This window comes from Loxodonta africana, chromosome 4 (assembly GCF_030014295.1).
Source record: "Loxodonta africana isolate mLoxAfr1 chromosome 4, mLoxAfr1.hap2, whole genome shotgun sequence".
In the NCBI taxonomy this organism is placed as follows: domain Eukaryota; kingdom Metazoa; phylum Chordata; class Mammalia; order Proboscidea; family Elephantidae; genus Loxodonta; species Loxodonta africana.
Genome location: NC_087345.1, coordinates 2,365,650 through 2,437,738, shown reverse-complemented (window position 1 = coordinate 2,437,738; position 72,089 = coordinate 2,365,650).

Here is a 72,089-nt window from a genome sequence, read left to right as displayed (position 1 = left end):
CTTCCTGGGCTTCTTCTCTGACGATATGTGCTGCCCCGGGCTTCATTAATTCAAACACTGCAGTCCCAGAAGCATCAGACCAGATGCACTTAGAAGGGGGCCCTACCCTGAAATACCACCCCCCCCACACACAGCAAGTGGAAATGGAAGGGGGTACTTTTATTCAAGTCCTCAGACTCCAGACTGACCAACATGCCCCAAAGCATTTGGTTGTTCACAGAATCAAGAATTACAAGAAAAACTCATGAGAAACACTCTTATTTCTGAGGGTTTTTTCAGTTATTATCTGCAAGACCAAGGGAATTGGGCAAAAAGCTTTGAAACAAGTTTAACTTTGGTTGTGGGAAAAGGTAACAGTGTATGAGAAGTCGCTGTGGGGATATTATTGGGCTCTGTGGCTCACACTCATGAATTTCTTTTCCCGCTCCTCATGGGTTCATCCATGCTTCTGTCCATCCATTCACCCCAGCATTTGGCATGCCAAGTCTCTGCTGGGGCTGGTGGTCAGACACCTAAGGGGCTGGTTATTGAATGTACTCTGGTTCTCCCAGCTTCCTCTGGACATGATCACTGTAGCAGCTCCCACCTCAGGGGCTTACCACCTAGTGAGGCCATTCTGCTGCCCCCGCAGCAGGTCCTCTTCCTGCACACCCCAGCAATTTCCAGGATGCCTGTCACTCTCCAGGGTGATGGACATTCTCCAGGGTGCAGGAAGCTCTCCAGGGTGCCAGGTGAATTTGCTCAGATCAGTTAGGAGGCCACTGTAGAGTCCATGGGAGAGGTGATGTTGGCTTGGTGTAGGGCAATGGCCATGAGAGTGGGAGGAAGTGATGGACATAAAGAGCTTTTTTAGGAGGCCACATCAATCAGGACTGGTGATGGGTTGGAGATGGAGTCAGCACAAGGAGAAGAGTCGAGGGTATGCTCCAGCTCTGGGCTGGATGGACGGAGGGTGTCCATACATTTACTGAAATGGGGAACGGAAGCAACAGTTGACGTGGACTGGAAGGTGATCAATGCTCATGGGGTTGTCAGCTTCTTGAGTCCGGGTACTGCACCCATCTTGTTTATAGCTGTATCCCAATGCTGGCTCCAATGGCAAGAGAAAAGATCATAAAACAAATAAACACAATCATGTCTGTTCTGAGTTTGGGGGTCCTGTGTGTCTCCCACCTCTGCATGGCCAGGGAAACTTCCATCTGGATTCACACACAGCCTCTCTCCAGACAACTTGGCATTGCAAGCTGTGTCTGCATCGAAAGCTGTCCCACCCAGCCCCTCTGGGTTTGGACATGGCCCCATGGACCCCTCTCAGAGCCAGAGGCCTATCACCCACAAATCTAGAGAGACATGCAGTTTTCCTCTGGCATATCCCAGGATCACAATCCATCCTCTCTACCCATGAGAGTGTTAAACAAAGCCGTGTGGCTGGTCTAGGCTTTAGGGCCAGAGAGACACCCATGCTAGGTCTTGGTTCCACCACTGATTCCTCATGCTACTTGGCTACCTTACCGAGGTCCTTCAGGTCTCAGTTTCTATCTGAAATTCAGGAAGGATAGTAACTACCTCACAAAGTTGTCATCAGGATGAGAAAAGATGCTGTATTTTGTGCAAGGTGTGGACCTGGCATGCCTCTGCTATCCCTGTCACTGGGAACTGAGCATCAGTGGGACCTCCCTGACCCCTGGGGAAGTAAAGACCCCCCTCCTACCTCCTCATCCTTGAACTTGGAATGCTGGGTCCAGGGTCAACCAGCCAGAGATGCCCTAGGGCATCTGGTCAGCTCTCCCATGCCTGCACCTATGGCATGGCTCCATGGCTGCAGGACCCTCTGAGAGAGGAACATCAAGAGGGTAGCTGTGAGTCTGCTCCTGGCACAGAGCCCAGATGCATGCTTCTCTCCTCTCGTGGCACTTGGAAGAATGCAGGAGGGCCAGATTGAGTGGACCTCCTGCTGGGAGTGCACAGGCATTGCTGAAGCTGACCTGGGCAGTAGTCTGGCAGCGTGGCTGGTGATGGGCACGTGGAGGAAAAGGAGCTGATGTTTGGTTCCTCCATCACCCCACTAGGTCCCTGTGTCTGTTAAGTGTCACAGGTACCAGGCAGAGAGGGCTCCCTCTCCATTGGTAAGGGACCTGGGGCTCAGAGACGTCGGGGACCTCCTGGACGTCCAGTCAACAAGGGCCAGGCCTGGGGCTGAACCAGGGCCTTCTAACCTTGAGCCCCTGCTGCTTTTGGGGCATCCACTGGACCAGCCTTCTTTTCTAGGCAGGTGGCCACAGTAGAGTTCATGATGGCAGCTATTCAGAAAGGATCCATGGGAAATAACAATTGTTGTTCTTCCAAGCTCTTCTTGACTTCCACTTGCACCCCAGCCTGGGTTCCTGTGAGCTGGTTGGCAAGTCCCACCTCCCAAATCAGGAACTGCCTTGCCCGCCCTCAAAAGACATCATGGAAGGGTGCCTGGCCCTGGCTGGACAGAGAGGTCACGGGCCTACCCTATGTCACTTTCTTAGGTGAGGCTCAGGGCTGGTTGGAATTCCAGTGTGGTCCAGATGGCACTGGGGCTGTGTATCAGTGTTCAGAGATGCATGACTGTGCTTCACCCACAAAATGAAATGGCTTCTAAATAATAATGCAGGCTTCATGTTCCATGTGTAATTCCTGGGGCTTGGGGGGGCCCCCTGATGGCTGCCGAGTCCAGCGTGGGCAGAGCAGGCTCATTCCAGCTGTACACGGAGCGCTTCTCTGTGTCAGCACAGACTGTAGCCTAGTTTAATTAGCTTGTTCCGTCAGTATGCTTTGACCCTTTTATTTAAAAAAGAAACCCCACTGCTCTTCCCACTGGCTCTATTTTAACTGAAATGTAATCTCTCTACCACCCTCTCTGCACCCAGGTGTGAGTCAGAGGTTCTGGAGCAACTTCCCCGCAGGCAGAGGCTGCCCAGTGGCCAGGGGTGACCAAGGCTGGTGTCCATGGAAAGGCGCCTACACCCATGCCCCCTGGGAGCAGCCAAGCTAGGGGCAGGGGGGCTGCCCTCAGGTTTTCTGCTTGAGTGACCTGGGGTATCAGGGCCCTCTCCATCCAGGTAATTGCACAGATTGGGGCTGCTGGAGGGTGTCAGAGGATATGGCTCTGTCTGCTATGCCCCTGACATTCTCAGGCACCACTGTGTCTACGGAGGACACAGACTGCTGCCCAGGAGTCACAGTTTATTAAGGAGCCTCTCATTTCCCCCCACAACAGGCCCCCAAATGAATAAACAGGGCATATAGGATGCCCAGCTCTGCCATAGGTTCCTGTGGCCCCTCAGATAAAGTCCCTGTCTGTCCCTCACTCTCTCCCCCTTCCCTGGAGCCAGCCACCAGCCCCTCCTCCATCCTCAGACACCCAGGCCTGTCTCACCCACCACGGGGCTTTGGCACGTCCTCTTCCCTCTACCTTAGATGCTCTTCCCCAGCTCTGTCCCTGGATAAGGCCAGCCTCACTTGCTGTGCCATCTCTCTGCTCTGGGATCATCTCCTCAGAGAGGGCTTCTTTGTCCCCAGCCCCAAAGGACACCTGCAGCTCCTATTCTCTCCAGACTCACCACGTCGTGTCCCTCTTCACTGTCCGGAATTTTCTGGGGCTTTATGTTTTTGTTTTGTTTTGCTGACCTCCTGTTTTTAACTTTCAACCCAGCAAAGGCAGGGGCCCGTCTGACTTGTTGCCTGTGGCTCCCCCTGACCTGGAGCAGGACCTCACGCTTGGATCCCTGTGTGCCTGCTGAACAGATGCCAGGTGGGAGATTCCAATGTGTGTCTTGTAAAGGGGGCAGTATGGATCCTCAGAGCCACACACAGCCATAAACTTTAAACCTGTCTTTTTTTTTTTTTTTTTTTTGCCTGGCATGCTGCACCTCGTTATTATCTCCAGGAGGAGCCAGAAAAACAGGGGCGGTCTGCCCACATTTCCAAACAACAAACTGTGAGGACCCACGAGTAAAGAGGTAGAGCATAACCCCTGCCTGTAGGTGCAGGCTACACCTGTGACTCCCAAAGAGTTCAGTGTGGAAAGGTGGGGAGGAAGTGCAAGTCACCTTTGTGGAGATACCGACAATCACACCTCAGCCAGATTTTCAAGGCCAGCATCCACAGTGATGAGTCATGTTAACTGCATGTTCATTGATGTGATGTGGTAAGAAGGGCATTTACCTCTGGAGTCTTCCTCCCCAAACCCATGACCCTAATCTAATCACAAGAAACACATCAGACAAATCCCAGCAGAGGGACATCCTACAAAATCCCTGACCAGCACTCCTCCAAGCTGTCAAGGTCACTGCAAACAAAAAAAGCCGTAGAGACCCTCAGAGCTCCCAGGAGCCTACAGAGACCTGATGACTAACTGCGACGTCGGGTCCTGGATGAGATCCTGGGACAGAAAAAGGATACTGGAGGACAATTAAGTACATCTGAGTCAAATATAAAGGACCTGTTGCCATTGAGTAGATTCTGACTCATAGCAACCCCATAAGACAGAGTAGAAATGCCCCGCAAGGTTTCCAAGGAGCAGCTGGTGGATTCAAACTGCCAACCTTTTGGTTAGCAGCCGTAGCTCTTAACCACTGCATAATATTGTTAATATTGATGTAGTAACATTTTTTTTTAACGTTAGCTCATTACTGTGACAAAGGTGCCGAAGTAACTTAAGATGTTAGCAACAGAGACACTGGGCGTGGGGTGTGTGGGAACTCTGTCTGCCGTCTTTACAATTTTATTCTTCGTGTCTAAAGCACAGATATGCTTACTGGATGTCAGTTATATAAAGGGATGACTTTGTAAACTATGAAATATCATTTTATGAAACACTATACTACGGCAGAAAGGACTACAGGAAGGGCAATGGAATCCAAAAATCCCGTAAAGAGATCATCACAATTCTGTAAATACTATATTTACACTATTTATATTCTGTTATAAGTTAGGTTATGTTACATCACGTCACATCACGTCTTGTCCTGTCGCATTCTATCGTATCATATTATATGGTATTTCATTACGTCATATCATGGTATACCATATTATACATAAAACCAAAAATCCAGTTGCTTTGGAGTTAACCCTGACTCGTGGCGACCCCTGTGTGCCAGAGTAGAACTGTGCTCCACAAAGTTGTCAATGACTGATTTTTCAGAAGTAGATCGCCAGGCCCTTCTTCCAAGGCACATCTGGGTAGACTTGAGCCTCTAAACTTTTAGTTAGCAGCCAAGTGAGTTAACCATTAACACTACCCAGGGATTCCATATTCTATAAACAAATATATTATATGTGTAGAAAGACGGATGGGAAGAAATGGGTCCACATGTTAACCTGCTATTTCCTGGGGATGGGAGCCTCAGTGACCAGTAATGACCTTGCTACAAAGTGAGCGCACACTTGGAAAAATGGAGCCTGCAGCTGGGGAGCCTGTGAACGCGCTCACTAAGACTTCCTTGTCGGTGCCGTGCTATTCAGGAGTATGTGGCAGATGCAATACCTCAGAGCCGAGCTACAAGAGAGCCTGTATTTATTTCCATTACTATTAAATGCTGTAAATCCTCTGGCCTCATTTTGCTAAACACACCACCTTGCAGAGTCTGAACTTTGGGAGCTGAGTCTGAGTGTCTGGGCCCCAAGAATGAGGCCTGAGTCTGAGTTCATTCCAGAAGCCCCCACTCTTAGCGGTTGTGCCGAGAGAAAGCTGTTAAGCCAGGTCCCCAACAATAGGCCTTTGCAGCATGTATCCTCTTAGAGGCTTTCTCTACGCAGAAGATTAAAAATTTCCGGAGTAAATCCAGGTCTTGTCTGACATGACATTTTGGAAGCACAAGCTCAGAAACTTTTGTGCTCTGTGGTAATAGGATAACATGCTACAGTAGTTACAGTAATTGCCCGGTGCTTCCTCTCTCTATTCCCTCCCTCACTGCTCCTCTCTGCCAGGAGATGCCAAGCTCAGAAATGCTGCCCATTCTGGAAATGAGCACAGAGGTCAGGGTGGCAGGTGGGGAACATGGCAGTGGGCTCACAGCCCCCATCATTCAAGGCGAAGTTCATGAAGATGTGAAAAGCCAGCTCATCTTCTGGGCCTCTTCATTGTCTCCTCCCCAAGGCTGAGGTACGGACCTGAACGCTTGTGATGTAAGCCAGCCTTCTGTCTCTGGGTTTCCCTTCAGCTGCTAATTGAAAGGTTGGAGGTTCAAACCCACCCAGAGGCACCTTGGAAGAAAGGCCTGGAGATCTGCTTCTGAAAAATCACCCATTGAAAACCCTGCTTTGATGCATACGGGGTCACCATGAGTTGGAATTGACTCAATGGCAAAAGAGTTTGGTTTCTTAAGCCAATCTCCCAACCCCAGCTGAGGAGAGGGCAGTGGGAGCTGTAACCTGGAAGAGTAGATCATTGTTCACCAGCCCTACAATGCTGGACAAGCTTCTTCTTGTTTCTGAGCCTCAGAGTTCTCCTTTGCTCATTGTTGGCCACGGGTGAGCTTATCCAGCAGGCAAAGCACTTAATCAGTTATAAGTGACCATGCAAAGCCCCTGGCACTGGACCCGTTTTCCATGTGGTTCACTCTCCTTGTCCAGCAAACTCATAAAAGGTCACCATAGGAGGTTGCACGTTTCAAGGTGCCAACAATACAATGATGTGAATTTTGAAAGAAGGCATTGAATGTAGGTGTTAAATGCAGGTATTGAACAACGGTATTGTAAAAGGGCAGAATCTAAGCTTCCCTGGAGCAAAGAATGCCTGGGGGTTGAAGACCATGGAGTGCATTTCAAGTAGGAAAACTGAAGTGTCCAGTGTGGGAACGTGCATGTCGCTGGGGCCTGGTACACACCCCTCACCTCCCGGACCCAGAGGCCTCGTCTGTAACTAGAGGACCAGGGATTCTCTGGGGTCCCTCTTGCCTACACAAGGGGCTTCTAAGAGCCTGTGCAAAGGATAAATGACAGGCAGGTTGGGGGCAGAGTGAGGGGGACTGTGATTGTGACCCCATGCTCTTTGCCCAGCAGGGGGGCCATGGGGAGGCCATGGGCGTAGAAGTTAGGGACACCAGCTCTGCCTCCTGAGTGATGAATCCAAGAAGTCGTTCCTGCACTCACCGTGGGGAGGTAAGGAAAGGTGGGTGTACTCTGCTTCCTGACACCAGCCTGGGGTGTCTTTGGTGTGGAGAGCCAGCCCTCCCCACCCCCTTAACAGATGGCCCTTAACAGAGAATAACGGTGTTCCGGAACCCACTCTTTGGCTCCAGGCTCAGCAATTTCACCTTCAACAACTCATGTTTGTTCAGTCACCAAGTCCTCTCCGTTCTGTTCTCAATTACAGGTTCTTCCTCATCAGCCTACCTCATAGCCACCACCCTCCTTCAAGACATCGTCCCATCACTGAGACCACTGCCCCCACCAGCCTCCTAGCCAGCCTTCTCCCACACAGCCCCCTCCCATGCCTTGCCCTTGGAGCACATCATACCCTGCACTGGTGGAAGTTCAAATCACCATCAAGGGATATGGAGTCAGCTCGCGTGGCCCCACTGGCCCACCCAGCCTGACCCGGACTCTGCTGAGACCATGGCCTTTCACTGCCCGCTTGACCTCAGGAAACCCATTTCCTCTTTGTCTGGAACACTCTCCCCACTGTCCCGGAATATGGGGCCACCGCCCTCACTGGCCAGTGTTCCCGAGTCTTTCCAGGACAAAGTCAGACCAGGCTGAGGTCTGCTCTGGGGTCACCTGCAGGTGTGGCCCGTGCCTGTTGCTGTGCTCTTAACGGTCAGTTAACATCCCTCCATTAGGTGAGGTGCTGCGTAAGGATGGGGGCATGGCTGCCTTCTGCCCTCTCCTCTCAGTAAGGTCAGGAGCTATAAAGGACTGGGAACCCTGGTGGCACAGTGGTTAAGCACTCAGCTGCTAATTGAAAGGCCGGTGGTCTGAACTCAGCTGCTCCATGGGAGAAAGATGTGCCAGTCTGCTTCCCTAAAGATTACAGCCTTGGAAACCCTATGAGGCAGTTCTACCCTGTCCTACAGGGCCTCTATGAGTCAGAATCAACTCGATGACAGTGGATAAGGACAGAGACAAGCCTGATTCTCCCTCTCTGCCCTCTGTCAGGTGAGGTACTGTATAAGGACACAGTCCTGACTGTCTTCTCTATACCTCTCCAGGTTGGCCTAGCATGGAAATGGACTCCAGCAGGTGCAGGATGAACTGTTTAAGACAGAGGTGCCAGCAGGAGAGCAAATCACCAGAGAGAGATGAGGCATGGCCCCTCAAGGAGCAGCCAAGAGGCTACAGGGCTTGTTGATCAATTCCGGAGAAGGCCCAGGAGAGACGCTAGTGAGGAATGAAACAACTCTTCTATGCCTCAGAGAGGAAGCTCCTGGCTCAAGGGAAGCACCAAGGTGCTCCTTAGCAAACTCAGACCAGAGCTGTCTTTATTAACCAATCCTTTGTTGTCCATCTTCCTGTCCATTATGTGCTGGCACCATCACTGAACCATTCCTGAAACTCTCTTGAAAACCTTTTTGTGAAGGTCCCCCACCCTCAGGAAATAAGTCCAGATTCTTGTCCTCTTCTTCCATGTTTCAGCTTCAATCTTACTGTTTAATGATGTCACCCTGTGTCCTACACGGGATGATGAGGTCCTGAGCAAGATGGTCTTACTTTTGCACCAGTGATAACACAGGGTCCTGTATAGACACAGAATCAGATATGGATATAGGTATAGATATGGATATGTATATATATGAAAAAATATGAATACATATATATGTGTATACAATGTATGTATATGAATATGTATATATGTGCATAGATGTATGTGTGTGTGTATATATATACATATATATGTGTATATATATGTTCCTGGTGGCACCCTGGTGGCGTAGTAGTTAAGAACTATGTCTTCTAACCAAATGGTCAGCAGTTCAAATCCACCAGGCACTCCTTAGAAACTCTATGGGGCAGTTCTACTCTGTCCTATAGGTTCACTATGAGTAGGAATCTACTTGATTTAACAACCATGGGGCATGTATATATATATGTGTGTGTGTATGTGTATATGTATATATATGTATATATGTATGTACATATATAGTAATACTTTGCACATTCCAGGTTCCAATTATTAATGGATGTTTGCAGCTGTTTCTTCTCATTTTGAGTCATGCCATACCAGCAAATGAAGGCTCCGAAAGCTTTACTCCATGCACTCCAACATTAAGGTCAACTCTACTTTGAGGAGGCAGCTGTTCCCCATTCATCTTTTGAGTGCCTTCCAACCTGGGGGGCTCATCTTCCAGCACTATATCAGACAGAGTTCTGCTGCTATTCATAAGGTTTTCACTGGCTAATACTTTTCAGAAGTAGACTACCAGGTCCTTATTCTTAGTCTGTTTTAGTCTGGAAGCTCAGCTGAAACCTGTCCTTCTTGGGTAACCCTGCTGGTATCTGAATACCGGTGGCATAGCTTCCAGAATCACAACATGCAAGCCCCCACAGTACAACAAACTGGTGTATGAAGTATGAATCCAGGAAAAATGGAAATCATCAAAAATGAAATGGAACACATAAACATCAATATCCTAGGCATTAGTGAGCTGAAATGGACTGGTATTGGCCATTTTGAATTGGACAATTGCATAGTTTACTACGCTACTAATGACAACTTGAAGACGAATGGTGTTGCATTCATCGTCAAAAGGAACATTTCAAGATGTATCCTGAAGTACAACGCTGTCAGTGATACGATAATGTCCATACACCTACAAGGAAGACCAGCTAATACGACTATTATTCAAATTTTCACACCAATCACTAAGGCCAAAGACAAAGAAATTGAAGATTTTTATCAGCTGCTACAGTCTGACACTGATTGAACACGCAATCAAGATGTATTGATAATTACTGATGATTGGAATGGAAAAGTTGGAAACAAAGAAGAAGGATCAGTAGCTGGAAAATAGGGCCTTGGTGATAGAAACATTGCCAGAGATTGAATGATAGAATTTTGTAAGACCAATGACTTCTTCATTGCAATACCTTCTTTCACCAACATAAACGGCGGCTATATGCATGGACCTCGCCAGATGGAACACACAGGAATCAAATTGACTATAACTGTGGAAAAAGACGGTGGAAAAGCTCAATATCATCATTCAGAACAAGGCTGGGGCCCGACAGTGAAACAGACCATCAATTGCTCATATGCAAGTTCAAGCTGAAACTGAAGAAAATCAAAGCAAGTCCATGAGAGCCAAAATATGACCTGAGTACATCCCACCTGAATTTAGAGACCATTTGAAGAATAGATTTGACACTTTGAACACTAGTGACTGAAGACCAGGTGAGTTGTGGAATGACATCAAGGACTTCATATATGAAGAAAGCACCAGGTCATTGAAAAGACAGGAAAGAAAGAAAATACCAAGATGGATCTCAGAGGATACCTTCAAATTTGCTCTTGAAATTCGAGCAGCTAAAGGAAAAGGAAGAATTGATGAAGTAAAAGAGCTGAACAGATGATTTCAAAGGGCGGCTCGAGAAGACAAAGTAAAGTAATATAATGACATGTGCAAAGAGCTGGAGATGGAAAACCAAAGGGGTAGAACACGCTCAGCATTTCTCAAGCTGAAAGAACTGAAGAAAAAATTCAATCCTCGAGTTGCAATAGTGAAGGATTCCATGGGGAAAATATTAAACGGCGCAGGAAGCATCAAAAGAAAATGGAAGGAATACACACAGTCATTATGCCAAAAAGAATTAGTCAATGTTCAACCATTTCAAGAGGTAGCATATGATCAGGAACAGAAGGTACTGAAGGAAGAAGTCCAAGCTGCTCTGAAGGCTTTGGCAAAAAACAAGGCTCCAGGAATTGATGGAATATCAATTGAGATGTTTCAACAAACAGATGCAGTGCTGGAGGTGCTCACTCGTCTATGCCAAGAAATATGGAAGACAGCTTCCTGGCCAACTGACGGGAAGAGACCGATATATATGCCTAGTGCCAAGAAAGATGATCCAACTGAATGTGGCAATTATAGAAAAATATCGTTAATATTACAAACAAGCAAAATTTTGCTGAAGATCATTCAAAAATGGCTGCAGCAGTATATTGACATGGAACTGCCAGAAACTCAGGCTGGTTTCAGAAGAGAACATGGAACCGGAGATATCACTGCTGATGTCAGATGGATCCTAGCTGAAAGCAGAGAATACCAGAAGGATGTTTACCTGTGTTTTATTGACTATGCAAAGACATTCGACTGTGTGGATCATAATGAATTATGGATGCATTGCAAGAATGGGAATTCCAGAACACTGAATTGTGCTCATGAGGAACCTTTACATAGATCAAGAGTTAGTTGTTCGGACAGAACAAGGGGATACTGATTGGTTTAAAGCCAGGAAAGGTGTAAGTCAGGGTTGTATTCTTTCATCATACCTATTCAACCTGTATGCTGAGCAAATAACCCAAGAAGCTGGACTATATGAAGAAGAACGGGGCATCAGGATTGGAGGAAGACTCATTAACAACCTGCGTTATGCAGATGACACAACCTTGCTTGCTGGAAGTGAAAAGGACTTGAAGCACTTAAGAATGAAGATCAAAGACCACAGCCTTCAGTATGGATTGCACTTAACACAAAGAAAACAAAAATCCTCACAACTGGGCCAATGAGCAACATCATGATAAATGGAGAAAAGATTGAAGTTGTCAAGGATTTCATTTTACATAGATCCACAATCAACACCCGTGGAAGCAGCAGTCAAGAAATCAAATGACACATTGCACTGGGCAAATCTGTTGCAAAGGACCTCTTTAAAGTGTTAAAAAGCAAAGATGTCACCTTGAAGACTAAGGTGCACCTTACCCAAGCCATGGTATTTCCAACCACATTATATGCATGTGAAAGCTGGACAATGAATAAGGAAGACTGAATAAGAATTGACGTCTTTGAATTGTGGTGTTGGCAAAGAATATTGAGTATACCATGGGCTGCCATAAAATGAAAAAATCTGTCTTAGAAGTACAACCAGAACCCTCCTTAGAAGCAAGGATGGTGAGACTGCGTCTTACATACTTTGAACATGTTGTTAGGAGGAATCAGTCTCTGGAGAAGGACATTATGCTTGGCAAAGTACAGGGTCAGCGGAAAAAAGGAAGACCCTCAACGAGGTGGGTTGACCCAATGGCTGCAAGAATGAGCTCAAGCATAACACGGATTGTGAGGATGGCACAGGACAGGGCAGTATTTCGTTCTGTTGTGCATAGGGTCACTAAGAGTCAGAGCCGACTGGATGGCACCTAAAAACAACAACAACGTGTGTGTGTGTGTGTGTGTATACACACACACGCAGTTGTCACTGAGTGATTTCTACTCATAGAGGACCTGTAGGACAGAGTGGAACTGCCCCATAGGGTTTCCAAGGCTGTAAATCTTTGTGGAAGCAGACTGCCACATCTTTCTCCTGCAGAGTGGCTGGAAGTGACCTTTCAATTAGCAGCTGAGCATTTAAGCACTGTACCACTGGGACTCTTTGGATATGAATTTAGATATGGATATAGATGATATATATACAAATAGAGCTGATATAGATGTAGTCCTGGTCATCTAGCGCTGCTATAACAGAAATACCACAAGTGGATGGCTTTAACAAAGAGAAGCTTATTCTCTCACAGTCCAGTAGGTTAGAAATCTGAATTCAGGGCACCAGCTCCAGGAGACCACTTTCTCTCTCTGTTGGCTCTGGAGGAAGGTTCTTGTCATCAGTCTTCCCTTGGTCTGGGATCATCTCAGCACAGGAACCTCAGGTCCAAAGGAAGCACTCTGCTCCCGAAGCTGCTTTCTTGGTGGTATGAGGTTCCCATGTCTCTCTGTTCGCTTCTCTCTTTTATATCTCACAAGAGATTGGCTTAAGGCACTATCTAATCTTGTAGAAGTCATCCGTATAATTGCCACTAATCCATCGTATTATATCGTAAGACAGGATTTACAACATATAGGAGAATCACATCAGAAGATAAAATGATAGATAATCATACAAGGGAATCATGACCTAGCTAAGTTGACAGATATTTTGGGGGACACAATTCACTCCATGACAGATGTAGATACAGATACAGATGTAGATATATAGAGATGTGGATATATATATATATACATACAGATACAGCTGTGTGTGTCTATATATGCACATATGTATAAATAATGTGTCAATAAATATTTGAGCACTATGAATAAATGCTTGTGTTTCTCTTTGATAAGTCTTTCAAAATTTGCTTTGGGTTAATGAAAAAAAAATATTGTCTTGGTGCAGATGACAAGCCAGAACCTAGCCATGAATCTCTGACAACCTTGCTAGGTAACAAGAACCTTTCATCATGTCAAATATTCCAGGCGTTCTCCAGATTAATGAAAATGGATATTGCAGATTGGAGTCTTCGAAGAAGAAATGATCAGTGCATTTCAGGATGAAAGCCCCAATGACATCAGCTCCAATAATCACCAGGTTTCGAAAATGGTCCTAGGATGAGCCACATCCATTTTGGCAACTCTGATTCAGAGGTTTGCTATGAACTTTCTTTCCTGCAGTTGTTTGTCATCGACCAGCTAGCAGGTCTCAAAAATACCATGCTAACCTTATCTAGGAGACTTCATCGGTGAGCTTGAGAGCTCGTTCAGTGTCTGACAGTTCAACACAACGCATCCCATCACTGATAGCGTACAGTTTAAAATCATTTGAATGTCGTCTTCCTGGAACATTTCAGGAACACGCAGAATTCGTTGGTGTTGAGGAGACATATCTCTTCTGTCGGCTGTGGATTGCCAGTGAGCCTCAGAAAGGAGGGAGTGTGTGTTCTCGACTTAGGCAATCTGACTCTGACCCTCCTGCCTGAGTTAGAGCCCCCACCACCACCCACTTGCATCCCCGTTGCCTGCCCCACCTGGTGAACACTGCTGCCATATTCCTAACTAGCACCTTTCCGGGGCGGGGGGCAGTGGACACAAGCCCTCAGCCTCAGGCAACGCTGCAACCCTGGGCGGTTTGCAGTACACGAGGTTGTCTATTTGGAAACAGTCCCTTAGAGGTCACTCATTCATTCTACAAATGCTATGGATCACTGGCTTTGTGGCCAGCACTGTTGTAGGCCCTGGACACACATCAGGGAGCACAAGCAGCAAAAATCCTGCCTCCATGGACTTATATTCTAGTGGTGATGACTGATATCACTGACTCTGTCTGTGAGCTTCTGAGCTTGTTGGGCATCAGCATGGGATGCCCCAAGAGTAGACCCAAGTCAGCCTGGAACCCTGATGAGACCCATATAGAGCAAAGCCTCAGGCTGGCCTCTATGGTCATGCATCATGACAGAGAGATAGAGCTGGGATTTCAGTGGCCCTGAGAATGAGGGTGCTTGTTACTGCAGCATAACTTAGACTGTGCTAGCTGATACATCAGCAAAGCATACCCACTGACCCCAAGAGAACAGAGTTTGGCATCCTAGGAGGCAAGCAGGCTGCTTAGCTTCAGAAAGTGAGGCAGAAAGGATCAGAGGTGCTGTGTGGAGAAGTCAGCATGGACTGGGATGAGCTGGCAGTGCCACCTGTGCAGAGAAGAAAGTAGGGTCCTAGGTGGGAAAGCCAGGTGAGCAGAAGAGAAAGCAGGATCCCAGGTGGGGATACCAGGTAAGGAAGAGCCATGGCCCAGGCGAGGACCCCAGCTGTGAGATTCAGGATCAGCAAGGTCCCAGATGTCAGGGCTCTCCATGGTGTGTCTGAAGGGAGTAGGGATGAAAGGGGGAGGAACAGGTGGAAGACTGACCATCAGATATCAAGACAGAACATGGTGCCAGGCCTAGCTCCTCCCACGGGAGTGGCGTGAAGCCCTGGAGCACTCCCCTCCCCTCCCAGAGCTGCTTCTGCAGAAGAGAATTCTGACCCTTCCCTGGTCCCATGAAGACCCAGTTCTCATCCAGCTGCACCACTCAGCAGAACCCCGCTGGAAACTGTCCAGCTATGTGTCTGCAATGCCTACCCAACCCTGCTCTGGTTTTTCCACATCCCTTCCCACACTCTGGTTTCACTGTCCCATCCTCCATCCCCACTAAGAGCTTGTCTCCAGGACCTGGGAAATGCCCACATCCCCAGAGACTCCTGTGGTGCAGGCACCTCTCTGCAGGGACCCACCTCTGTGAAAGGGTCTGGCTCTCAGATGCAGAGTGCCTCCACCTTTTGCTCTGGGGTCCTCGGTGAGACAACAGATCTAAGGGGTTTCTGAGCAGCCCCTCCCTTGGCCTTGCACCTTGCCTTGCTTTCCTTCTGCCACCATCACTCACACCCACTGGCCAGCAAACAGCTCCCTGTCCTCCCTGAGCATGCAAGCGTCGGTCTGTCTGGCTCGCTCTAGCTTCCCAGTCATCCTGGCACCAGATGGAGGGAATGTTGAGGCAGCCCCTGCACCAAACACCCCCAGAACGGAAGCCAGGATGCCATCCACCCCAGCCCCAGCTCACAAGATGCCTTCGACCACCCTGGTGGGTTGGGGTGCTGATGCCCAAACACACAGGTGGCAGGCAAGGTACACCTCCCCTTCTCATGCACGGTGGCAGGGGGGTGGGGCTCCGCCTGGGTCCCACCTTCTCCTGATGGAACCCTAATTCTGGACCAGTGGTCTGTCTTACTTCATTTCCTCCCAGAGACCCTCCATTTCCTCACCTGTCTTGACTGGATGGCTGGAGGCCAGGCTGACCCCACTCAGGCAGGTAAATGAGGAGCAGAGCCCTTCAGTCACAAGCCCTCCTTCACTGTGCCTCTCACATGCTCCTCTCCCGGGACACATGTGTGGAGGCAACAGTCTCCTACGTGGGAGAGTCTGTAGTGTCAATGGAACCTCACGCCATCTGCCTCCAAACCATAAGGACTACAACCGGTCCCTACTGCAGACGAGGCCCCACACAGGGCTTGGGTGATAGAAGGAGCACATGATTCAGTGCTCAAATCCAGATGTTGCACACGTGCGGTCACCTGGGCAGGGCTGCTGATCCCTGTCAGCATGGTGCCATCACCAGTAAGCATGAACCAGGCCTCCCGTGTGGAACCATGGGGTGGCCTGGTGGAGCGGTTAGGCTCCTGACACAGTGCCCAGCACAGAACACAGCATGCTCAGAGATGCACGAACACGGAGTCTCAGCTTACATGGGAGTGGATGGTGTGGCTGAGGCTGGGCTCCCTGACCAAGCTGGTTCCCTGACGCTAGAACCTGCCCCTCTCTCTCCACTGTCTGAACCTTCTAGCACTTGCTGCCTGGACCCCTCACTTGTCAGCGCATCCTATTAACCAGCACCATGGACATGCTTGAAAAGATGGTCAGGTCCTGCCTGTGCTGTTTCTGCTGGTGGAGCAGATGGACGAAGAACCTGGCAAGGCAAATGGACAGAACGGTGTTGGGAGAGGTGGGGAAGGCTCCCTGGGAGGCAGGGGACAGTTGGGGAAACCAGGATGGAAAGCTTCCACCTTCTCCTGGGGCCACCAGCTTCTAAATGATGTTGGTTCTGTTAAATGGCCCCATAAAAGCAAAAAGTGGGCCTTGACAATATTCCCTCAGGGGACTGTTTCCACCCACTGCCCACATTTATAGATCCCCACACAAATGCAAGCTCAGCTGTCTGTGGAGTGGTTGATTCAACTAAGGCCGTTTAGACCAGAACACCTTTGTCTGGGCCCTGGCACTGTCGACTTGCAGGGACTTGAGGAAGTAGTCTGCAGAGCAGAAGGTCACAGGTAGAAGGGCCAGTCCATGCTGAGCCAATGGTGTGGGCCCCCTGGGCTGGGGGGCACAGTGACCCTGGCCTGGAGTATCTTCAGTGGCTTCCTGGAGGAGGTGGCTTAGTTGGACCTTTTAGAACAGAAAAAGGAAGGCAAAGAGTCCTCATGCCCAGCCATTTCCTCTGCCCTAATAACATCAATCTCTTTGGAGAACACCCAGTAAAACTTTGAGCTTCAAAATGACTTCAGAGAGAAAGACAGAAGATATTCACATGGCTTCCTCACTCTTTAATTGTCTCCCAAGCCTCCTGGAGCTGCTTTGATGGCCTTCACCAGGGGCATGGTCTGAAAATGGCACAGCCGCAGTTCCCACCAGATGTTCACGTTAGGAGGGATATTTTAGCAGGCGTGTCACAGAGAGGACTGGCCTCCCCTTTGATTTTCTAGTAAGTTCACTTACCCATTCTCCGGACTCAGGCTGTTTTCAGGAACTGGGAAGAGAGGGCTGAAAGGTTTTCTTCAAATTTTAATGCCATGTCCTTCTCTGGGCACCCCGCATTCACAAATTGGGAGAAAGAATCAGATGAGGCCAAAAATGGGAACATCACCTTCATCTGCTATTGACGTGTAAGGAGTTATCCAAGCTCAGGGAATGTTTCGGATAATGGAATTTTACTCTGTTAAACACCATGCCCCCCACTTCTTTCTTCATGAAGCTCCACGGAAGAGACGTGAGGGGTGCTCCTCTGCTCTATTGATATTAGGCTGGACCTCATTACTAGCTTCAGTGACTCAGAGCATCACCAGGCCCTGCATTGCTGGACCCCCCTTTGTTCCCAGGATGAAGTCCTGACAAACCAGGGACCTGCCTCCTCCTCCTCACTCCAGCCTCGAGAGACGTCACCCTCCTCTCAGGGCCAGTGAGCCAGGTTCACCCAAATATGCAAATATGTTCCCGACAGCAGCAGGCTCCAAGAGATGCAAGTGGGGGCTCCAGTGAGGACTGGACTCACCAAGGAGAGGGTGCCCTGAGCCCCTGTTCAGGCAGTCAGAAGCTCTGAAAAGCCCCGTACCCAAAAGGTGGACTTATGTCTCAAGGCCCATTTTCATGGGATCCACGCACTCTGCGGCATCAGAGGAAGGATTTGGGGTAGCTGCCTTGCCCCTGAACAAGCCAGCCCATCCCTCCTCTGTGTTGGAGCAGACAGTTCCCTGGCCCCTGCAGCACCCCCCTCCCAATCCCCTCACCCCTCTCTCATGGTGGCAATCTCTGACTCTTCCTGAGGCCAGTCCTAACATCCACTCCTCCAGGATCCTTCCCGACTCACTGACATTGAGCCATCTCTGATTCCCCTTACCCACACGGCCTGGTTGTTTGACCATTGAGGCTTATCCACTTGTGTCTGTGTGTGTGTCTGAGAGCCAAGGGGCATCCTGAGTCTGAGTTGTTATCAGCTGCTGTCAAGTTGGCCCCAACTCATGGGGACCCCACACACAACAGAAGGAAATACTGCCGGTCCTGCGCCATCCTCATGACCAGCTGCAGATCAGACCGTTTGTGACCCACGGGGTTTTCATTGGCTGATTTTTTGGAATTAGATAGCTAGGGCTTTCTTCCTAATCCATCTTAGTCTGGATTGTATCCATTCGCAAATCCTTCACTCTGGAGAGGGGTAGAAACAGTGCCTAGAGATAGGGCATGAAGGTCCCTTCTTCAAGGATGAGAGAGAGCCTCTGGGAAGGGAGGATGATGCGAAGTGCCTTCCTTGTGAGGGGCACAGCAATGCCAGTGCTGCAGGTTGAGGCCAGCTGTCACCATGAGGGCCCTAGAGTGCCCCTGAGGGTGGGTACATGGTAAGAAACACCATGAGGAGGGAGTCCTTAGAGGTGCAGGGAGGCGCCTGTGTGATCTCAAATCAGGGACCTTTCTGTTTGAAAATCAAAGGGCCAGAAGGAGCAGTTACCCCCCCCCAGGTGCTCCTCCCCCTACGATGATGCTTTTAAAAGGGCTTGAAGACAAAATGGGCAATCCTTCTACCTGGGCAGTGTGGGCAGCCTGCCAAGTGTCACCCCAGACAGCCTCCTACCCTGTTGGCTGTTTTCAGGGACAGAAGGTGGAGCCACCAAGAGGCTTGATCTGTGCCACTTAGCTCAGGGACAACCAGCACTCTGAACTTCAGAAACACAGGATTTTTGTAATTGTCAGTAAACTATCCCCACAACAATGCTGGGTATCAACTACCTCAAAACTCGGTCACTAAAACCATAACCATTTACGATTGCTTATGTGTCCACAGCTCAGCTGGGCGGTCCTCTGTCTCAAATAGGCTTGTTTCACATCTTCAGACACTTACACATGGCAACTCCGGTTCTCTCGATCAGGCTCTCTGATATGTGTGAAGTGAGCTGGCCGCTGACGTTGGGGATAGCCTCGGTGCCTGTCTTTGTCTCCATTCTATTCCTTCAGGGGAGACCAGGCACATTCTCCCGGAGAGATGAGGTGCATGAGTGAGCAGGCCCAGTCATGCAAGTCGGCAGGCAAGTGTGCGTGCACTTTTCAAGCCTCTCTTGCCTCGCATTTGCTAACCCAACAGGTGACATGGCCAAGGCCAGGGACAGAGCAGGGTCATCCTCCACAGTTAAGTGGCAAAGGAAGTGGATACGGAGGTAGCCATGTACTGAAGGCAAGTGAACAGCATGGGCAGTGGTCCCTGGGTGACGACTACTAACCTAAAGATTGGCAGTTCAAGCCGACCCAGCAGTATGGCAGAGGAAAGCCCCAGTGATCTGCTTCTGTAAAGATCGCAGCCATTGAAAACCCTATAGAGCAGTTCTACTTTGACACATGGGGTCGCCATGTGTCAAAATCGACTCGACTGTGATGGGGTTTTTTTTTTGTTTTTTTTTTTTTTGCTTTTTTGAACAGCATGATCTGTCCTGGGTTCCCTTTAAGTCATAAGCCCAAGGAGATGTTCTGGAGCACATTTTTTAAAAATTTTATTATGGTGAAATATAGACGACAAAACATTTGTTATAGCCTTTTTTTTTTTTTTTACACAAAGCATAAAAGTTTATTGTGTGGTGGTCACCACAAAGTGAACATCCATGGAATTTCATCCATATCTCTAGATGGAATATTACCAAACCCAAGATGACTTTTTCATGCACCTTTTCAATCTCTGCCATCTTTCTCCTGTCCAACTGCGAACGGTGTCCTGATTTCAAATGTGTAGTTTAGCTTTGCCTGCTTTTGAATTTAATATAAGTAGAATCATACAGTATGTGTCCTTTCATGTCTGATTTGCTTTGTTCAACATGACATGTTTATAAAGTAATTCATGTTTCAACATGTAGGTATAGTGTGACCATTTTATCACCACATAATATCTCATTGTAGGTATGTACTACAATGCACTTGTCTAATACATCATTTCAGGTTTCAGCTATGCTCCCATTTACATTCTTTGATGTTTCCTGCTACATATGAACATGACTGTCTCCTGGCTGTTCCAAGGGGTAGGATTGCTCTAGTAGACGATGCCAAGCCCTGATGTGAATTGGTACCGTCAGCAGCGGTGATTCTGAAGCAGTGATCCAAACCTACATTTTTGCTGCAGCTTGCTATTGTCAGTCTTTTTTTTTTTTTTTTTTTGCTTTAGGTGAAAGTTTATAGCTCAAGTTAATGTCTCATATAAAAACTTACACACATATTGTTATGTGACACTAGTTCCAGTCCCCATAATGTGACAGAACACTCTCCGTTTCCACCCCAGGTTTCCCGTGTCCATTCAACTACAGCCATTTTTAAAATATTATTGTATTGTGCTTTTGGTGAAGGTTTACACAGCAATTTAGGCTCCCATTCAAAAGTTTCTACACAAGTTGTTAAGTGACATTGGTTACATTCTTCAGAATGTGTGAACATTCCCATTATTTCCGTTCTGGTTGTTCTGTTTTCATTCATCTCGTTTCTCTGCCCCCTTACATTCTCATCTTCGTTTTAACCCTTTCATGGGTTTGTTTGTTTTTTTTTAATTTTTTGATGATGCCTTGTTTTATCAGTAATGGAATAGATGCTGAATCATTATTTTTAGTACTTTTTTTTTAATTTGAAAAAATAAGGCACTGATTGCAAGCAGGCCATATCAGTACCATGCCCCAGGAAGTGCATCACAAACTGTTTTTACCCCAAATCATTCATTTACTTGAATATTTCTGAGTGCTGGTAACCGTACCTTCCCAATAACCCAAAGGCAATGGTAGACATACTTGTAAGCCTTATCTCTATGGAAGGAAGCCAAAAAACACAGAAGTTTCCCACAATCACTCCTCCTGGAAGCATCCTGTCATACAAACGGCTCTCAACACTCTCATGTGGCACAGATCCATTTCCTTGTTTTTTTAAGCGGTTGCACCAGTATCTACCACAATTCAAGAAAGTACTAAAATGGCTCAAATGCCAGCCAATAAACCTCCAGGGGCGCCAAGTGTAGCTGAAACACATATGTGCATAGCTTGTTAAAGAGTTAAAGTAATTGTTGACCTTTTGGTTGTTATAGCAATTTTTAAGTGTGGATTAAATTTAAGCACAAGCATTGTGGATATTCTTTTATTTTAATTTTTATTGTGCTTTAAGTGAAAGTTTACAAACGAAGTCAGTCTCTCATAAAAAAAAAAAAAAACTTTGTATATACCTTGCTATCTAATTAATGAAAACACCTCTCCCTCCCTCCGTCCCTGCTCTTGTAACCATCAAAGAATATTTTCTTCTCTGTTTAAACTATTTTTCGGGTCCCTATAATAGTGGTCTCATACAATATTGGTCCTTTTGCAACTGACTAATTTCACTCACATAATGCCTTCCAGGTTCCTCCATGTTATGAAATGTTTCACAGATTCGTCACTGTTCTTTGTGGATGCGTAGTATTCCATTGTGTGAATATACCATAATTTATTTACCCATTCATCCGTTGATGGGCACCTTGGCTGCTTCCATCTTTTTGTTATTGTAAACAATACTGCAATGAACATGGGTGTGCATATATCTGTTCGTGTAAAGGCTCTTACTTCTCTAGGATGTATTCCAAGGAGTGGAATTGCTGGATCATATGGTAGTTCCATTTCTAGCTTTTTAAGGAAGCACCAGATCGATTTCCAAAGTGGTTCTACCATTTTACATTCCCACCAGCAGTGTATAAATGCTCCAGTCTCTCTACAACCTCTCCAACATTTATTATTTTGTGTTTTTTGGATTAATTCCAGCCTCGTTGGAGTGAGATGGAATCTCATTGTAGTTTTGATCTGCATTTCTCTAATGGCTAATGATCGTGAGCATTTCCTCATGTATCTGTTAGCTACCTGATTGTCTTCTTTAGTGAAATGCCTGTTCATATCTTTTGCCCATTTTGTAATTGGGTTATTTGTCTTTTTGTAGTTGAGTTTTTGCAGTCTCATGTAGATTTTAGAGATCAGGTGCTGATCAGAAATGTCATAGCTAAAAACTTTTTCCCAGTCCGTAGGTAGTCTTTTTATTCTTTTGGTGAAATCTTTGGATGAGCATAGGTGTTTGATTTTTAGGTGTCCCAGCTATCTAGTTTCTCTTCTGCATTGTTAGTAATGTTTTGTGTACACTTTATGCCATGTATTAGGGCTCCTAATGTTCTCCTTATTTTTTCTTCCATGATCTTTATCATTTTAGATTTTATATTTAGGTCTTTGATCCATTTTGAGTTCATTTTTGTGCCTGGTGTGAAGTATGGTTCTTGTTTCATTTTTTTGAAGATGGATATTCAGCTATGCAGGCACCATTTTTTAAAGAGACTGTATTTTCCCTGTTTAACTGACTTTGGGCCTTTGTCAAATATCAGCTGCTCGTATGTGGATAGATTTATGCCTGGATTCTTAATTCTGTTCCATTGTTATATATATCTGTTGTACCAGTACCAGGCTGTTTTGACTACTGTGGTGGTATAATAGGTTCTACAGTCAGGTAGAGTGAGGCCTCCCATTGTGTTCTTCTTTTTGAATAATGCTTTACTTATCCGGGGCCACTTCCATATGAAGTTGGTGATTTGTTTCTCCTTCTCATTAAAAAATGTCCTGGGAATTTGGATTGGAATTGAGTTGTATCTATAGATGGCTTTTGGTAGAATAGACATTTTACAATGTTAAGTCTTCCTATCCATAAGCAAGGTATGTTTTTCCACTTATCTAGGTCTCTTTGGGTTTCTTGCAGTAGTGTCTTGTAGTTTTCTTTGTATAGGTCTTTTACGTCTCTGGTAAGATTTATTCCCAAGTATTTTATCTTCTTGGGGGCAACTGTAAATGGTATTGATTTGGTGATTTCCTCTTCATTGTTCTTTTTGTTGCTGTAGAGTAATCCAACCGATTTTTGTATGTTTACCTTGTATCCCAGAAGAGGACATGGAACCAGGATATCACTGCTGGTGTTCAGATGGATCCTGGCTAAAAGCAGAGAATACCAGAAGGATGTTTACCTGTGTTTTATTGACTATGCAAAGGCTTTTGGCTGTGTGGATCATAACAAACTATGGACAACACTGCAAAGAATGGGAATTCCAGAACACTTAATTGTGCTCATGAGGAACATTTACATTGATCAAGAGGCAGTTGTTTGGACAGAGCAGGGGATACTGATTGGTTTAAAGCCAGGAAAGGTGTGTGTCAGGGTTGTATTCTTTCACCATTCCTATTTAATCTGTATGCTGAACAAATAATACGAGATTCTGGACTATATGAAGAAGAACAGGGCATCAAGATTGGAGGAAGACTCATTAACAACCTGCGTTATGCAGATGACACAACCTTTCTTGCTGAAAGTGAAGAGAACTTGAAGCACTTACTAATGAAGAGCAAAGACCACAGCCTTCAGTATGGATTACACCTAAACACGAGGAAAACAAAAATCCTTACAACTGGACCAGTGAGCAACATCGTGATAAACGGAGAGAAGATTGAAGTTGTAGAGGATTTCATTTTACTTGGATCCACAATCAACAGCCATGGAAGCAGCAGTCAAGAAATCAAAAGACGCATTGCATTGGGCAAATCTGCTGCAAAGGACCTTTTCAAAGTGTTGAAGAGCAAAGATGTCACCCTGAAGACTAAGGTGCGCCTGACCCAAGCCATGGTATTTCCAATCGCATCATATGCATGTGAAAGCTGGACAATGAATAAGGAAGACCGAAGAAGAATTGACGCCTTTGAATAGTGGTGTTGGTGAAGAATAGCGAATATACCATGGACTGCCAAAAGAACGAACAAATCTGTCTTAGAAGTACAACCAGAATGCTTCTCAGAAGCAAGGATGGCAAGACTGCATCTTACATACTTTGGACATGTTGTCAAGAGGGATCAGTCCCTGGAGAAGAACATCATGCTTGGCAGAGTACAGGGTCAGTGGAAAAGAGGAAGACCCTCAACGAGGTGGATTGACACAGTGGCTACAACAATAAGCTCAAGCATAAGAACGATTGTAAAGATGGCACAGGACCGGGCAGTGTTTCGTTCTGTTGTGCACAGGGTTGCTATGAGTTGGAACCAACTCGACAGCACCTAACAACAACAGCAACAACAACAACAACCTTGTATCCTGATACTCTGCTGAACTCTTCAATTAGTTTCAGCAGTTTTCTTGAGGATTCTTTAGGGTTTTCTGTATATAAGATCATGTTATCTGCAAATAGAGATACTTTTACTTCTTCCTTATGAGTCTGGATGCCCTTTATTTCTTTATCTAGCCTAATTGCTCTGGCTAGGACCTCCAGCACAATGTTGAATAAGAGTGGTGATAAAGGGCAACCTCGTCTCAATTCTTATCTCAAGGCGAATGCTTTTAGACTCTCTCCATTTAGGATGATGTTGGCTGTTGGCTTTGTATAAATGCCGTTTATTACGCTGAGGAATTTTCCTTCTATTTCTATTTTGCTGAGAGTTTTTATCATGAATCTGTGTTGAACTTTGTCAAATGCCTTTTTTGCTTCAATTGATAATATCATGTGGTTCTCATCTTTTATTTTGTTTACATGATGGATTACATTAATTTTTTTTTTCTAATTCTGAATCATCCCTGCATACCTGGTATAAATCCCACTTGGTCACGGTGAGTTTTTTTTTAATATGTTGTTGAATTCTATTGGCTAGAATTTTGTTGAGGACTTTTGCATCTAAGTTTATGAGGAATATAGGTCTGTAATTTTCTTTTTTGTGGTGTCTTTACCCGGTTTTGGTGTCAGGGATATCCTGGCTTCATATAATGAGTTTAGGAGTATTCCAACCTTTTCTAAGCTCTGAAATACCTTTAGTAGTAGTGATGTTAACTCTTCCCCGAAATTTTTGTAGAATTCTCCAGTGAAGCCATCAGGGCCAGGGATTTTTTTTTGGTGGGGAGGGGGGAGTTTAATTATCTTTTCATTCTCTTCTTTTTCTACCTCTGTGTTAGTTTAGGTAAGTAATGTGTTTCTAGAAATTCATCCATTTCTTCTAGGTTTTCAAACTTGTTAGAATACAATTTTTTCATAGTAATCTGATTCTTTTAATTTCAGTTGGGTCTGTCGTAGTGTTGCTTAACTCATTTCTTTATTCAGGTTATTTGCTTCCTCTCCTGTTTTTCTTTTGTCGGTTTGGCCAATGGTTTATCAATTTTATTAATTTTTTCAAAGAACCGACTTTTGGTCTTGTTAACACTTTCAATTGTTTTTCTGTTTTCTATTTCATTTAATTCTGCTCTAATTTTTATTATTTTCTTTCTTCTGGTGACTGAGTGTTTCTTTTGTTGCTCTTTCTATTTGTTCAAGTTGTAGGGATAGTTCTTTGATTTTGGCCATTTCTTCTTTTTGTATGTGTGCTTTTATTGATATAAATTGACCTCTGAGCACTGCTTTCACTGTGTACCAAAGGTTCTGATAGGAAGTGTTTTCATTCTCATTGGATTCTATGAATTTCTTTTTTCCATCCTTGACGTCTTCTATAACACAGTCATTTTTGAGCTGGGTATTGTTTAGTTTCCAAGTGTTTGATTTCTTTTCCTGTTATGGATATTCTTTTAGACTTTCTATTGAAGGATAGTATGCATATGGGACAGTGCAAACATCATACACATATAGCTCTGAATTGTCACAAGCTGAATGTACTCGACTCAGCAGTAGTCAAGAGGTAGAATTGCTGACACTCAGAAGCCCTGCTCACCTCCAACCTCCTCGTCTTCCCACATGTAACACCACTCCAACTTCTAAAATTATAGCTCAGTTTAATCTTGTGCTTTATGTGTATAATGACGTACGTACTTTTTCATACCTGGCTTCTTTCACTCAACGTTAGGTTAATGAGATCCATGCATGTGCTTGCCTGTATTTGAAACCTGAGCATCGTCAATACGTAGAGTCGTGCAACGATAGAATATACCCCAGCGTACTTGTCCATTACGCATTTGGGTTTTTTCCAGCTTGTGACTATCACAAACAATAAAGTTTTGGACATTCTTGTATGTATTTTGGTGAACGTATGTATGCCTTTCTGTACCTAAGAATTAAATTACTGGTCTGAGAGTATGCTCAGCTTAATGATACTGCTGAAGAGTTCTAAAATGGCTCTTAACAATTTACACTCCTGCCAGCAGTGTATGAGAGTTCTGGGTATTACACATTTTTACCAACACTTGGTATTTTCTGATTTTATTTTCCTTTTAGCCACCGTGGTTTTAATTTTCATTTGCATTGCTCCAGTGGTTGGAGAAAATTTTTTTTTTTTTGGATTTGTAGGTTTCTTTATGTATTATGGATTTGAGTTCTTTGCTGAGTATGTTGCTGTTGTTGTTAGGTGCCGCAGACTTGGTTTCAGCTTATGGTAACCCTATGTATAACAGAATGAAACACTGCCTCGTCCTGCGTCATGCTCACAATCATTATGCTTGAGCCCATTGTTGCAGTCACTGTGTCACTCCATCTCATTGAAGGACTCCCTCTTTTTGACTGACCCTGTACTTTACCAAGCACGATGTGCTTCTCCAGGGACTGATCCCTTCTGATAACATGTCCAAAGTATGTAAGACATAGTTTCACCATCTTTGCTTCTAAGGAGCATTCTGGCTGTACTTCTTCCAAGACAAATTTGTTCATACTTCTGACAGTTCATGGCATATTCAATATTCTTCAACAACATCACAATTCAAAGGTATCAGTTCTTCTTCAGCCTTCCTTATTCATCATCCAGCTTTCCCATGCATATTATGCTATTGAAAATACCATAGCTTGGGTCAGTCATACCTTAGTCTTCAAGGTGACATCTTTGTTTTTCAACACTTTAAAGTGGGCTTTCACGGCAGATTTGCCCAAGGCAATGTGTATCTTGACTTTTTGACTGCTGGCTCCATGGGTGTTTATTGTGGATCCAAGTAAAAGAAGTCCTTGACAACTTCAATTTTTTCTCTGTTTATCATGATATTGCTTACTGGTACAGTTGTGAGGATTTTTGTTTTCTTTATGTTGAGGTGTAATCCATACTGAAGGCTGTGGTCTTTGATCTTCATCAGTAAGTGCTTCAAGTCTTCTTCATTTTCAACAAGCAAGTTTGTGTCATCTGTATAACCCAGGTTGTTAATGAGTATTTCTCCAATCCTAATGTCCTGTTCTTCTTCATACAGTCCAGCTTCTTGAATTATTTGCTCAGCATACAGATTAAATAGGTATGGTGAAAGGATACAACCCTGACACACACCTTTCCAGACTTTAAACGACTCAAAATCCCCTTGTTCTGTTCGAACAACTGCTTCTTGGTCTATGTACAGGTTTCTCATGAGTACAATTAAGTGTCCTGGAATTCCCATTCTTTGCAGTGTTATAAATAATTTGTTATGATCCACACAGTCGAATGCTTTTGCATAGTCAATAAAATGCAGGTAAACATCTTTCTGGTATTCTCTGCTTTCAGCCAGGATCCATCTGATATCAGCAATGATGTCCCTGGTTCCATGTCCTCTTCTGAATCCACCCTGAATTTCTGGCAGTCCCCTGTGTATATACTGCTGCAGCCACTTTTGAAGGATCTTCAGCAAAATTTTACTTGTGTGTGATATTAATGATATTGTTCGATAATTTCCGCATTCGGTTGGATCACCTTTCTTAGGAATAGGCATAAATATAGATCTCTTCCAGTCTGTTGGTCAGGTAACTGTCTTCCAAATTTCTTGGCATAGACAAGTGAGCACTTCCAGCACTGCATCCGTTTGTTGAAACATCTCAACTGATATTGAGTCAATTCCTGGAGCCTTGTTTTTCTCCAGTGCCTTCAGTGCAGCTTGAACTTCTTCCTTCAGTACCATTGGTTCTCGATTGTATGCTATCTCTTGACATGATTGAATGCCTACCAGTTCTTTTTGGTATAGTGACTCTGTGCATGCCTTCCGTCTTCTTTTGATGCTTCCTGCATCATTTAATACTTTCCCTGTAAAATCCATTATTGCAACTTGTATTATTTCTTCAGTTCTTTCAGCTTGAGAAATGCTGAGTGTGTTCTTCCCTTTTGGTTTTCTATGTCCAGCTCTTTGCACATGTCATTATAATACTTTACTTTGCCTTCTCAAGCCACCGTTTGAAATCTTCAGTTCAGTTCTTTTACATCAACATTTCTTCCTTTTGTTTTAGCTAATAGACATTCAAGAGTAAGTTTCAGCATCCCTTCTGACATCCATTTTGGCCTTTTCTTTCTTTCTTGTGTTTTTTTTTTTTTTTAAATAACTTTTATTAAGCTTCAAATGAACGTTTACAAATCCAATCAGTCTGTCACATATAAGTTTACATACATCTCACTCCCTACTCCCACTTGCTCTCCCCCTCTTGAGTCAGCCCTTTCAGTCTCTCCTTTCTTGACAATTTTGCCGGCTTCCCTCTCTCTATATCCTCCCATTCCCCCTCCAGACAAGAGTTGCCAACCCAATCTCAAGTGTTCACCTGATATAATTAGCTCATTCTTCATCAGCGTCTCTCTCCCACCCGCTGACCAGTCCCTTTCATTTCTGATGAGTTGTCTTCGGGGATGGTTCCTGTCCTGTATCAACTGAAGGTCTGGGGAGCATGGCTGCCGGGATTCCTCCAGTCTCAGTCAGACCATTAAGTTTGGCCTTTTTATGAGATTTTGGGGTCTGTATCTCACTGATCTCTTGCTCCCTCAGGGGTCCTCTGCTGAGCTCCCTGTCAGGGCAGTCATCGATTGTGGCCGGGCACCAACTAGTTCTTCTGGTCTCAGGATGATGTAGGTCTCTGGTTCCTGTGGCCCTTTCTGTTTCTTGGGCTCTTAGTTGTCATGTGGCCTTGGTGTTCTTCATTTTCCTTTGCTCCAGGTGGGTTGAGACCAATTGCTGCATCTTAGATGGCCGCTTGTTAGCATTTAAGACCCCAGATGCCACATTTCAAAGTGGGATGCAGAATGATTTCATAATAGAATTATTTTGCCAATTGACTTAGAAGTCCCCGCAAACTATGTTCCCCAGACCCCCGCACTTGCTCCCCTGACCTTTGAAGCATTCATTTTTATCCTGGAAACTTCTTTGCTTTTGGTCCAGTCCAATTGAGCTGACCTTCCATGTATTGAGTGTTGTCTTTCCCTTCACCTAAAGCAGTTCTTATCTACTGATTAATCAATAAAAAACCCTCTCCCATCCTCCCTCCCTCCCCGCCTCGTAACCACAAAAGTATGTGTTCTTCTCAGGTTTACTATTTCTCAAGATCTTATAATAGTGGTCTTATACAATATTTGTCCTTTTGCCTCTGACTAATGTCGCTCAGCATAATGCCTTCCAGGTTCCTCCATGTTATGAAATGTTTCAGAGATCCGTCACTGTTCTTTATCGATGCGTAGTATTCCATTGTGTGAATATACCACAATTTATTTACCCATTCATCCGTTGATGGACACCTTGGTTGCTTCCAACTTTTTGCTATTGTAAACAGAGCTGCAATAAACATGGGTGTGCATATATCTGTTTGTATGAAGGCTCTTGTATCTCTAGGGTATATTCCTAGGAGTGGGATTTCTGGGTTGTATGGTAGTTCTATTTCTAACTGTTTAAGATAACACCAGATGGATTTCCAAAGTGGTTGTACCATTTTACATTCCCACCAGCAGTGTATGAGAGTTCCAATCTCTCCGCAGCCTCTCCAACATTTATTATTTTGTGTTTTTTGGATTAATGCCAGCCTTGCTAGTGTGAGATGGAATCTCATCGTAGTTTTAATTTGCATTTCTCTAATGGCTAATGATCGAGAGCATTTTCTCATGTATCTGTTGGCTGCCTGAATATCTTCTTTAGTGAAATATGTGTTCATATCCTTTGCCCACTTCTTGATTGGGTTGTTTGTCTTTTTGTGGTTGAGTTTTGACAGAATCATGTAGATTTTAGAGATCAGGCGCTGGTCGGAGATGTCATAGCTGAAAATTCTTTCCCAGTCTCTAGGTGGTCTTTTTACTCTTTTGGTGAAGTCTTTAGATGAGCATAGGTGTTTGATTTTTAGGAGCTCCCAGTTATCGGGTTTCTCTTCATCATTTTTGGTAATGTTTTGTATTCTGTTTATACCTTGTATTAGGGCTCCTAGGGTTGTCCCAATTTTTTCTTCCATGGTCTTTATCGTTTTAGTCTTTAAGTTTAGGTCTTTGATCCACTTGGAGTTAGTTTTTGTGCATGGTGTGAGGTATGGGTCCTGTTTCATTTTTTTGCAAGTGGATATCCAGTTACGCCGGCACCATTTGTTAAAAAGGCTATCTTTTCCCCAGTTAATTGACACTGGTCCTTTGTCAAATATCAGCTGCTCATACGTGGATGGATCTATGTCTGGGTTCTCAATTCTGTTCCATTGGTCTATGTGTCTGTTGTTGTACCAATACCAGGCTGTTTTGACTACTGTGGCTGTATAATAGGTTCTGAAGTCAGGTAAGGTGAGGCCTCCCACTTTCTTCTTCTTTTTCAGTAGTGCTTTGCTTATCCGGGGCTTCTTTCCCTTCCATATGAAATTGGTGATTTGTTTCTCTATCCCCTTGAAATATGACATTGGAATTTGGATCGGAAGTGCGTTAAATGTATAGATGGCTTTTGGTAGAATAGACATTTTTACTATGTTAAGTCTTCCTATCCATGAGCAGGGTATGTTTTTCCACTTAAGTATGTCCTTTTGAATTTCTTGTAGTAGAGCTTTGTAGTTTTCTTTGTATAGGTCTTTTACATCCTTGGTAAGATTTATTCCTAAGTATCTTATCTTCTTGGGGGCTACTGGGAATGGTATTGATTTGGTTATTTCCTCTTCGGTGTTCTTTTTGTTGATGTAGAGGAATCCAAGTGATTTTTGTATGTTTATTTTATAACCTGAGACTCTGCCAAACTCTTCTATTAGTTTCAGTAGTTTTCTGGAGGATTCCTTAGGGTTTTCTGTGTATATAATCATGTCATCTGCAAATAGTGATAACTTTACTTCTTCCTTGCCAATCCGGATACCTTTTATTTCTTTGTCTAGCCTAATTGCCCTGGCTAAGACTTCCAACACGATGTTGAATAAGAGCGATGATAAAGGGCATCCTTGTCTGGTTCCTGTTCTCAAGGGAAATGCTTTCATGTTCTCTCCATTTAGAGTGATATTGGCTGTTGGCTTTGCATAGATGCCCTTTATTATGCTGAGGAATTTCCCTTCAATTCCTATTTTGGTAAGAGTTTTTATCATGAATGGGTGTTGGACTTTGTCAAATGCCTTTTCTGCATCAATTGATAAGATCATGTGGTTTTTGTCTTTTGTTTTATTTATGTGATGGATTACATTAATGGTTTTTCTGATATTAAACCAGCCTTGCATACCTGGTATAAATCCCACTTGATCATGGTGAATTATTTTTTTGATGTGTTGTTGGATTCTATTGGCTAGAATTTTGTTGAGGATTTTTGCATCAATGTTCATGAGGGATATAGGTCTATAATTTTCTTTTTTTGTAATGTCTTTACCCGGTTTTGGTAACAGGGAGATGGTGGCTTCATAGAATGTGTTGGGTAGTATTCCGTCATTTTCTATGCTTTGGAATACCTTCAGAAGTAGTGGTGTTAACTCTTCTCTGAAAGTTTGGTAGAACTCTGCAGTGAAGCCGTCCGGGCCAGGGCTTTTTTTTGTTGGGAGTTTTTTGATTACCGTTTCAATCTCTTTTTTTGTTATGGGTCTATTTAGTTGTTCTACTTCTGAATGTGTTAGTTTAGGTAGGTAGTGTTTTTCCAGGAATTCATCCATTTCTTCTAGGTTTGCAAATTTGTTAGAGTACAATTTTTCATAATAATCTGAAATAATTCTTTTAATTTCATTTGGTTCTGTTGTGATGTGGTCCTTCTCATTTCTTATTCGGGTTATTTGTTTCCTTTCCTGTATTTCTTTAGTCAGTCTAGCCAATGGTTTATCAATTTTGTTAATTTTTTCAAAGAACCAGCTTTTGGCTTTGTTAATTCTTTCAATTGTTTTCCTGTTCTCTAATTCATTTAGTTCAGCTCTAATTTTTATTATTTGTTTTCTTCTGGTGCCTGATGGATTCTTTTGTTGCTCACTTTCTATTTGTTCAAGTTGTCGGGACAGTTCTCTGCTTTTGGCTCTTTCTTCTTTTTGTATGTGTGCATTTATTGATATAAATTGGCCTCTGAGCACTGCTTTTGCTGTGTCCCAGAGGTTTTGATAGGAAGTATTTTCATTTTCGTTGCTTTCTATGAATTTCCTTAGTCCCTCCTTGATGTCTTCTATAACCCAGTCTTTTTTCAGGAGGGTATTATTCATTTTCCGAGTATTTGATTTCTTTTCCCTAGTTTTTCTGTTATTGATCTCTGGTTTTATTGCCTTGTGGTCTGAGAAGATGCTTTGTAATATTTCGATGTTTTGGACTCTGCAAAGGTTTGTTTTATGACCTAATATGTGGTCAATTCTAGAATGTTCCATGTGCACTAGAAAAAAAAGTATGCTTTGCAGCAGTTGGGTGGAGAGTTCTGTATAAGTCAATGAGGTCAAGTTGGTTGATTGTTGTAATTAGATCTTCCGTGTCTCTGTTGAGCTTCTTACTGGATGTCCTGTCCTTCTCCGAAAGTTTTGTGTTGAAGTCTCCTACTGTAATTGTGGAGGTATCTATCTCGCTTTTCAATTCTGTTAAAATTTGATTTATGTATCTTGCAGCCCTGTCGTTGGGTGCATAAATATTTAATATGGTTATGTCTTCCTGATCAATTGTCCCTTTTATCATTATATAGTGTCCTTCTTTATCCTTTGTGGTGGATTTAAGTCTAAAGTCTATTTTGTCAGAAATTAATATTGCTACTCCTCTTCTTTTTTGCTTATTGTTTGCTTGATATACTTTTTTCCATCTTTTGAGTTTTAGTTTGTTTGTGTCTCTAAGTCTAAGGTGTGTCTCTTGTAGGCAGCATATAGATGGATCGTGTTTCTTTATCCAGTCCGTGACTCTCTGTCTCTTTATTGGTGCATTTAGTCCATTTACATTCAGGGTAATTATAGATAAATAAGTTTTTAGTGCTGTCATTTTGATGCCTTTTTATGTGTGTTGTTGACAATTTCATTTTTCCACATACTTTTTTGTGCTGAGGCGTTTTTCTTAGTAAATTGTGAGATCCTCATTTTCATAGTGCTTGACTTTATGTTAGTTGAGTCATTACGTTTTTCTTGGTTTTTATCTTGAGTTATAGAGTTGTTATACCTTTTTGTGGTTACCTTATTATTTACCCCTATTTTTCTAAGTAAAAACCTAACTTGTATTGTTCTATATCGCCTTGTATCACTCTCCATATGGCAGTTCAATGCCTCCTGTATTTAGTCCCTCTTTTTGATTATTGTGATCTTTTACCTATTGACTTCCATGATTCTCTGTTATGTGTATTTTTTTTTAATTAATCTTAATTTGTTTGTTTTTGTGATTTCCCTATTTGAGTTGATATCAGGACTTTCTGTTTTGTGACCTTGTGTTGTGCTGATATCTGATATTATTGGTTCTCTGACCAAACAATATCCTTTAGTATTTCTTGTAGCTTTGGTTTGGTTTTTGCAAATTCTCTAAACTTGTGTTTGTCTGTAAATATCTTAATTTCGCCTTCATATTTCAGAGAGAGTTTTGCTGGATATATGATCCTTGGCTGGCAGTTTTTCTCCTTCAGTGTTCTGTATATGTCGTCCCATTCCCTTCTTGCCTGCATGGTTTCTGCTGAGTAGTCAGAACATATTCTTATTGATTCTCCCTTGAAGGAAACCTTTCTTTTCTCCCTGGCTGCTTTTAAAATTTACTGTTTATCTTTGGTTTTGGTGAGTTTGATGATAATATGTCTTGGTGTTTTTCTTTTTGGATCAATCTTAAATGGGGTTCGATGAGCATTCTGAATAGATATCCTTTCGTCTTTCATGATGTCAGGGAAGTTTTGTGTCAGGAGTTCTTCAACTCTTTTCTCTGTGTTTTCTGTCCCCCCTCCCTGTTCTGGGACTCCAATCACCCGCAGTTTATCCTTCTTGATAGAGTCCCACATAATTCTTAGGGTTTCTTCATTTTTTTTAATTCTTTTATCTGATTTTTTTTCAGCTATGTTGGTGTTGATTCCCTGGTCCTCTAGATGTCCCAGTCTACATTCTAATTGCTCGAGTCTGCTCCTCTGACTTCCTAGTGCGTTGTCTAATTCTGTTATTTTATTGTTAATCTTTTGGATTTCTACATGTTGTCTCTCTATGGATTCTTGCAACTTATTAATTTTTCCAGTATGTTCTTGAATAATCTTTTTGAGTTCTTCAACAGTTTTATCAGTGTGTTCCTTGGCTTTTTCTGCAGTTATCCTAATTTCATTTGTGATATCATTAAGCATTCTCTAAATTAGTTTTTTATATTCTGTATCTGATAATTCCAAGATTGTATCTTCATTTGGGAAAGATTTTGATTCTTTTGTTTGAGGGGTTGGAGAAGCTGTCATGGTCTGCTTCTTTAAGTGGTTTGATATGGATTGTTGTCTCCGGGCCATCACTGGGAAACTAGTTTTTCCAGAAAATCCGCTAAAAAAAAAAAAATGCAGTCAGATCCCTATCAGAGTTCTCCCTCTGGCTCAGGCTATTCAGATGTTAATGAAGCCGCCTGGGGAGGGTGGGGGAGGGAACAGAGAGATAGGAGAGTAGCACCTCAGAATATAGCCAGAGTTGCTTGTCTTGCTTGGAATGACTATTATATCTGAGATTCCCGCGGGTGCGTCGCCTATGTGTGCTGGCTGTGTGGAGATTGCCCCCGGGGGGTCTGGCCCCCTGGAGTCACGGTCAAATCCTCGGCTTCCAGCCCCACGCCCAGCCTCAAGGCTCCCCTACTGGGACGGTGCACTCTCGACTCCAAAATCAGTCGCTGCCTCCCGGGGACTTCTTGTCCCTCCAGCCGCGTGGCCATGCCGCACCCGAGAGCCAGTTGGGCCTCCTCCCGGGGTTAGTTCAGATGGGTGGAGCAGGTCCCCGTGCTTGTGCCGTGACCGAGTGTCCCGGCTGGGACGCTGTTCTCCCTGCTCCAATACCAGTCTCTGCCTCCCAGGGACTTCTCCTACCGGCTGCGTCCCACGCCGCCCACGCGACCCGGCTGGTCCCCTTCCCGGGGTTAGTTCAGGGGGGTGGAGCAACTCTCCGTGTTTATGCCGTACCTGTGTCCAGTCCAAATCCCTGCGGGATGGTTCCCCGGCTCGGATGCTGCTCTTTCTGCTCCAAGACCAGTCACTGCCTCCCGGGGACTTCTCCTACCGGCTGCATCCCACGCCGCCCGTGGAACCGGCTGGTCCCCCTCCCGGGGTTAGTTCAGGGGGGTGGAGCAGCTCTCTGTGCTTGTGCCGTACCTGACTGGTACACTGGCTCCAGGCTCTGGAAACAATCGTTGCTTCCCCGTATTAGTTCGTTCTCCGTCTCTAAATCTGTGTTTGTTGTTCAGAGTTCGTAGATTGTTATGTATGTGATCGATTCACTTGTTTTTCCGTGTCTTTGTTGTAAGAGGGATCCGAGGTAGCGTCTGCCTAGTCCGCCATCTTGGCTCCGCCCCCCCTTTCTTGTGTTTTTAATGGCCTCTTGCTTTCTTCATGGATGCTATTCTTGATGGCATTCCACTACTTGTCTGGACTTTGGTCATCAGTGTTCGATGTGTCAAATCTATCCTTGAGATCGTCTATAAATTCAGGTGGGATATACTCAAGGTTGTAGTTTGGCTCTAGTCGACTTGTTCTAATTTTCTACTCTTACAACTTGAACTTGTGTATGAGCAATTGATGGTCTGTTCCACAGTCAACCCTGGCCTAGCTTTCCGTATACCATGATATCTTTATTAAAATCCATTGCCATCAAGTTGATTCTGACTCATAGCAACACTATAGGACAGAGTAGAACTGCCCCCTAGGGTTTCTAAGGCTGTGGTCTTCCTTCTGTGGAGCAGCTGGTGAATTCAAACTGCCAACATTTTGGTTAGAAGCTGAGTGCTTAACCACTGCACCACCAGGGCTTCTGATATCATTATTACTGAAGATTTATATTAATATAGTTGTTTAGGTCTTGATATAGGTAGTGTACATCCTCAGCTTTGCTTTTTCAAGAAAGCATGCATCTTCTCATCCCCCTAAATTGCCATATGGCATTTAGAATCAACTAGTCAATTTCCTGGGGGTGGGGGGGAACTGTCAAGATTTTAGTTGACATGACATTTGAATGTTTAGACTATTTGGGTGAAAATTAACCTCTTTACAATGTTAAGAGTTCTCATGCATGAACATGGTATTTCCTTCCAATTGTGCTGACTTTCTTTAATTTCCCTCAGCAATGTGTGGTAGTTTTTAGTATATGTGCCCTCTACTTCTTTAAATAAATTTATTCCTAGGTAGGGATGTCTTGGTGCTATTGTGAGTGGTATTTAAATTTCTGTTCCTTATTTGTTTGTTGCTGTTCTAAATATGATTGATTTTTGTATATTGACTTTGAATCTAGCAAGAGGTAAATTCACTTACCTCGTAGATTGTAGCCACCACCCATCTTTCAATCTGTTTTACTGTGGGGGCTTGCATGTTGCTGTGATCCTGGAAGCTCTGCCACTGGTATTTCAAATACCAACAGCGTCGCCCATGGTGGACAGGTCTCAGCAGAACTTCCAGGCTAAGGCAGGCTGAGAAGAAAGTCCATGTGATCTACTTCCAAAAATTAACTATGAAAATCCTATGCATCACAACAGAATACTGCCTGATATAGTGCTGGAAGACAGGACCTCTAGTTTGGAAGACTTTCAAAATACACAGGGGCTTCAACCATAGTCTTGAGCATATCAATGATTGTGAAGACGGTACAGGGCTGGGCAAAGTTTCGTTGTACGTGGGGTCATCAGGAGTCGAAGCTGACTCAACAGCCACTAACAGAAACAACAAATAGATTGTAGATTATTTTTGAATTTTCTGCATGCACATTTATGTCATCTGTGACTAGCAGCAGTTTTATTACTTCCTTTCTAATCTTATGCCTTAAATCTATTTTTGTTGTGGGTTGCACTGGCTAGGATCTCCAGAACAATATTAAATAGAATTGATATGATTGTGGATATTCTTCTTTGTTCCAGATCCCGAGGAAATCTTGCAATATTTTACCACTGATTACGATGTTTGTTTTATATATATATTCGTAGATATCCTTTATCAGATTAAAGAAGTTCTCTTTTGTTTGCTTTTATTTATTTATTTTTAAATTGTGCTTTAGGTGAATGTTTACAGCTGAAGTTAGTTTCTCATACAAAAATTTATACACACATTGTTATGTGGCCCTGGTTGCTATCCTTATAATGTGACAGCATACTCTCCCTTTCCACCCCAGGTTTCTTGTGTCCATTCAACCAGCTTCTATCCCTTTCTACCTTCTTAGCTCTAGACAGGAGCTGCCCATTTAGCCTTTTGTGGCTACTTGAAATAAGAAGTACAGTCTTCATGAGTATGATTTCATGTTGTTGTTGTTGTTAGGCGCTGTCAAGTCGGTTACATCTCATAGCCACCCTATGTACAATAGACCAAAACACTGTCCAGTCCTGTGTCATCCTTACAATCATTGTTATGCCTGAGGCCATTGTTACAGCCACTGGGTCAATCTATTCGTTGAGGATCTTCCTCTTTTTTGCTGACCTTCTACTTTACCAAGCATGATGTCCTTCTCCAGGGACTGATTCCTCCTGATAACATGTCCAAAGTATGTGAGAGGTGATCTCACCATCTTTGCTTCTAAGGAGCATTCTGGTTGGACTTCCTCCAATACACATTTGTTCCTTCTTTTGACAGTCCATGGTATATTCAATATTCTTCACCAACACCACAATTCAAAGGCATCAATTCTTCTGCAGTCTTACTTATTCATTGTCCAGCTTTCAAATGAGTATGAGGTGGTTGAAAACAGCATGGCTTGAGTCCGTTTGCTTATTTTTTAAAACTATGAATAGGTGTTGAATTTCATCTCTTTTTTTCTGCTTCTGTCAAGATGAGCGTATGATTTGTTTCTCTTCAGTTTTTCTGTTAATGTGTTTTGTTACATTGATGTTTTGAATGTTAAACTACACTTGCCTACCTGGAATAAACTCTTATTTGGTTGAGTGCAGTATACATTGTTAAGTTGACTTTATCAAGGTAGCCAAAAAAACAAAAACAAAACTGTTGCCTTCGAGTAGATTCCGACTCATAGAGACCCTATAGGCAGGTTAGAACTGCCCCTTAAGGTTTCCAAGGAGGGACTGTTGTATTCGAACTGCTGGCCTTTTGGTTAGCAGCCATGCTCTTAATCACTAAGCCACCAGGGCTCCTTAACAAGGTATAAATAGCATGAAATAAGATGCACCACTTTTAACTGTACTGTTTAGTGGCTTTGTCAAATGTACAAACCCAGTTAAAACACAGAACATTTCTACATCTTGAAAAGGTTTCTTCACGCTGTTTCCCAGTCAATCTTGGCTCTCCACCACTGGCAAACACTGATATGATTTCTGTCACTTTAGATTAATTTCACTTGGCCTGGAAATGCATCTAAATGGAAACATACTGTGTGTGCTGTTTTTGTTCCTGGCTGCTTTCACTCAGCATACTGTGTGTGAGAGCCATGTTTTCACATGTATCAGTAAGTCAGTCTTTTTTTTTTGTTAAATAAAATTCATTTGGACATAATTTTAGATTTATAGAAAAGCTGCATGGATAATGCAGAGTCCCTGTATACCTTTCACCCAGTTTCTCCCTTTATTAACATAATCATGGTTCTTTTGTCAAAACTAGGAAATCACAGAGCTACAGGCTGCAGTGAGATTCACCAGTTTTTACACTAGTACTTTTTCCTGTCCCAGGACCCCATGCAGGCAACACATTACATCTAGCCACCTGTGTCCTTAGTCTTCTCTGACCTGTGACAACTCCTCAGTCTCTATCTCTCTTTTCCTTCATTCCCTATTTCCTTTCTTCCCTTCCTTCCTCCCTCCCTGATATGAGGTGATGAGGCTGGACATAGTGACTCACTTCCAAAGAACAGAGCAAGGAAAGTGGGCAATAGTAACTGCAGTGGAGAAACCTGGCAGCCGCCACCTTAACCAGGGGATGAAGGGGAACATCACCAACAGTGCATTCAGCACAAAGTGTTGGAGGGGAAGCAAATATGAGTATGGGCGTGCCCAGTCCCCTGGAGGAAGCCCCAGGTCTAGAGGCAGTGGTAGGCTTGGGGATAGATATTTACAGTGCAATGGGGCAAACTTGATGGCAGAGACCTGGAGGAGACGCCCTTCATCAGAGTTGGGGAGGGAGACTGGAGGATTCCTGAGCCTTGGACAAGGGCGGCGAGCAGCTGAGGAACGGATCTTCATGAGGCATCAGGAACTGGTCCACACACCATGATCATTGTAGCCATTTCCAGGGGGACAACCCTGGTAGGATGTGGCTCTGTGCCTGGCCCCGTGCCTGGCTGGGTACAGTGGGAGGAGCCTGGGGTATAAGTTGCCAGTGGCTTCTTGGGTGGGACGGGGGGAAGCACAAGCGTACTGCAGAGAGTGGGGAAGTTGGAGGCCCAGGATGGGGGACCCCCCCAGGGCTCCATGAGACCCAGCCGTGTTCTTGAGCAAGATAATTGAGTTCTCAAACCTCAGCCTTTTTGTCTCCAAAAAGACAATGTTAGTGCTTGCCAGGTAGGGGTGCTGAGGGGACCAAGCAAGTCAGAGCACAGAGCCTGGCCTCCACTTTTGTTCCTCTGGGCGCTATTACCAGACAGCCTGGTGGCTGGACCTGACTTCAACCAAGGGACCCTGGAGGCTGCCCAGCTCTGATGGTGTAGACCCCACACCCAGAGGGATCACAGATTCTCAGCTGGAGCCTCCTGAGCTGTCCTCTCTCAGTGGCTTCCTGCCTGGAGCAGGCCAGGTTTCAAGCATACCAGCCATTCCCACCTCCCCAGAAAGTTCAAATAGCTCCCCTCTGATCAGGAAGCTCTAGGTTTTTGAAAACGCATTTTATGGATGAAGCAATGTTCTTCTTTTTGGGGACAACAGAACCCTCAGGACATCCATGTGCATGTCTGGCAGTGGACATTGCACCACCTCAGCCCTGAAGCTCACTATGGAAGTGGACTTTTGTGAGCATGGACCTGGCTGGCTGTGTCACTGAGCTGAGGAAGGCAGGAAGTGGCTGGATTTGTGTTAATACTGTGCAGCCAGGATCCACCATGTACAATGACCCTAAAGAGCAAAATCAGAAGCCTCGTTCAATGGTGGGGTCGGTCACTCTCTTAAGCATGATAACTTATTACCTCCACCACCAGTTACTGTCAAGTCAAATCCAACTCATGGCTACCCCATGGGTGTCTGAGTAGAACTGTGTTTCACAGGGTTTTCAAGGCTATATGATCTTTTAGGACCACATCACCAGGCCTTTCTTCTGAGCCTCCTCTAGGCAAACTGCCAAATTTTTGTTAGTAGTCCAGAACTTAACGTTTTACCCCACACAGGGATTAGGACCCCACAAAGGTATGATAATTACAGCAAATGAGGTTACGTTGGACGTGTTATCACATACTTTGGACATGTTACCAGGAAGGACCTATCCCTGGAAAAGGGCATTATGCTTGGTAAAGTAGAGGGCCGGTAAAAAAGAGAAAGACCATCAACAAGACAGACTGACACAGTGGCTACAACAACGGGCTCAAGCATAGCAATGTTCGTGAGGATGGCACAGGAACAGATGGTGTTTCTTTCTGTTGTACACAGGGTCTCTGTGAGTGGAAACTGACTCAATGGCACTAACAACAACAGGGTTGCTGTGAGTCAGAATGGACTCAACAGCAATGTTTTCTTTCTTTCTTTCTTTTTTACACTTAACACCAAGGCACACACACCCCAAGCTGGAGCAGGCAATGGTCCCTCCTACTCATTGACTTTTTGTTCAAAGGCACCCAGTGGGCAAGGCTGGAGTTAGAAACAAGAAAGGCTCCAGCAGTGTCAGGGGGCCACAGCTGATGGAGGTGGCAGAGCCTGCTCAGTGATGTTGCTTGGTGATCTGCGTCTCCATCCCACCTTCTCATACCCGTGACCAAGACAATTTCAATGTCCAGTCAGCTTGACTTTCTGCCTTATCTCCTGACGTCTCCTCTCCGTCAGCCCTTATGTTATCAAACTCCTAACCAGGGAGTCTGTATCTCCCTCTCCCAGGCCCTTCAGGATCCAGGTGGCCTAGACACAACAAAAGAAGGCATTCCAAACCCAACAGGCCAAGTTGCAATCTCAGTAATCACTTGCTCATCCTATTGATCAACCCCCAACCTCCAGCGCTTTTACACTAGCTTACCCCCGTCCTAAGAACTTTGCCACCATTTGTTTCAGTGGTCTTAAGTTGAGGCTTGATTCTGGCCTCTCTCCCTTATTGCAATAGACAGACAGGCAGATAGACAGATAGGTAGGTAGGTAGGTAGATGATAGACAGACAGACAGATAGACAGACAGATAGATAGATAGCAGATAGATAGAAATATAGATAAACTGTCATCAAGTTGACTCCAACTCATGGTGGCCCCGTGTGCAACAGAACAAAATGTTAATCAGTCCTGTGTCAGTCCTGTGAGGATCCTGGGTCATCCTCATACATGTTGGCATGTATGAGTCCATCACTGTGGCCCTGGGTCCATCCATCTCACTGGGGGTCTCCCTCACCTTCATTGGTTGACTACTTCACCAAACATGATGTCCTCCTCCAGTGATTGATCTCTCCCAATAATACATCTAAATCAAGAGAGTCAGACAATATTCTGTTGTGATCCATTAGGTTTCCATTGGCTGATTTTTGAAAATAGATCGCTAGGTCCTTCTTCCTAGTCTGTCTTAGTCAGGAAGCTCTGATGAAACCTGTCCACCATGGGTGGCTCTGCTGGTATTTGAAATGCCGGTGGCAGAGCTTTTAGCATCATCGAAATACACAAGGCACGAAGTAAGACAGACTGACAGACAGGTGACCCCATTGCGATAGCCTTGAATAAAGTCATCTTTGCCTGTTTACCATTGTCTGATGCAATTTTCTTTTACACTGCTGATCTACACGCTGCCCCTGATATCTCAGCAGTGCTGGCCAAATAGTAAGTCCTTGCTCTTTTAAAAAGATAAAACTGTCTTTAAATGCAGCTGTCTTTTCCCACGTTTTTAACGGTGTGCTTAGTTTTCTTAGAAATAAAGGAAATATAAATAAAATATAAATAAAACAATTTCATATAAAATAGAGGCAGAAACAAAGGTTTTACATCAACACTTTGGGACATAAAAGTTGGTGGGTGAAAACAATTTGTGATAAGTTTAGGGTGAACATTCCAATCTTTCACCCTCTGGACTCATGTCACATGAACGGGTTTTTTGGGGATGCACTTGGTAATGTTACTAAGGAATGTGCCAAGAAGCACAGACATATCTTTCTGTGTTGAAGTAATTCTAGCTATTGTAGTCAACACTATTTAAGTCAGGATGGAGACAAGCTCTGATGTCCCAAATCCCACACTCACTGGGGTGAGCTGACGGGCATTGGAGCTGGGTGAGATGGGAGGAAAGGCCCCCTTTGTGGGCAAACCACGATCGGGGTGCCTGCACCACCCAGGATGCCACAGGAAGGCCTAGCTTTCTGAAGAGATGGGGACTCCACGGTAGAAGGGAAGCAGCAGAGTCCCTGGTAGTGCAAATCGTTCATAAGCTCGACTACGAGCAAAAGGTTGGTGGTTCAAACCCACCCAGTGATGCCTCAGAGAAAAGTTCTGGTGATCTGCTTCTGAAAGGTCACAGCCTCAAAAACCCTGGGGAGCAAGTTCTACTCTGACATAGTGGGGTGGCCGTGATAAGCCTGAGTCGACTCGACTACAACAGATTTGTTTGTTTTTGTTTTCACCGAACACTATTTTCTTCTTTAATTTTTTTTTTTTAATTTTTATTGTGCTGAGTACATACATACATACATATATATGTAGTTGTTGTCCTTAGGTGCTGTCAAGTCGGTCCAACTCATAGTGACCCTATGTACAACAGAACAAAATGCTGCCTGGTCCTGTGCCATGCCCACAACGGTTGTTATGCTTGAGCTCACTGTTGCAGCCACTGTGTTAGTCCATCTCATTGAGGGTCTTCCCATGTCTCATTGACCCTGTACTTTACCAAGCGCAATGTGCTTCTCCAGGGACTGATCCCTCCTGACACCATGTCCAAAGTATGTGAGACGTAGCCTCGATATCCTTGCTTCTAAGGAGCATTCTGGTTTTACTTCTTCCAAGAAAGATTTGTTCATTCTTTTGGCAGTTCATGTTATATTCAATGTTCTTCCCCAACACCACAATTCAAAGGCATCAATTCTTCCTCAGTTTTCCTTATTCATTGTCAGTTTTCCCATGCATATAGTGTGATTGAAAATACCATGGGTAAGGTCAGGCACACCTTAGTTTTCAAGGTGATATCTTTGCTTTTCAGCACTTTAAAGAGGTCTTTTGCAGCAGATTTGCCCAATCCAATACGTCTTTTGATTTCTTGACTGCTACTTCCATGAGTGTTGATTGTAGATCCAAGTAAAATGAAATCCTTGACAATTTCAATCTTTTCTCCATTTATCATGATGTTGGTTATTGGTCCAGTTGTGAGGATTTTTATTTTCTTTATGTTGAGGTGCAATCCATACTGAAGGCTGTGGTCTTTGATCTTCATCAGTAAGTACTTCAAATCCTTTTCACTTTCAGCAAGCAAGGTTGTGTGATCTGCATAATGCAGGATATTAATGAGTGTTCCATCGATCCTGATGCCCCCTTCTTCTTCATAAGGTCCAGCTTCTCAAATTATTTGCTCAGCATACAGGTTGAATAGGTATGGTGAAAGGATACAACCATGACACACAACTTTCCTAACTTTAAACCAAGCAGTATCCCCTTGTTGTGTTCGAACAACTGCCCCTTGATCTGTGTACAAGTTCCTTATGAGCACAATTAAGCATTCTGAAATTTCCACTCTTTGCAATGTTATCCATAATTTGCTATGATCCATACAGTCAAATGCCCTTGCATAGTCTTTAAAACACAGGTAAACATCTTTCTGGTATTCTCTGCTTTCAGCCAGGATCCATCTGACATCAGCAAGGGTATCCCTGGTTCCATGTCCTCTTCTGAATCTGGCCTGAATTTCTGGCAGTTCTCTGTTGATATACTGCTGCAGCCGCTTTTGAATGATCTTCAGAAAAATTTTATCTGCCTGTGATATTAATGATATTATTTGATAATTTCCCCATTTGGTTGGATCACTTTTCTTGGGAATAGGCATAAATATGGATCTCTTCCAGTTGGTTGGCCAGGTAGCTGTCTTCTAAATTTCTTGGCATAGGCGAGTGAGCACTTCCAGTACTGTATCAGTTTGTCTCTTTACATGGTTAGACATTGATGAATTCTTTTTGGTATAATGACTCTGTGTATCCCTTCCATCTTCTTTTGATGCTTCCTGCATCACTTAATAATTTCCCCATAGAATCTTTCATTATTGCAACTCGGGTCTTGAATTTTTTCTTCAGTTCTTTCAGCTTGAGAAATGCTGATCGTGTTCTTCCGTTTTGGTTTTCTAACTCCAACTCTTAGCCAATGTCATTATAATACTTTGTCTTCTTGAGTCACCCTTTGGAATCTTCTGTTCAGTTCTTTTACTTCATCTTCTCTTCCTTTGTTTTAGCTACTTGATGTTCAAGAGCAAGTTTCAGAGTCTCTACTGACATCCATTTTGGTCTCTTTTTTTTTCTTTTCTGTCTTTTTAATGACCTTTTGCTTTTTTTATGTATGTCATTCCACAACTCGTCTGGTCTTCAGCCATTAGTGTTCAAAGCATCAAATCTGTTCTTGAGATGGTCTCTAAATTCAGGTTTTTTTGTTTGTTTTTGTTTTTACTATGAGTTCCAACTCATAATGACCCTATAGGACAGAGTAGAACTGCCCCATATGTCTTCCAAGGAGCAGCTGGTAGATTTGAACTGCTGACATTTGGTTAGCAACCAAGCTCTTAACCACTGCATGTACCACCAAGGAGTTATACATATATGAAAAACAAAATTTGCCTTTTTGACATTTTGCACTTGTACAATTCAGTGGCACTAATTACATTCATCATGTTGTGTGACCATCATCTCTGTTCATTTCCAAATTTTCCCCTCACCCTGAGCAACAGCTTGGTGTCCCTTAAGCAATGAGTCCCTTTTCCCCAGAGCCCCATCTTCTTGCCCATAGTGTCCAGTGTAACACTGGATCCGAGGGTGAGTGTGAGGACTGAGAACATCACGGCCCTGCCCAAGCAGTGACCCAAGGGCGGGGTCCTGGACTCTCCTGATTGTCCAGGGTTACGTCTGCCTGAGGCTGGCCCAGACCAGTGGAGGGACCCTCTACCCTGAACATGGAGTGACCGCCACTGCCACCTGGCCCTCTGGCTCTCAGAGCTGGGCACCATCTCTCTGCAAGTGGCCTCAGGGACTGGGGATGAGTTCCCATGGTGAGGAACGGGTTCTGGTGTCCTCTGGCAGGGCCTGGACAGGCCTGCTGGGCCTCTGCTTGGCCGACTCAGAGCCCTTGGCCTTTTGTGGCTCATGGGCTTCACTCCTGGCTCCAGAGGCCCTGGGCCCATGTTGATACAGATGGTGGTTTTTGTCCAAGTTCCTGCCATCCACTGCCAGGCCCTTCTGGTCACACTTGGGAGGCAGGGGCTGCCCCTCACAATGAGGCTGAGCTGGAATTCGGGGCTCAGGAGGCATCTGTAACAGCAGCTTGGCTAGACTGTAGGCTTGGAGGCGATACTGGACCTGAGCCCCCACTTCTGGCCAGGCTTCACGTCGATTATTCTGACCACACGAGGCTATGTTGAGTGGGAAACACAGGATTCAGCTGCTAGCCCAGGAACGTACTCGGACTCATCTTTTGGGAGAATTGTCCACCAGCCCGGAGGCTGTGTCTCCACAAGATGCGTGACTGGGGCTCTCTGCTCCCCTGATTCATGGTCCTCAGACTGGAGTGCCCCTTCCTCCATGCACGGAAGCCCTGTGAGTGCCCTCACTTCTGTCTATGCCCCCAAATAAGGGTTCTTGTATGGGACCACCCCTCACCCCCTCTTAGCAGGACAGACCTGTGAATGCCCCTCCCTCTGGATGGCCAAGGCCTCCACAACCCCCATCTCAGGGGTCTGCTTGGGTTGGATGTGAGCATCGGTGCTGAACCCATGATGGATGGAGGAGGTGACAACAGAGAGGGAAGGGTCATTCCAGGTCCTGCCGATCACTCTGCCTCTGTCTTGGAGGGCTGGACTATCAGACAGGATAGGGCCAGTCCTGAGGGCCTAGAGGAGCTTCATCCCATGTGCTCCACCCTCCCAGGGCTGAGCAAAGAGAGGTGCCCATGAGTACAGTGGGCATCCCATTGGATAAGTAGCAGAAGTCCTGCTGTCCTGGCCTGGGCATCTGGAGGGCTCCAGGAGCCCAGTCCACACTGGCTGGAACACTGCTCCAATGTTATCCCAAGTCTTGCTGAGCTGGCTGGTCAGTGGTGCTGGTGCCTGCAGATTCAGCATCCCTGGGCCCAGGGTCTCGTTAACCGGTTGTAGCCAATGTCCTCAACACTCCTGTACCCCAGGGAGGTAGAGTGGCTTATGAGTTCCATGCTGTCCTGGGATGCTGGCTGGACCCCTGAGATAGATGGGCAGCTCCCAAGCTTCTCCTTCTCCACCTGACCTAGTGGGTCTACAAAAAGAGGCTGCACACTTGCCATCATCAGCATAGCTTCTCCTTGGGAACTGCCAAAGGTTCTGCCTAGAAGGTTCTTGTTTTCTGCTAGAAAGACCCTGTGCCATGTGAAGGGAGTGCTATACCCTAAGGGTTAGTGATAAGATGGTCCTCAGTGGGGGGGTGGTAAGCCTTGATGCTGATGGAGGCTCCTTTGCAGAGAGAATTGAACATCATTCCATTACGAAAAGGACCCATCTCTATTCTTCAGCTGTTTAGTAAATTATTAAAAATCAGCCTTCCATTTGAAAAGTGATCGCAAATGATAAGCTCAGTGGGGGACTGGCAGGGGGGAGGGGGAGCTGCCAAATCTTTTCTTATTAAAATCATGATGTCCAGAAAAAGCTGTAATATCTTTACAGAGAACTCCCGTGGTCTGACTGGGTCCCTAGAGTAATTTCCTTAAAAGGTTTTCAATATTTTTAGACTTTTATTTGCTATTTATTCAACTCACTTTGAAAGCTCAGCATGGTTTTTGGTTTGGGGGTTTTATGGGTTTACTTAATGCCCACTGTCTGAGGGATCCAATCCATTAGTTTGTGGAGTCTGGAGGCCACCGCAGTCTGTTAGCTCCTTCCTGCAGCCTTTCTCAGGCCCGGTCACCACTGGCGCTGCTCTGCAGGCCTCTAGAGACACCACCTTGCATCCAGCTCACTCTCCCTCCAGACAGGGTGCACTGTTCACAGCCTGTTGGCTCTCCTCCCTCCTTGGAGGTCAGGCCCTCATCTTCCCCAGCAGTCTGTGTTTCCCTGGCCCCTGCCTGTGACCTCGTTATTGATGAGGGTGGCGTCACACTGTTCTCCATCCAGTCTTTAATATTGGATGAAAAGTCAGTGCACAGCAATGGCTAATTGTGTTTGGTCACTCAGCCCTTGGAAGCCTGAGGAAGGCAGTGGTGTGGGGACAAGAAGCTGCTGCCACTGTGATCAAGCCCCTGCCCAGCCACCCCTGCACAGGAGGCTTCCGTTGGGCAGAGACAGCTTCTATCCCACCTCTGAGATGTCTGCATGTGGATTAAGTATGGTGCTTATTCAAGACATTGCTGATGGAATGCAAACCACAGATACATGGAGATGTAACAGGCAAGACTGCTGACTCTGAGAGGGGTTCCCCCCTTAATAGCTATCTTACTGTCCTAGCTCTGCCATAACCAAAACACCACAAGTGGGGGGCTTCAACGAACAGGAATTTATCTTCTCACAGTTCTGGAGGCTATAAGTCTGAATTCAGAGCACTGGCTCTGGGAAGGCTGTCTCTCTGTGGGCTCTAGGGGAAGGTCCTTGTCTTAGCTTCTATAGCCCTGGCATTCCTTGGGTTCTTGACAATCTCCACATGGCTTCTGTCTTCCTCCATCTGTGCTTGCTTCTCCCTGTGTCTCAACCACTCTTTTTATATCTCAAAAGTGATCAGGTTTAAGACACACCATACACTGATATGGCTGCAACAACATAATAAAGAAAACCCTCTTCCCAAGAAGGATCACACTTACAGGTATAGGGGTCAGGACACCACCATATACTTTGAGGGGACCAAATTCAATTCATAACAATGATGTTCTTGGTTTGGTGGCTCTGGCCCAGTTTCCACAGTTTCCTCTGTCTGCAGTGTCATCCATCCTTCTGACCGGCAACTCGCCGGCCTGCAGACAGTGATTCCCCCACACCTCCCATGCCCCAGCCCACCTATTCATGAGCTGTACCCTTTCTCTCACACTTATTCTGCCAGTAACTCCTCCTCTGGCACCAAGGGCTGGCTTAGTGGCCCGGGACTGGTGTCAGTGCATGCAGTAGGTGCTTCACGGCATTTATTACAAGGAACCACAGCAAGGCCTGGTCCTGGTCCTGGTCTCCACCGTGGTCAGCCACCCTGGATGGGCTGCAGGGTCACATCCACACCATCATGGAGGCAGTCATGTCTGCCTCAAGATCCAGAAAGACATGAGTAGCAGAGCATATCAATCTGTTGAAAAGCCCAGCTCTATTTTCACATTGGGTTTGTCTGGAACTGATGTCCATAAAAGTGCCCTGATTGTGGAGCTCAGTGGGGGTGGCTGTGGATGGGACAGGTGTGTGCACAGCATACAGGGCCTTTGGTTCTTACAGCTCTGATCATGGAATCTCCATACTCATCCACACATCTGTATGGGATGCCCAGTTACCGAGGTCCTTCTGTGTACAGCACACAGGGCCAGCAGTTCTTCCAGTGCTGATGGTGGGATCTCCATATTCATTCATGTGGGGTCTCCATTTAGGAGGGTCCAGTAACCAAGCTCTTTCCTCGAGGCACAGGCACGGTGGCCAGGATCTGCCCTCCTGCTGCTCACAGATTCATGGGGGGAGTCTCTCTCACCTCCCTCAGCACCCACTTGCAAACATGCTACAAATTTCCCCAAGCTCCTGAAGTCTTCTGACCCCACAGCTGCCTCAAGTAACATCCGCTTCTCTGTTCCCCTTCATAATAAAATGTCTAAGGAAACTGTCTATCCATAGATGTCCTCTCATCTCATTTTCTCACCACCAGGCCATCATCAATCTAAAGAAACTGCTCTCATCAGGTCACCATTGTCCCGCATGTGGGTAAAACCAATGGCCAGTTCTCAGCCTTACCTTAACTGACCTTGGCTCACTCTCTCAAACTCTGTATGCACATGTGTCTCACTGGCCACGTGAGGAAGCAAAGAGGGGACCACAGGCTGCCTGTATGAATCTAGGAGAGCCTGACAGCTGTACCCCAGGAAAGTGTACACTGTAGAGGCCTAAGACTCCTTCTCTGAGGTCGCAGAAGAGGTCATCGTCTATGGGAGTGGCCTGTTCAGCCAGTTGACTGGAATCCTGGGAGCCCTTTCTCTTGGTCACTTGAGCTCAGGGAATGGTATGTGTGATACAGATCTTCAACATACATGGATGTCTGAGCTGCTAGCACCTCCCATGTTATTAAATCATGTGTGGGAAATGAACTTGAGAGCATGGTTGTTGCAGTAGATGGCTGAGAACACTTCTATTCCAGGTATATTTAGTCTGAGCAGCCTGCAGGTCACTCACGTGTCCATGTCTGGCCAAGATATCAGGGACTTGCATTAGGGGTGGGCTGGATGCAAAGCTGACATTGGGGTCCTGGCCCACAATTGTGGTTGAGATAAAGTCCAGAGAGTGGTAACCTCACCCCATTGAGCAGAAGGGCAGGAAGAAATGAAGTTACAGTTCAGAACTCTGGAAACCCCAGCATTTATGGGTTTCTGAAGAGGGAAAGCCAGGAAGAGTCAGGAGACCAAAAAGCGAGAGGAGACAGTCTTCAATCGGAGAGGAGGGAGCCAGAGAGCAGCCAAACCTCCTGGGATATCAGCGCTGAGATTGGTAGTAACAAACAGAGCGCCTGAGCTCTGGGCCCCGGCAGGACAACACTGAGGCCCCCTGGGGGAACAGGTCTGACTCCCCCCCTTTCCTAGAAAGAGGAAGGGGGCCTGGAGTAGCTGGTAAATCAGAGGGCTTGTGGGGTTCAGGATGAAATTTCTTTATGCCATTTTGACTCAGATCCTCCACCATCTACCTCCTCTTCCAGGCATTTCAGACACTTTATCCAGGTGGCTGCCATGACATCCTGCTGATGACCCGGCCACCCATGAGGCTGCTATCCTAATCCCCATAGTGCTGATGGATGGCCCCATGCTGCCCAGTGCCAGTAGGTATGTCCAAAGGCTCCCTGCTCTGGCTGCTCTGCCTCCTGTCTATCCGATTGCCTTGAACCCATCTTGACAGTAGCCCCCACTGCCCCCCATGCTGGCTGGCATGAGCATGGCTGGGATATGGGCAGCCCGTGTGACTTGGGACAGGTCACTTAGTCTTTTTGCACACCTGTTTTTGTCATCTGAAAAAGGGTGACAGCCAGGCTGGACTCACAGCTATGCTGGGGGACCCCCAAAGGCAGTGTCTGTGCTTGGAAGGGGATTAGACCCCAAGCCTATGCCTGGTACGGATTCATTAATGCTGCCTCTCTCCCCGAGCCTCTGCTCTGTGGCTGAGCCTGAACACTAGGGTCATCCAGGTGGGGCTTCTTAGCATAGCAATGTGTGGAGGTGGGATGAACCCCTGAGAGGCAGATGGGGGCTGAGGGTGTGGAATCCACTAGGGGGTTTCCATTAGACACCAAAGAAAGCTGCCCAAGCTATCAACTTGGTGATGGTGGGTGGGGAGTTCCTGCTCTTAGGCGAACACACCAAGGGTGACCCCATGAATCCTTCCCTGTGGGACTCCTCCCCTCCAGTGTGGGCAGGACCTGATTTGCCTCTAATGTATAGAATCCAGCAGAGGCAATGGGCTGCCAAGCCCTCGATTGGGTCATTTTGCTGAAGACCCATCTTAGCACGCTGGGTAAGAGACGCCCTTGTTGGCTTTGAAGGAAGTGAGCCGCCATCTTGAGGGAGGCCAAGTGGCAGGGAGATAGGGGTCTCCAGGGCAGAGGGTGGGTCCTGACACACAGCCAGCCATAATTGGAGGCATCAGTCCTACAGCTGCTTGCATATGACTTCTTCTGACATCCTGAGGGGGTTTGGAAGTGGATCGTCCTCCAGTTGAGCCTCTAATAGGAGGGTAGCCTGACCAAAATCTGGACTGCAGCCTGGCAATGCCCTGGGCAGAGGACCCAGCTCAGCCTTACCCAACTCCAGACCCACAGAGACTATGGGGTGAGACATGGGTGTTTTTCTAAGTGTCTAAGGGTGTGGTAATTTCTTAACAATAGAAGATGAGTGCTTCTCCCCTGGAGGTTCTTCTATTGAAACCAGACATGCTTCTTCTCAAAGTGATCCATGACATCAGGACAAAAGGATAATATCTGCTGTCGAGACTGAGGCTGTTCCTCCTTCCCCCGCCATGGTCCCTGGGACACCATGTCAATTTCCCTCCTCTCTGTTGTTCCTGCCTGCTAGAATTTCTCCCTCGCCCTTTCCTTCTTAAAGATTTACAGTCTCGCTTGCTTAGACCTTGCTTGACCAGTGGCTGGGATCAGCACCACTGGAGCCCCAGAAGCCTACTCAGGGCGTGATTTACCCAGGGCCTTCATTTGTGCATGGAAGACAGGAGTCTGCAGAATGAGAAGCACTTGTCCTCTCTGGCTTTCCAAAAGTGGCCTCACACACCACACTGATGGGACCAGCCACCCCCTGGCTACCTCAAACTGCCATTTGATGTGCCTGATGTCTTTCGAGGCTGAGGCACTTGTTCAAATTGCTCTCTTCTCTAAGTAAAGGCAGTCAGCAGATAAATAAAGCACTTCCTCACTTTGTCTTCTATAGAAAAGGGACAGATTAAGAGAAGAGAATCTACACAGCAGGGAAAACCTTTTGGAGTTGTGCCCCAGGACCACTTTGAAAAAGGAGGTGCTCCTGCCAGCCTTTGTTTCTGGCATTAAGCACCATGCCGGAGACGCTAACTGTTCTCAGATGCAGAGAGACAAAGCCGGATTTATACATCTCCACAGGGCCCCAGGGTGGATGGGGGTAGGTGGGCAGTTTCACCTGAGGGAAATCTCCAGGAAGCACCACCCTGGCCAACAGTCTTAGCCTTCTTCCCCCAGGGAGAAACACTTCCCAGACAGCTCCCCAAGAAGGGCCTCATCAATGTGAAGAGGGCTGGGGTGCTTGAGGCCAAGGTGACTGATTGTACCTGTTCAATGTTGATGTATTAAATACAATTGTGAAGAAGCCAGGGCGAGAATGGTTGCACAACTTGACTACATATAACCCTCTTACTTCAAGAAAGAGTCCACGAAGCTTAAAATAAAAAGGCAGAGGTTCATAGAGCAATTAAAATGAAGAGAGAAGGACGGAGAAGGCAGAACAGCAAGTGCGCAGTCGGGGAGTATGTGTGTGTGTGTGTGTGTATGTGTGTATGTAGAGGGGTGTGAGTAGGAATAGATTCCAAAATAACGATAGAATAACCACACCTGTGCAGAACCAATTAATAAAATCAAACACCAGAGCAGGGTGGTGAAAAGTCAGTTTCAAGTACGCTGCTGTGGAGAAGGTGTGCTTCCCACAAGTTCTCACCAGGTCATCATCAGAAATTTAGTGCCGCATGTAGCTATAAACCCTGCAGAGTCTGTTACAAACATGAGGTTCTAATGACTCTGAAGAGGCTGCCCTTGCCTTTGGAAATGGCTCTGCCCAGAAGAACATATGTAAGAGATGAGGGATAGTGAGATGTCCTTGAATGGAAATCAGAATTTCAACCCGATGGCGTTTATCAGAAATCAAAGGCAGAACGATTCAGCACAGTGTGAGGGATGAGGTGTTGGAGAAATAGAAACGTAGAAGACAATCAGGCCCTACAGTTCCTTGAAGAAAATAGAGATAATCTCAATTAAATTTCAAAACAACTGGAAAGGGAAGGAGTTGAGGGCTCCAGAGTTAACAGCGATGGATGTGGGCACCTGGAGCAATAAGAAGACAAGGACCAGAGATGACCTTTTTATCTGGGAGCAACCCTGAGTCTGGGCCAGACGCCAAAGAGATGAAGAGGCACAACCAGGCATACCTGCCAGAAAGCAGTGCCTGGTTCTATCCTGCCTCAAACTGACATGGCTATATGCCACCTTTGTCCATGCAGATGCTGACTTTCTAATTTCTCCCACTTGGCGTGGACATTGAGAAGGGCAGCGTGGAGGGCAGGAAGTAAGAGTGAGCCACCTGTGCATGGATGAGGTCTCCAGCACAAGTTTACTTAGCATGTACTGTGATTGTGCAATCAGGGCCATGTGTAGCCCACACACACAGTCCCCATGTGCATAGACAAGCTCTCCAGTGTATGATCAAGTAGCACATATTGTGAGTGTGCAATCAGGAAAGTGCGTTCAATCATAATGACACGTCCAAAGTAAGCAAGTCTCACCATCCTCTTTTCTGAGGAGAATTCTGGTTGTATTTCTTCTAAGGATGATTTGCTTGTACGTCTGGAAGTCCATGGTGTATTCAGTATGCTTCACTAACACCAGAATTTGAATACATCAATTCTCCTTCTGGCTTCCTTTTCACCATCCAAATTTTGTATGCATAAGAGGTGATTGAAAATACCACGTTTTGGTTCAGGTGCACCTTAGTCATCAAAATAACATTTTTGCTTTTTAAATGCCACTAATAGTGTCAATGAGTCATGCTGTGGGGGCTTGCGTGTTGCCATGATGCTGGAGGCTATGCCACTGGTATACAAACACCAGCAGGGTCACCCATGGTGGACAAGTTTCAGCTGAGCTTCCAGGCTAAGACAGACTAGGACGAAGGACCTGGCAGTATACTTCTGAAAAGAATTAGCTAGTGAAAACCTTATAAATAGTAGCGAAACATTGCCTGATATCATGCTGGAAGATGAGCCCCTCAGGTTGGAAGACACTCAAGATATGACTGAGGAAGATTTGCCTCCTCAAAGTAGAGTTGACCTTAATGATGTGGATGGAGCCAAGCTTTCAGGACTTTCATTTGCTGATGTGGCATGACTCAAAATGAGAAGAAACAGCTCCAAACGTCTAATGAATCTATGAAAATTGCAAATTGTCAAAAATGAAATGGAATGCATAAACATCAATATCCTAGGCATTAGTGAGTTGAAATGGACTGGTATTGGCCATTTTGAATCAGACAATCAAATGATCTACATCTTGAAGAGGAATGATATTATATTCATCAGAAAAAAGAACATTTCAAGATCTATCCTGAAGTACAACGCTGTCAGTGATAAGATGATATCCACACACCTACAAGAAAGACCAATTAATACAACTATTATGCAAATTTACGCACCAACCACTAAGGCCAAAGATGAAGAAATTCAAGATTTTTACCAACTTCTGCAGTCTGAAATTGATGGAATATGCAATCAGGATGCAATGATAATTATTTGTGATTAGAATGTGAAAGTTGGAAACAAAGAAGGATCTATAGTTGGAAAATATGGCCTTGGTGATAGAAAAGATGCTGGAGATAGCATGATAGAGTTTTGCAAGACCAATGACTTCTTCTTTGCAAATACCTTTTTTCACCAACATCGACTATACAAGTGGACTTCACCAGACAGAATACACAGGAATCAAATCAACTACATCTGTGAAAGATATGATGGAAAAGCTCAACATCATCAGTCAGAACAAGGCCAGGAGATGACAGTAGAACAGACCATCAATATGCAAGTTCAAGTTGAAACTGAAGAGAATTAGAACAAGTTGACAAGAGCCAAAGTATGACCTTGAGTATATCCCATCTGAATTTAGAGACCGTCTCAAGAATAGATTTGACACATTGAACTCTAATGACCAAAGACCAAATGAGTTGTGGAACAACATCAAGGACACCATACGTGAAGAAAGCAAGCAATCATTAAAAGGACAGGAAAGAAAGAAAAGACCACAATGGATGTCAGAAGAGACTCTGAAACTTGCTCTTGAACATCCAGTAGCTAAAGCAAAAGAAAGAAATGATGAAGTAAAGAGGTGAGCAGAAGATTTCAAAAGGCAGTTCAAGAAGACAAAGTGAAGTGTTATATTGACACATGCAAAGAACTGGATATAGAAAACCAAAAGGGAAGAAGACACACCACTTTTCTTAGGCTGAAAGAAATGAAGAAACAATTCAAACCTTGAGTTGCAGTAGTGAAGGATTTTACAGGGAAAATATCAAATGATGCAGGAAGAAGCAAAAGAAGATAGAAGGAATACACAGAGTCACTATGCCAAAAAGAATTGGTCAGCGTTCAGCCATTTCAGGAGGCAGCATAAGATCAAGAACCAATGGTACCGAAGGAAGAAGTTCAAGCTGTACTGAAGGCAGTGGCAAAAAAAACAAGGCTCCAGGAATTGAGGAAATACCAATTGAGATGTTTCAACAAAGGGTTGTAGTGCTGGAAGTGCTCACTCGTCTATGCAAAGAAATTTGGAAGACAGTTGCCTTGCCAACCAACTGGAAGAGATTCATATTTTGCCTATTGTCAAGAAAGGTGATCCAACCAAGTGCAGAAATTATCTAACAATATCAATATGACAAGCAAGTAAAATTTTGCCTAAGGTCATTCAAAAGTGGCTACAGCAATATATCGACAGGAAACTTCGAGAAATTCAAGCTGGATTCATAAAAGGACGTGGAACCAGGGATATTCTTGCTAATGTCAGATAGATCCTAGCTGAAAGCAGAGAATAACAGAATGATTTTTTTTGTCAGGTGCCATCAAGTTGGTTCTGACTCATAGCAGCCCTATACAGAACGGAACAAAACACGAACTGATTTTGAACCATCCTCACAATTTTTGCCATGCTTGAATCCAATGTTGTCACTGTGTCACTCCATCTCCTAGAGGGCCTTCCTCTTTTTCACTGACCCTCTAATTCACCAAGCATGATGTCCTTCTCCACGGACTGATCCCTCCTGATAACATATCCAAAGCATGTGAGACATAGAAAGATGTTTACCCGTGTTTTATTGACTATGCAAAGGCATTCGACTGTGTAAATCATAACAAAGTATGGATAACATTGCAAAGGATGGGAATTTCAGGACATTTAATTGTTCTCATGTACATAGATCAAGAGGCAGAAGTCCCCAGAGAATGGGGGGATACTGAGTGGTTTAAAGTCACGAAAGGTGTGTGTCAGGGTTGTATCCTTTCTCCATACCTATTCAATGTGTGTGCTGAGCAAAAAAAAATCTGAGAAGCTGGACTATATGAAGGAGAACAGGACATCAGGATTGGAGAAAGACTCATTAACAACCTGCATTATGCAGATGTCACAACTTTCCTTGCTAAAAGTGAAGAGGGCTTGAAGCACTTACTGATGAACATCAAGGACCACAGCCTTCAATACGGATTACACTTCAACATAAAGAAAACAGAAGTCCTCACAACTGGACCAATAAGCAACATCATGATAAATGGAGAAAAGATTGAAGTTGTCAAGGATTTCCTTTCACTTGGATCCACAATCAACACCCATGGAATCAGGAGTCAAGAAATCAAAAGACACATTGCATTGGGCAAATCTGCTGCAAAGGACCTCTTTAAAGTGTTGAAAAGCAAAGATGTCACCTTGAATACTAAGGTGTGCCTGATCCAAGTCATGATGTTTTCAGCTGCCTCTTATGTATACAAAAGTTGGATGATGAACAAGGAATACCGAAGAAAAACTGATGCCTTTGAATTGTGGTGTTGGAGAAGAATATTGAATATACCACAGACTGCCAAAAGAACGAGCAAATCTGTCTTGGAGGAAGTACAACCACATTGTTCCTCAGAATCAGGGATAGTGAGACTACGTCTCATATACTTTGGACATGTTGTCAGGCTGGAGCAGTCCCTGGAGAAGAGCAACATGCTTGGTAAGGTGGAGGGTCAGCGAGAAAGAGGAAGACCGTCAATGAGATGGATTGACACATTGGCTGCAACAATGGGCTTGAGCATAGCAATAATTGTGAGGATGGCAAAGGACCAGGTAATGTTTTGTTCTATTGTACATAGGGTCACTATAAGTGAGAACCAGCTCGATGGCACCTAACAACAACAACAACAAACAATTCGGTAGACCTGCATCCTTTGGGAGATAGTGCTTCTCTCATTGCCTCTCTGAAATACAGGCTCCCATGGAAAAAGCCTGAGACAGAGTCAATCCATCCATGTCAGTGTCCACTTTGCCAAGGTCTCCCTTTGATGGCCTTCAGCTCTCTAGCAAGATGCTGAGCTTGGAACCCTCTCTGGGAGGGCAATCCCTCGGAAGCCTCCTAGGCATATCCACATCTTCTAGAACCTTACCCCAGCCCCAGTCTCGCTCTCTCACTTTCATTCTATTTCTGAAGAATGTGCTACCTTTCCCCTGGCAACCTGCCTCATGCAGTATCTTTAGGTCTTTTTGCATTGGCCTCTCATTTTCAAGTCAACATCTCTGTTATCAGCCCCCTTGTGCCTTCTTATACCGTGAATACAGAAGGTGGACTCCTAAGGTAGTATATGTTATCGGGTCACCCAGGGTACACTACAGCACAGCCACTTAACATGATGCTCAGCCTACCTTCCCATTGGTCCCAAACTAGCAAGTAGACCCAGCCACGAGAGCATGATGTCACATGCAACCACCGGTCACTCTGGGCATGGGTCTCGCTACTGCACATTCCCATGTTTGGGGATGGAGTGGGCCAGGTACGACTGAAGTAAACTGTTGTGGTGAGGCCCAGGGTTCATCTAACTATTCCAATTGCATGGAAGCACAGAGCCTGAGGTCTGGCTACAGGATCTCATCAGGCTGGATTGCCGCATTCCGTGGCCAAAGACAGACCAGATTAGCACAATGAAGGAGGAAAGAAATATGAGAAAGTCTGTTGGGACATGGAATCTGAGTCCAGAAGTGTAGGAGGGAGATAAGACTGAGCATAGACTCTAGACAAGAGATGTCCAAAATAGCTAAGCAGCAAATGTTTATGAGAGATTAGGGGGTTGCACTTAACATACAAGGACAGGATGATGGACCCATTGCTGCTCAGAGAGACCCCATAGATTCACGGGTTACTGTTCCCAGGCAAGGGCACTGGGATGAATAGAGATCACAGTGTTGAAGGTGGTAGGGAGATGCTGGGTTCCTGAGCTATACATTTAGTGACATGGGCTCCTCCCTGGAAGGACAGAGATGCAAACCTGTGCTGGACAATAAATGTGGTGGATGGACTGCTTTGGACGCTGACAAGGTGGTGTGACAAGTTGACCTGCACAGTGGAGTTGCCATTGAATGATGAAGTCCACTTTCCCCAAAATGACCAGATGCCCTCAAGACCAACACACCCACCTTCACTTATAAGAGTGTAAATGCAAATCCGAACCACTCTCAAACACCTTTCTCACCTATCAGGTTGGCAACGTTTCCAAAACTTGAAGAATTATCCTCCCCACGAGGCTATGGGACAGGTCTTCTCACCCCGTGCACATGTGGGGGACTTGACAATGTCAACAAAACCCCACACACGTTTTGCCCTTAGCCCAACCTTCTCTTTTCTAGACAAAGATAAACCCACCCACAACAAAAAAATGACCATTCATTGTAGCATTATGTATAGTAGTAAAACATTGGATACAGGCTAAATGCCCACCTCTAAGAGGATGGTCATATGGGGCACCATTAAAATGGAGTACCCTGTACGTTTGCACACACATGTATGCACACAGGCAGACACATACACAAATCTGCAATGAATGGCAGTGCTTACCTCTAGTGGGTATGTTGGAGTTGACTCAACTGAAGCAAAAGCTGACCAGGGCCTTTGATTATCGATGCACTTGGGATTACACCTCTTTGATAGCCTGGCTTTGCCAACACAGGCTTGGCCATCCTGTGAACCAGGGATCTCATTCCTTGGAGCTCATTAATCCATTGCCATGAATGCTTGGGTTCGATTAATGTGTTATCATCTTCCTTCTCTTCTTGTTGTTTCCGTTACTGGATTCATGACAACACTCCTTCTTATAATCATTCCACCTGTGGCTACAGTATCCAGACATGGATGGAAAGGAGAAAACACTCAGTTCCCTAGAAAGATGGAATGATTGACTCATTCATTCCTCAAGCATTCACTGGGAGCACAATATCAGCTGGGTTACATGAAGTTTCAGATGTGAGTTATCACCCAGATTTTCTCCCATCAAATGCATCTGGCACTGTGTTGACATTGCTGGAAGGGCCTCCCGAGCTCTCCTCCTGCTCTGAGCCACAGACCTAGCAGAAACAGAGGAATTTGCAGTGGAACTTGTCTTGAGTGAATGACAAACACGAGGAGCTGATCATCCAATGTTCAAGTTGTTCATGGTGACAGGATGTGCTGGTCACAGATGCCCCTGGCCTCCCCGAGGGTGCAGAGAATACAACCTGTGGCCTTCTCCTCCAGAAGGCACAAGCTGCCTGGGAAGATAAGGCCAACATTGGAGCACCACAAAGAGAAAAAGACCACGGAGAGCTGTTGCATGCTGGTAGAGCCGCCGGGAGAAAGCAAAGGGGGTCTGCAGGTGGTATTAACTTGGGGGAGTCAAAGGGAATCCAGGATGATGTTGACTTCCAGAAGGCACAGGTCACCCATCTCAAACTTGAGTCCTAATATGCTGAGAGTGATAGAGTGATTTTTCTAAAAGCCATCTTTCTTGTTAACCCTGGCAGAGAAGCATGTTCTACACTCACATTTAGTGGATTAAAAACATGGGCTCTGGAGAGGCTGCTGTGCCCTGGCCAAGGATGAGAACCCCAGGTGCGTCCAGGACAATCCACACAGGGGCAGGAGCCTGAGGTACAGGTGTGTAAAGGCAGCACACCCATGTGCAAGGCAGGCAGATGCTGGGAGGTGCTCACTTTTCAACACAGAACATGGAATGGGAGGCAATACTCCTGCCTACATGTCTAGACCATAAAGGCATACTTTTCAGAGCATAGACGCACTCCTTTTCTTTATAAAAGAATGTCATTAAGTCCGACAGTCAGGGCTGTGACCACAGACACTGAAGACAGCATTGATACACCCAGGTGTCACCTGCAAATCACATTGGAGGCCACTTCAAAACAAGCACAAGAAGTTCTTTTAACCCTTTTGTGACTCATTTATTTTTCCCCTTTAATTCGTTGTTGATACTATGTGTTTTCGGTAATGGAGGACATGCTGAATCAACGAGTGTGTCTGAGCTTTTGGTAGGGAATATGGTTTTATCCCACAGTCCACAAGTACCCCCAGAGTCCAGAGGTACATATGTATACCCCTTGTAAACACACTTTCTACCCCCAGAGTCCAGAAGTACGTAAGTGAACCAAATAAAAACTTCCAAAATTCATGTTTTTCCTGTGAAAATTTCAATGATTTAGCACAACCTTATACAATAATGTGTAGAAACAGTAATTTGCAACACATACCTGTTTCGACAATTTCAAACTGTTATATAGAGCCCTGCCTGCAAGCACATATTATCAGTGGGACAGTAGCTTCCCAATGAACCCCAAAGTTACCAAAAGTAAGTGTAGCTATCCTGAAAGGTTTTTAAAGAACTATCTATGTTAGTTCAAATTGACAACAGCAACTAGAAAGGTCAGACAGGAAGCTTAGGGGGCCATGAGTTCATGTTCATGGAGGAGAAACAGTTTGGAAAAGGAGGATGAGAAGGGTTGCATGGCTTGAAGAATGCAATCTAGATCACTGAATTGTACATGTAGAAATTATTAAATTGGTGTATGCTCTGCTGTGTGTATTCCCAACAACAATAAAAATAAAATAAATTATATGTATATATGTGTGTGTCTGTATGTGTGTGTGTGTATATATATATATATATGTATATATACAATCACTCAGACAAAAGAAAACAGGGGAAAGGACAGGAAGAAGGGAGCATGTGCTCCAGTACTTGGCTCCGTCCATGGCTGATGTCCCTGCTTGTCTAGTTGGCATTGGGTCCATTCCCCCCTGTAGCTTTGCTAAGCAATGGTGCCAACATTATAAATAGTAGCATTAACTCATTAACCAAAGGCCACAGTGCTCTGCAGCGGCGGACACCAAAGAGGTGACCTGGCTGAGTCCAGCAGAGAAGCCATCTGGCTTGTCGAGGTGCCTGTCCATCTCTACAGCTGAAGCTCTCCCTTGCCCTGCCCCTCCCCTGTGGCCAGTTTGCCTTGTTAACACATTCCCCCAGGACCCCCAAGGCTTCGGTGTGTCAGAAAAGGCCTCAGTCATCATGTCGCTGGAGAGCATGGGGTCTCACACAGCCCAGGGATGCAGCCCTTCCCGCCAGGAGAGTCTGCAATGACAACTGACCAGCCTCTCTGTAAAGCTGCATCTTTTCTGTTGTATCAACACAGCATGGACGGATCAGGGCCACACTCCCCTGGGGGTGAAAGGGGAGACTCAATGTTTAGAGCATGCAGCTTTCTAGTACTGTCACCCCTCCAGCCTGGTCACTCCCTCACACTCCCCAACTATTTTCAGGAGGGGGCATGGTTGTCCCACATGTTGTCAGGGGCTCCACCCCTCAGCTGCCACAGGATCCATCTCTTTCCTCAGCCCTAGTTTCAGGCTGCATGGGTTGAAGCTCAGGATCCTCATGATGAGGGCTCAGGCTGCCTGGGATCACACTCCATGAAATGAGGGCACCCACCTTGGAACTAGAATACTGTCACTGCACAAACTCCATACTCTGCGCCAGTCCTTAGAGAGTGATGCATGCACTGTCATTTCACCTTCTTTGCATACCAGACCTTTTCCAAAATACAAGCTGGGGGTTGGTCCTTCTTGAGCTTCAGGGGTATCCCCAGACCTGGAGGTGCTTCTGACTGAGCAGGGGCTGAGCCATGTCCAGGATCTTCCAGCTTCTCATGGAAATCTTCTTGTGGCTCCAGCCTCACTCAGAAAGCCAGAGGCCTCCCCCCAGCTTCCCCCTGCATGTGCAGTCCTGCCAATTGCACTGACCTTTCTTACCCACATTTGCTTCTTCTTGGCCACTTCAGCCCTTGCCTTGTCCTGCCTCGGACATCAGTACACCCACACTGCATGCTAGTTGCTGCCCCCCCCCATCTTCCATCAGGCCAGCTGCAGCAGCACATGCCTACCTAGAACCTCCTTTCCTAAAAGTCCCTGGGCTTCCTTCCTTGCTTCCTTCCGACTGACCCTCATCTGGATTCTGGGGTACTGAAGAGAGCGGAGCTGGGAGCTCAGCCCTGACGAACTACAAGGTAGGAAAGTGCATGGAGAGGGAGCACCTTCCTGAGCCGCCATCCTTCCCCTGAAACAACCTGAGTGACAGGAGTGTGAGGGAGGCCAGGTTGCAGCTGAGATGGATGAGATGTCAGGTTAACTGTGTTCCATCTGCAAGGAGCATGGCAGGCCACACTTGCCGGCACACACACAGAGCACAACGGGACCTATGCACTCAGGTCTCCTGGTGACTGAGCCGATTAGCACATAGACCTCTACTGAAGCAATGCAAGCCTGCAGTCCAGTGCACAAAGTCCCTGCTAGAGCCAGAAGTAGATCCTCAGTGCCCATGGGCAAGGGCACCAGTGCTCCTGGTCAGGAGAGGGGACAGAGGGCAGGATTGTGGGTGTTTACCCTGCATGAACATGGCCCCAACATAGTGCCTGTCCCTCCCATGGTTGGCCCTAACTGAAAGATGTTGAATTCAATTCCAAATGGGCACTTGAGTTTTACAGGGAGAGAAAATCAGAGAGGAGAGAAAAGAGGCAGAGAGAAACGGAAAGAAAGAGAGTCAGAGAGAGAGATTTATATAGAGAATGAGAGAGAAACAGAGAGAGAGAGAGATAGCGAGAGAGGGAGCAGTCACAGAAGCAATAATAGAGTTCTCCACCAGGGCTGGCCTTTCTCCCTACAGGGATTTCAGGAAAAGCTCCTAAGGATGTGTGTGCCTGAGCAAGCTCTCACAGAGGGGAGAGAAGCTCTGGTGCTGGGAGGCTCCAAGCTGGAAGTGGAGGTGCAGGCAGGTGGACAGCCCTGCTAAAGATCCTGCCCCATCTGTGGGGCTGCTCTGCTCCCTGAGTGCTGGGTGACTTGATGACCCAGCTCCAGTGTGTCTGTCCAGACCTTTGATGTGTGTGGAATGTTCTTGTTTCGTGTTTTGTTTGTGAAACGGTTTCTCAGCATCTTATCTCTATTCCCTCCTCTTAGCCCCTTGTCCCAGCAGTTTGCCCTGGCTAGCCACATGTGTGGAATGAGATGTCCTCTGTACTAGGTAGGGTGGGTGGGGAAAGGTCAGCATGAGGAGAAGGTCAGTATGGAGGGAGGGTCAGCACGAGGTGAAAGTCAGCACAGGGAGGAAGTCAGTGTGAGGTGAAGGTCAGTGTGAACTGAAAGTCAACTGGAATGAAGGTCACTGTGGGAAGGCCAGTGTAGAGTGAAGGTCAGTGTGGGGAGAGGGTCAGCACAAAGTAAAGGTCAGTGTGGAATGAAAGTCAGCATGAAGTGAAGGTCAGCATGAGAGGAAGCCCAGCATGAAGGGAAGCCCAGCATGAGAGGAAGGTCAGCATGTGGAAGTTCAGCATGGGGTAAAGGTCTGCACAGGAAAGGGTCAGCAAGGAGGTGAAGGTCAGGATGAGGTGAAGGTAGGCATGGGGTGAAGTTCAGAATGGCAAACAAATCTACAGAGTGTGGCTCCAGGCAGCCCTAAAAAATTTGGTTTTTACAGGGGTTGGTCAAAATAGAGGTTGAGAAGGGATGCTGGCACGTTGGGCAGTGGGCGGTGGGTTTGTTTAGTTTTGTATGATACAAAGAGCTACCAGACATGATCATCCGCCAGGTTGGAAGGAGGTGTTGGGATATGAGGAGGGTGTCTGCCCCAGCCATGTTCAGGGACCTCACAGGAGCTCCTCAGATGGCTGTTGGTTTACCCTCTCCACTGAACACGTCTCCTCATCTGCACATCTATGTGCATGTCCTTCGCATGGCCTATGGACCCCAGAAAGCCTGGGCCTGACTTCTCCCACTATCCCACCTCCCACCCCCACGTGGTGGCCTGTGGAGTCCAGACTCTTCTCAACCATGGAGGAGTTAATATGATGGTTGACTTGACCCTGCAGACGTTGGGAGTCGCAAGAAATGCATTTGTACAGCACCTGGTTCACAGGAGCAGCAAACAAGATGTTCACTCTGTCAACCTCCCTAAATCTAGCTTTTGGTGAGCCCTTAGACTGAATCCAATGTACCCTCTTGCATCTTCCATACTCACACCCTCTTCCCTGGCCACATCCTGAACTTCTCCACTAACATGGCACTACCCTCCCAATCTTTGGTGCCTCCCATCCCCCATCCAGATCTTCCCAGCCCTTCAAGCTCCACGTTAACCCTGCACTCTCCAAGGATGCCCACCTCCACTCTTGCCCATGGTGATCTCATCTTCTTAGAAGGTGTGCCATAGACTTCTTGGACCCCTCATTCTGCAAGGTATCTCCTGCAGTGATCAGGATCTCCCCCAAGGTGCTAATTCTATGCTGAGCACTTGGGGCATGCTGGGTAAATGGAGTCTCATGTCTCAATCACTCATTGTGACAACAGTGCTGCAAAACAAACTCCCAGAAACCTCCATGTCTCCACGCCTCCCACTACCAATGCCCTTGGGAATATGGCTTCCAGCTCTTCCCAGTAAGAGGCAGAGCCCATCCTCCACCCTTGAATCTGTGCTGCCCTTGCTGCTTGCTTTGCTCAGTAGAATGTTGTGGGAGTGAGGATGTGTTAGAACTGAGCCTTGTGCATTTTCCCTTTCTCTTGAGAACAGCCTGCCCTTCCTGGGAGACCACATAGAGCAAAGAAAAGCAGACGTACCCTACATCAGCCAGCCCCTGCAGTCCTGCCAACCTTAATGAGAAGGCCCATCCAAGATCAGTTGTTGTTAGTAGTTGTCAAGTTGGCCACCAACTCAGGCGATCCCATGCACCGTGGAAAAAACGGTGCCTGATTCTGTGCATTTCCACTATCAGTTGTGGATTGTACCATTGTGATCCATAGGGTTTTCATTGACTGACTTTTGGAAGTCAATTACCAGGCCTTTCTTCCTAGATTCAGTGTAGAAGCTTCACTGAAACCTTTTCAACATTCAAGCCCCCACTGACACCCAGATGCTGGCTTCGCATGAGGTGCATTGGCTGTGAATTGAGCTGGGTCTCTCACATGGAAGGCAAGAGCTCTACCACTGAACCACCACTGTCTCAGGTATACAGGCTTAGAGCTGATGGAAAAACTCAAGCAGGAAAAGGAATAGAAAGTGACGGAAGCCAATATGTACATGAAAGCTATAATTGAAGCTTTCACTCAGCATGACCCTGAGGGGGGGTGCTCACTGTGATGCTCCCAAGGAAACCCTCTCGGGAGGAAGGAATCAAGACAAGGACCCAAGGTGAGCACCTGGAAGAGGGTAGGGTTGTGTCGTAGGTGATGAGGCTGGGGAGGTGGACAGCATCCAGGTCCAGAGACCAACTGGGGCCATGGCCAGGACTGGGAGGTGAGCCACTGGAGAGATCCCCACTCTGGCTTCTGCGGAGCACTGAGGGCAGAAGACAGTCAGGGAAAGGTGATGTGGCTGAGACAGGATAGAGAAGAAAGCATGGAAGAAATTGTTACCTGAAGTTTCAGGTGAGCAGAAATTTCCTACAGATATCAGATGCATCAAACTTACACACAGCCATAACTTGTCCTATACAGGTTGAGGAACATGATTTTCTTTACCTTTTCCATTATAACAACAACAAGAGAGCACCAAATCCACTTTAGAAAACAGGAAAAATCAACCGTGTTTCCATCATGCTAAGTAAGCCCTAGAGCCATGGTGGTACAGCGGTTAAGAGCTCAGCTGCTAACCAAAAGATCGGCAGTTCGAATTTATCAGTCGCTCCTTGGAAACCCTATGGGGGAGTTCTAATCTGTCCTTTAGGGTGGCTATAAGCCAGAACCACCTCGACAGCACATAACAACAGCAGCAAAGTTACTCTCTGGATTCAAACATGTCAATGATGATGAACATGGCACAGGACTGAGTAGTGTTTTGTTCTGTTATACATAAGGTCACCATGAGTTGGAGCTGACTCAATGAGGCAACCAACAACCAGATGCTCTCAGTATCTGTCTGCATACAGGCGGACTCTTCATGGTTGCAATCTGGGAGCACAAGCAGCTGCACAACCAACATTTCCACTTTTTCTGTTCTGAACACTGTGCATGGTGCTGCCCATCATCCTAATGCCCTTTGTCATTTGTCATGCCTGTGGAATAATTCCTCAAGAAGTTGCCAACTGCAGGCCTGTGCACTCACCACATTGTGACAGAAACACCAGCACCACCACAATTTCCCTTCATCAGTCATGATGCTGAACACTGAAGGCAGGACAAAATAGGGATGTTTGGGTGATTAAGGGGAGCAAGCGGGCTCTCTTTCAAACAGGGTCCTGGAGATGAAGTGAACATTCACCAGCTAGTTTCAAGAGGGTCTTGAGACACTTCAGGCTGCAAACATCCTCCCAAACTTTCTCTCTTAACAGGGACCCTCTCATTTTGCCTTGTGCCAGCAGTTCCTCAAACACAGCATTCATCAAGTGGCACCCAGCTACGTTTCCACAGAAGGAATTCTTTCTAATTAAGCTGCTCGAGCCAGGATAAACCCTGCTTAGATCAGGTGGAATTGTGAGTTTTGGTTTGTCATTCCCTTTTTCAAACCTATATGAAACCAATTTCCTTTATCATTAAATAAAAACATGAAGCAGAGACGAACGAGGGAAGAAGCTTTCTCATTTATCACCCAGACTCAGCCTCCTATACTCTGCCCTCACCCAGCAAAGTTCTCCAAGAAGCTGCAATAGAGATAACAAATTAGAGAAATGCACCTTCAAATAAACATTGATGAGATGAACAGTATCGCAGAACCAGGCCGAACCAGGTTCTTTGGGGGAGAAGTACTCAGAGTTTAGCAGCCAGCAATCCATAGGCAGACGTTATTTTTTTTCACACAGACGAAACAAACAGAGCAACCCTCAATGGCTCTATTTCATGGCTGAGTGAATTCTACGTTGGCCTTCTTAGGAATGATCAGAATGGGAGAAAATGAAAATAAAGAGCTCACAACCCTAATCCTTAGAGGCATATAAACATATTCATAAACACAGGAGATGGGGGGAGAAAAACCCTCAATTGAATAGCAGGTAGTTAAATGAATTTAGGAAATTCTCTATTGGAAGGGAGACATTTCCATGACTGTCTGTTTTCTTTGAATAAACTCCAGTGTCAATCCTGAGTATTCATCACATGCTTAATTAGTGACCAAGTGTTTATGTACAAGCCAGGTAGGTGCCTCTCTTAGAAAACTTTACTGCAATAACACATTATTAGATATTGATGAGATAACAGTTTTTTTCAGAAAGAAAGGAAGGAAGGAGCAAACAAAAAGAATGAAAGAAAGAAGGAAAAAAACAAAGAATCGTTCGATAGTGACAGAGGCTTTGGACTGTACATTTCTAGGTACATGGAAGCACTTCTTTGCAGATATGGTTCTAGTGTCATAAAACATTTGATCTGGAAGTTTCCAAACTTTCCTTCTGGTAAGTGAGGGCTCAAGGTGCTGCCCAGGGCTAGGGTTCAGACAACATGATCTACTTGTAGCATTGCTGGGAGCTAATCTTTGGCCAGATCCAGGGCAGAAGGAGAGGCATCCACTCATTCCCTCTTTCATTCACTTCTCCAACAATAGATGGCTGCTTCGATGAACAGAGTAGGTCCTGGGATAAACCATGAAAAATGCAGACACAGACATTTGCCTCTGTGGAGCTCACATCCTTATTTTGTTAAAAATAACCATGATATTAATTAACTGGAAAGAACCAAATGCCATGGGTGCCCAGGTGCCAATATAAATTGAGCACCACAAACAATGTGGAAAACCTAGATGCAACCCAAAAAGACCAGATTTCCTCAAGAGACTGGGAGTTGGGAATGGAGGGGGACTCCAGGAAATCAATGTGGTCTGCAGGGCAGGGTGAAATTGTAGATATGGGGTCTAGAGTGGAGCAGCTCCAGGTGCCTCACCTAAGCTTGTTGGGAGCTGCTGAGGAGCCGCTCATTGTTCCATGGAGAAAGACCCACAATCAACTCTTGAGTCTTCCAACTCAGAGCCGAGAGCTCTTCACATTGGATGACAAGATATAGAGGTAGGTACCGAGGCTCAGAAAACCTAAAGCCAAAGTGGGGGGCCAGTTCTTCCCAATATCCACAATAAGGACACTGTGTACAGGAAAAAGAGACAGGGTCACTTTTCCAGTTCTTTTGATCATTCACAATCCATTACGTTTCTGCTCATTGTCTTATTAGAGTTCCTAGGAGTTTTCAAATTTTAGTATTGCAAGTATGCTGTACAAGGAATGTTTACAAATACTGCTGTTTTCTAATTCATTTATTTCTGTTCTTATTCTTATTATTCCCGCCCTCCTGGGGATTTACAATTATTTTTCTATGTTCCTCAGTTGACGGAATATTAATACTGTTTTTGGTTTTGTTTTGTTTCTCATTTTAAGGCTGTGAATGTACCTCAAATTACAGCTTTGGCCAAGTATTTTATTTTGTGTGTTGTTATGATAACTATTCAGAAATGCTGGATGATCTGCATACAAACAATGACAATAACAACAACAGAACAACACAGCCTTGACCAGTTACTTAAACTAACATGATTATTTTATACTTTCAAATAGCAGGATTCTTATTTGTGTGTTTAAAATTATGTTACTTAACTGTGGATTTATTTTACTATTAGTGTTCTGGGAATTTCTTAAAAGGTTCTTTGTGGCAAGTGTAAATAAACTTTGGTAAGTATCCCATCAATGTTTGAAACAATTGTCTTCTCTGATTATATGGTATAAGATTATATATGTGTATGTATATATGGGGGGGTGTGTGTATAAACTGTATATATGTACGTTGTTAGGTGCTGTCAAGACAGCTCTGACTCATAGTGACCCTAAGAACAACAAAACAAAACACTGCCCAGTCCTGCTTCATCCTCATAATTATTGCCATACTCGAGCCCATTGCTTCAGTCACTGTGTCATTCCATCTCATTGAGGGTCTTCCTCTTTTTCACTGACCCTCTACTTTACCAAGCATGATGTCCTTCTCCATGGACTAGTCCCTCCTGATAACATGCCCAAAGTATGTGAGACATAGTCTCATCATCCTTGCTTCCAATGAGTATTCTGTTTGTACTTCTTCCAAGATCAATCTGTTCATTCTTCTGGAAGTCCATGGTATATTCAATATTCTTTGCCAACACCACAATTCAAAGGCATCAATTCTTCTTCAATCTTCCTTATTCACTATCCAGCTTTCACATGCATATGAGGCAACTGAAAACACTATGGTTTGGTTCAGATGTACCTTAGTTCTTAAAGTGATATCTTTGCTTTTCAACACTTTAAAGAGTTCTTTTGCCACAGATTTGCCTAATGCAATGCATCCTTTGATTTCTTGACTGCTACGTCTACAGGCGATGATTGTGGATCCAAGTAAAATGAAATCCTTGACAACTTCAATCTCTTCTCCATTTATCATGATGTTGCTTATTGGCCCAGTTGTGAGAATTTTAATTTTCTTTATGCTGAGGTGTAATCCATACTGAAGACTGTGTTCTTTGATCTTCATCAGTAAGTGCTTCAAGTCCTCTTCACTTTCAGCAAGCAAAGTTGTGTCATCGCCAGCCTACTTGGGCATCAAATCAAACAAAACAAAACAAGAAACTAGGACACAGTAAGCAAACATAAAATAAATAAATACAATAACTTATTGATGCCTCGGAGACAACAGTCAATATCAAATCACATAAAGAGGCAGACTGTGATGGCTTTGACAAGTTCCTAAAACAAAGAACCAAGAAACCTCCCGAGAGAACTTCTTGGAATTACCAGAGGTAGAATTCAAAAGATTAATATACAAAGCTCTTCAAGAGATCAAGAAGGAAATCAGGCAAAACACAGACCAAGCCAAGGAACACAAAGACACAGCAACAGAGGAAATTAAGATGGTTGGTTACACAAGAGCATAATGACAAATTTAACAGGCTGCAAGAATCCAAAGAGAGACAGCAAACAGAAATCCAAAAGATTAACTGTAAAATTTCAGAATTAGACAACTTAATAGAAAGTTGTAGGAGCAGAATTGGGGTAATGGAAGTCAGGATTAGTGAGATTGAAGACAAAGCACTTGACACCAACTTATTTGAGGAAAATCAGATAAAAGAATTTTTAAAAAATGAAGAAACCCTAAGAATCATGTGGGACTGTATCATGAGGCATAACCTACAAGTGATTGGAGTACCAGAACAGCAGGGGATAACAGAAAATGCAGAGAGAATTGTGGAAGATTTATTGACAGAAAATTTTCCTTATATCATGAAAGATGAGAAAACATCCATCCAAGAAGCTCATTGAACCCCACACAGGGTAGATCTCAAAAGTAATTCACCAAGACATCATAATCAAACTTTCCAAAACCAAAGATAGAAAATTTTAAGAGCAGCTAGGGATAAATGAAAAGTCACCTACAAAGAAGAGTCAATAAGACTAAACTCAGACTACTCAGCAGAAACTATGCAGGCAAGAAGGCAATGGGATGGCATATATATATGTAAAGCCTTGAAGAAAAAAGATTGCCAGCCAAGAATTACATATCCAGCAAAACTGTCTCTCAAATATGATGGTGAAATTAGGACATTTCCAGATAAACAGAAATTTAGGAAATTTGTAAAAACCAAACAAAACCAATAAGAAATACTAAAGAGAGTCCTCCAGTTAGAAAATCAATAACATGACATAAAAACTCAAGACTAGAACACAGGACAGAACAACCACATATCAACCCAGATAGAGAAGTCATAAAAATAAAAGCTAAAGCATTGAAAATAGGGAAACTGAGATATTAATATGTGAAAGATGATATTAAAACAAAAAAGAGGGACCAAAAAATGTTGTCATAGATCTTTCATGTGGAGAGAAATCAAGGCAATATCAAAAAATAAAAGATTCGTTTAAACTTAGAAAAATAAAAGCAAATATTAATGTAACCATAAAGAGAACTAACAATCCTATACATCGAAATAAAAAACAAGAAAAACGTAAAGACTCAGCAAATACAAAAGCAACAGCAATGAAAAAGGTGTAAAGAAAATAAAATAAAATAAACAAAAAAAGTACAGAAAGGAAAATGACTCAGCACAGAAAATTAAGTGAGAAAAAGAAACAGTCCACAACACAAACAAAAGACAGCAAAATGACAGCACTAAACTCATTTAAAAAATTTAAAAAAAAAAAACCTCATACCTATCAATAACTATGCTGAGTGTAAATGGACTAAATGCACCTATAAAAAGACAGAGAGTAGCAGAATGAATAAAAAAACAAGATCCTGACAAAATAGACTTTAAACCAAAACCCACCACAAAGAATAAGGAATGACACTA